The sequence below is a fragment of the Eublepharis macularius genome, chromosome 3 (genome assembly GCF_028583425.1).
Source record: "Eublepharis macularius isolate TG4126 chromosome 3, MPM_Emac_v1.0, whole genome shotgun sequence".
Lineage (NCBI taxonomy): Eukaryota > Metazoa > Chordata > Lepidosauria > Squamata > Eublepharidae > Eublepharis > Eublepharis macularius.
The window spans coordinates 163,288,055-163,359,632 of record NC_072792.1 but is presented as its reverse complement, the minus strand read 5'-3'; the positions used below and the strand labels follow the sequence as shown (position 1 = coordinate 163,359,632).

General features: G+C 43.9%; 2 protein-coding genes across 3 annotated transcripts; both read right to left on the bottom strand.

Moving 5' to 3' along the window:
- Positions 1-30,546: 30,546 nt before the first annotated feature.
- On the bottom strand, positions 30,547-56,035 carry LOC129325831 (stromelysin-1-like). 2 transcript variants are annotated; one of them, XM_054973758.1, is made up of 10 exons: positions 55,838-56,035; positions 53,724-53,842; positions 51,060-51,205; positions 50,661-50,798; positions 46,561-46,746; positions 40,701-40,839; positions 37,900-38,033; positions 35,250-35,403; positions 33,356-33,459; positions 30,547-30,865 (listed from the first exon to the last, which is right to left on the bottom strand). In XM_054973758.1, exons 1-10 carry the CDS (start codon positions 55,943-55,945, stop codon positions 30,759-30,761), a joined length of 1,335 nt encoding a protein of 444 aa, XP_054829733.1. In that variant the 5' UTR covers positions 55,946-56,035; the 3' UTR covers positions 30,547-30,758. The 2 variants fall into 2 exon arrangements, with proteins under 2 accessions (XP_054829733.1, XP_054829734.1); XM_054973759.1 differs by having other exon boundaries at positions 46,585-46,746.
- A 6,420-nt stretch (positions 56,036-62,455) lies between these two features.
- LOC129326303 (matrix metalloproteinase-18-like) lies at positions 62,456-71,338 on the bottom strand. Its single transcript, XM_054974456.1, has 10 exons — positions 71,231-71,338; positions 70,673-70,920; positions 69,883-70,031; positions 69,662-69,790; positions 67,616-67,787; positions 66,794-66,895; positions 66,064-66,197; positions 65,135-65,294; positions 63,796-63,896; positions 62,456-62,559 (listed from the first exon to the last, which is right to left on the bottom strand). The coding sequence occupies exons 1-10, from the start codon at positions 71,336-71,338 to the stop codon at positions 62,456-62,458; spliced, it is 1,407 nt and encodes a 468-aa protein (XP_054830431.1).
- Positions 71,339-71,578: the final 240 nt, after the last annotated feature.

Genomic DNA, 71,578 nt, shown 5'->3' with positions numbered 1-71,578 from the left:
TGAGGGCTCACATTAGTGCCTGATCTGTTCAGGCCTGTGGGAGTGGTGGGCTAGGACTCTAGTCCCTCCCTCCCTCTGGTGCCAGGGCTGCTGCCAGGCCCTGGGGCCAAGCTCAGTGAGCACCTTGACTGAGAGCTCACATTGGTTATTATTGATCAGTGCCTGATCTGGTCTGGTCTGTGGGAGTGGTTGGCTAGGGCTTTAGTCCCTCCCTCCCTCTGGTGCCAGGGCTGCTGCCAGGCCCTGGGGCCAAGCTCAGTGGGCACCTCGGCTGAGGGCTCACATTGATTATTATTAATCACTGCATGATCGGGTCAGGTCTGTGGGAGTGGTGGGCTAGGGCTCTAGTCCCTCCCTCCCTCTGGTGCCAGGGCTGCTGCCAGGCCCTGGGGCCAAGCTCAGTGGGCACCTCGGCTGAAGGCTCACAGTGTCATCTCCTTTCCTCTCCTCAATTGTTGTTTGTTGGCAGTATGAGGCTTCAGGTGGGGGACAAGAGTGGTCGTGGGGGGAAGTGCAGAGATTGTCCTGGTTGTACCACGGGAAGCAGTGCTGTGCAGGGCTCTGGAGCAGCAGAGACTCCCCCTCCCAAAAAATCACCTGTTGCAGCTGTGGAGGAGGCTGAAGAGCTCTTGCCGCCAGTGGAAAGGGAGCTCCTGAAAATTTTTGAGGAGGAAGAGGCCGAGGGATCCTTGGAGGAATGGTTTGGATTCGAGGAAACATCCATCCCATCCCCATCCCAAACTACCGGTGGTGCTGTCCCTGCCTGCAGTCCACCCATCACTCCATCTTCCATTGCCAGCTCCATGGCACAGCCAGTAACCCTTTGTCCTCCCTCCCCTGGAACCGTTAGTGGGCCACAGTTTAACCTCAATGTATGGAGGCACTTTTGGGCCCTTCCTACTGACCCCTGCGTGGTGCGGTGTGGTGTGTTTGATGGCCTGGTGTGCAGGGGCAATGACCCAAAGCACCTGTCATCAACAGCCCTGACTCAGCACCTGAACAGGCACCACCCAAACCTATGGTCTCCGTCCTTGGGCAGCAAAACATCCGTTGTGGGGAAACAGAGGGCCACCAGCTTGTCTGATCCGGGATCAGTGGGAGGGTCTCTGGAATGCACCCCGAGCAAGAAGCCTTGCCCTGAGGGTGCTGCTGGTGGGAGCAGAAGGGTCAGGCAGGCCGCCCTGGGGGAAGTTGTTCCATCAGGGTCGGGGGTGGTACCAATGAAAAGGGTGAGGTCAAGGGCTCAGGAGGCGGGCATTCGTGTGGTGGCACAGATGATTGCCCTGCAAGGCTTCCCCCTATTGGTCGTGGAGGGCGTGGGCTTCCAACTGCTGCTCCAGCACTTTGCCCCATGGTTCTTCATGCTGTCATGGCATACCGTTGGGTGTCAAGTCATGCCTACCCTCTACGAGTCAGTGTGAGACATGGTGCGCAGAGAGCTGTTGGCCGCCCAAGGCAGAACAGTGCACTTCACGGCCAACCTGTGGAGCAGCTGCCATCATGGGTACCTTGCTATTACCGCCCACTGGTGGCAACCAGAGGACCTCCGCTGCCCCAGGCCAAGATCTGGCAGCCGTAAAAAGGTGCCGCGCTTGACACCGGGCTACAGGGTGGTTCTTCTTCAGGCCCAGGGGATGGACAAGGTCCACACCAGGAAGAACATTGCCGCCACCGTAAAGGTGGCTCTGAGTGAGTGGACGTCTGGGGTGGAAGGGTTTGTCTGTGGCTTCATGGTCATGGACGCGGGAGCCAACATGTTGGCAGCCCTGAAAAAGGCATCCCTCCTGTGCCTGGTGTGCATAGTGCACAAGCTGCGCCTCGTGATGCGGGACGTGCATGGGCTGGGGAGCAAGCCGAGGGACAGCTGGGATGAGGGAACCTTGCAGACACGCAATCTGCTGGACAGCTGCCGTCACATCGCTTCCCACTTCTCCCGCAGCATAAACTCTTCCTGCGAGCTGTTCCAGAGGCAGGGGGAGGGAGGGGACCCCGAGCACCAACTCTTCCAGGACCTGCCCACCCACTGGAACTCCACCTACGACATGATATGTCGTCTGGTGGAGAAGAGGGGTTGCAAGACATCCTGTCATCTTTGGATGTGCTGAGGAGGGGAGAGTAGTTGAGCCTCAGCTCCATGGACTGGAGAGTCCTTGCCCAGATGTCCTGGATACTGAAACCCTTCAAGGGTGCCACTGAGCTCTTGTGCTCCTATGAGGCCAGCCTGGGTCAGGTCCTCCCTCTGATCCATGGGCTCAACCGGTTTCTGGCCCAGGAGCTCCAGCGTGAGCAAGAGCTGCTCCCCAGGGTCCGGGACACTGTCAGGAGGATCCAGGCCTGAATTGCTGAATGCTTGCATCCTCTATGCCACGAGGTGACATACTAACTGGCCTTCCTCTGTGACCCCCACATCAAGGGCAGCATCGCCACGCAGGCGGGTCAGATGCAGCACTGGATTCAGCGGTGCTCCGTTTCCAGAGACAAAAGGCAGGAGAGAAGGAACCGGGCAGGGGCGAGGGGCAGGTGGTGGAGGAGGAGGAAGGTGAGGGGCAGGAGGTGGGAAGAGAGCCACGCCAGGGAAGAGCCACCCAAATGGCCCAATTCGATCTCTGGGCCTCGTCAGTGGGCTGTGTGGTTGGCAGCTGCATGGTGGGCACGTCCCTCTCAATGGAGGACTTGGTGGGGGCCATGGTGCATGAGTACCTTGCTGAGCCCACCGAGCCCCCCCATGCCAACCCATTGGAGTATTGGGCAAGGAAATCTGCCTGATGGCCGGACCTGTCCATCATGGCAACAAACATCCTGTCCTGCCCTCCCACCAGCATGCAGAGTGAGCGGGTGTTCTCCCACCTGGGAGACCTCCTCCGTCCCCGCCATGCATGTCTGCACCCAGACCTGGTGGACATGTTGACCTTCATCAAGGTAAACCTCAACCTACTGGGGCACCTTTCCGTGTACTTGGACCTATCCAGGCTCTGAGCCACCCTGGGGTTGTAGGCCCAGCTCCTCCACAGCGGGCTCAAGCCTCCCTCAGTTCTTGAGGCTGCTTCCATGGCTGGTGACCCTTTGCCCTCCTCTCCCAGACAAGTGCCTGTTCCCTCTTTCAACCTCTCTCTCTCTGGATGGTGCCCAAACAACCCCTCCCCACAACTTGTCCTGCCCATCCCATCCTTCCTGTGAAAGCAGGAAGGTGGATGTTTTCTGATGCTCCGTTTTTTGGGCACGTAGGGCAGCTCTGCAGCTGCAGCACATATGCATATGCATGCAGCACAGCATGGAGCCCACTATCCTAGGCTCCTGCTGTCCACTCTGAGCATGGTGGGAATGGGTCCCTCGACTCATCTCCTGTCCATGGAGGCAGGAAGGTGAGTGATGTTGGCAACAGACTCCACTGCAACACAGGAGGGGCAGACAAGCCTCTGCCACAGCAGCCTGTGCAATTCGACATGGTGGCTGTTTGGGGCCTCTTAGTCATCCTCTACCTGTTAAGTTCCCAGTCCCTCTTCACACCTCTCACTCTCTGGATCTGCTCAGATGCCTCCCAACCTCTCCTGTCTTTTCGATCCTGTCCTTTCCGCAAAGGCAGGAAGGTGTGGTGCTGCCAGCTGATGCTGCTTTTGGCTGTGAGGAACAGCTCTGCTGCTGTTGCTGATGTTTGAGTGGCACCGCACGGTACCCCCCCCCCCTTCCATGGCACCTGGTGTCCCCTCTGAGCAGGGGGGAATGGGTCCCTCACTCTCACACCCTTTCCATGAAGCCTGGAAGATGGGTGCTGTATGATGCTTCTGCTTTTGGCCATGAGGGACAGATCAACTGCTGTTGCACATAAAATTGTACATCACGGTGGCCCCTGCCAACAGCAGTGGCTGTCCCCTCTGGGCAGGGGTGAATGGGTAATGCCACCATGACCAGTCATGTCCTTTCTGCGAAGGCAGGAAGGTGAGTGATGCTGGCGACAGCCTCCACTGTGACACAGGGGGAGTGGAGAAGCCTCTGCCACAGCAGTCTGTGCACTCCTTCAGGGTGGATGTTGGGTCCCTCCATCCTGGTCCTGCTGCACAATGCAGTCAGAAAGCCTTGGGCTTGGCCCTCCTCTCCCACACAAGTACATGGTCCCTCTTCTCACCTTACCCTCTCCGGAACACTCAGTCCCCTCCCAATGACCACTCTGGTCCTGTCCTATTCCATCCTTTCTGCAAAGGCAAGAAGGTGGGTGCTGTTGGCTGCTGCCACAGAGTTCCTCAGTGGGATCCTCGGAGGAGGCCTCGCGGCTGTTGGGATCTTCCGACTTCACAGATCCTTGTTTGACCTGTCCCTCTCTGGAATGCTCCAACCCCTCCAAATGACATCTCCTCTCCCTCCCGTCCTTTCTGCAAAGGCAGGAAGGTGGGTGCTGTTGGCTGCTGCCGTATTATTCCTCAGTGGGACCCTTGGGTGAGGCCCCGCAGTTGCTGGGGGATCTTGCCACTCCCTCTCCAAATGACATGCAAATGCTACAGATAGATTCAGAGTCAGACAGAACAAGATAGACAGATAGATGAAAAGAAACAAAATTGTTAGAAAAAGATCGACACACTAGCATACATATAGATGAAGATAGAGAAAGGTTTGTAGGAAACGATATAGTTATAGAAAGAGAGAAAAAGACAGTGAGAGGTAGAAAGAAACAGGAAAGGGCAGATATACGTAGAAAGATATAGCTTCAGATAGATAGTGGTGGAAACAGAAAGAAACAGAGAAAGAAAGTTACAAATAGACAGTAAGAGAGAGATACAGAGAAACAGATAGAAAAGGGTACATACATATCGACTGTTCTAGATCTAGAAACAATGCGAATGCAACAAAGAGATATTGAATCGAACAGAACATGGCGCATCCATAGATAAAAGGATTGAAAATCAAAAACAGAGAAAGAGACAAACGTTTGAGAATGTATAAATATAATGAACGTACACTAGAATGTGTGTACGTACATTAGAGAAAGTATGTTTACAGTTAGAGAATGTTACATAGTTAAAGAATTGTATGTAGAAAACGATAGAGATAGAAAAAGAAAGAGGTTCATCACCCACCTTCCGGCCTGCGCCGGGAATAAAGGCACGCTCCTCTGAGGCCTGGCAGGCAGGCACATGGGGGGTGCCACCAGTGAGTGGCCATACCCACCACCCCCTAGAGGGGAGGTGGCCTGCCTTCGAGTACACCCCTTGTCCACTGGGCCAATGTCAACTGGTGGCTTTAACTGTATCGAGTGGGGGTTTCCTGGGGGCCTCAGACTGGAGAGAATTTAACTCCAAGATCCCTATTGCAATCTTGACCAAACTTGGCTGCTGGCTGGAGGAGAGTCTGCTACACACTCCCTGTGAATATGGGCTCTCTAAGTGCAACAGGGGCCGTTCTGGTGCCCATGAACTGCGAACCATTTCGGCAATGGAAAATGTTCGTTGCGGTTCGTGACTTTGGGATCGTCGTCGATACTGAACCATGAACTGCTGATTCGTTAAATTTTTTTGGTTCGTGCCCATGTCTACTCTTGATCAAGTGGAGCGCAAGTGAATGGCAAGTGAACAGGGAGGAATACATGTGAGTCTGTTCACTTGCTAGGCAAGTGTAATTCGTCACTTGTAGCTTGGCTCTCATTCACACACAACTGTCAAAGAGAAAAATCCAGGACCAATGCCACCTTAAAGAGCAACTAGATTTCCAAAATATAAGCTTTTGAGAGTCAGATACAAGGAGTTGAAAAAGGAAGGAGTCTTTATAATCCAGGCAGACAGTGGGAGGGGTATTGTAAATTAAAATGTCAGGATACATGTTGTATCTTACTGTTCGACTGCAGACCACCACTGTTAAAAAAAAAGAAAACCCTGATGCAACAGTCTAAAATTCCAGCTTTGAGAACATTCTGATTGAATCTGTAGGATGTGGGTATTCTATAGTACATGATGCAATTCCAAAATATACCCCCTGCTCCCGCATACTCCCTATCTGCTCTGATTTAGTACAGGGATAGTAAAGAAAAGATGACTTTATAGCAGTACATAAGAAAGGAGGCAGCCTGTTACATATGCTTAGGTAATAGTATGCCTGTAGAGAGAAATCTCATTGGGCAACAAACTAGTGACACTATATCTAGTATGGTCACTGAGGTTTGATCAGGACTATCAAGTTTTAGCCATTCCTTGGTCTGCTCATCAGCTACAATTTTAATGGCTCTTTTAGAATTTCTTCCTCCAGCACAGTTGCCAGGAATATTGGAAGCAAAACAAGAAGTGTGTGCGCGCACACACACACAAATGTACAGTATTTTTGTTTTCCATTTTCTAAAAGAGGCATCATTTTAAAATACATTCCTTTGGGAGGTGGGGGCGGGAACTGAATTTTTAAACAAATCACTCCCCTCCAAGAGGAAAGGCACACTGCACCAATTTAAAGGCAATTTTCTGTTACGATTTTTATTGGGAAGTGGGGGCAGGGATTGTTCTGTCTATAGAAAAGTTTTCAGGAAATGCTCAGAGGCACACTGAATTTTTAAAAGCATAAGGTGGAAATTCTGGCAATATATCTTCCTCTTAAAAACAATGGTCTTACGAGTTTTGTTCTTTAAGGTTCTTAAAGACCTTACCTCAAGTGTCTGGTAAACAGTTTTTTTCCCCATATGAATCTGCTATTCATTTGGATTTGACTCAGATTCCCTTCTCGTTATCCCTTCTCCAACAGCGGAGATGTGCGTGGGACCCAAGGACAAGGCCTTTCCCCCTCATTAGCACATCCCTCACTGGAAAGCCCTCCAGAAAAGGCTTCTTTGGGATCTCGGTTACCGGCTTTTCAAAGCCACTCCGACTCTTTTTTGTTCTCTTTGGTTTTTAGTTGATATTAATTTAGCTAGCGCTTTTATTTTTGATTCTGTATAGCTATTAGATGTTAATCATGGTTATAGTGATTCAGCTTTTTATTACAGGGATTTGTTTTTGTTCATAAAATTTTGTTTGCTAGCCATTTTTTTGGACAAATTTTTAATTTAGAGAAGAGGCAGGAAAATAGGAAGTACAATCCAAGGCAGAATTACCTATCTAAGCTGATTGAAGTCAATGGATTTAGAAGGCTGTGATGATATTTAGGACTGCATTGTTAATTGCTTATTAGTTTTATAACATCCTATCAAGTGCAAGTGTCGAATCAAATTTTTCTGCCTCCCACAACAACCTGCTCCCCCTCCCATTTACTTCTGAAGGTCAGTGGATTCCTGGGAATAGCTTGAGGATCAACATGGGGTCTCGGAATGGGGAAGTCAGCAAACTCTTCCCCTCCTTTCCCACTGATGGAAGTTTTATTTATTTATTTATTTATTTATTTATTTATTTATTTATTTATTTAATGTCATTTATAGTCCGTCTTTCTCGCTGAGACTCAAGGTGGATTGCACAGTGTGAGATTAGCTTCAAGGGCATTTCCCAAAACAATGCCATAGGGTAGATAAACAGACTTTTACAAAGACATAGCATTAGTAAGAATCCAATACAGAGTTGAAGAAAATGCTGAAACAGAACATAAGCAATTCTAGGGCTGACATTAGACAGCATGAAGTACAGCATAGAAACGCATGTTTCAGACAACAGATAGTATGTAAGGCAACATAGTGGAGAAGTCTGTGGTCCTTAACTCATTAGCAGTTTCTTACATCTGTGACAGTTTATGATTAGAACCAAAAGCCTTCTGGGGAAAAAAGTAAATTTAAATTGCTTTATGGATGGGATTAACATTTATGGAGAGGTAATTAAACTACCGGGAAGAAAAGTTTCATAATGAAATGGTGGGGGGAGGAGATACTGAAAGGAGCTGCTCTTCAAATAGGCAAATCTTGCATTAGAATATTGGCAAATAGTATTTTAATAGACTTGTATAAATCAAAATATCATATTGTGCTATCTTAGAATGTAGATTCCTAGCATTCTCTGAACTGCATGTTCCCAAACCCTGATTGTTCTCTTCTTTACCTCATTTTCCAGAACTCCGCTAAGTGCAACCAGTGCATCACCAATAAGACAGACATCAGCGCAAACCTTGAGATGTTGCAGCATTTCACACACCTACTGCTTCCACTCCATTGTCTATGTTTTCATCTGTTGTAATGAGATTTTTGGTTAAAACTTGCACCGAGTTTAACATGTTATTTTCATGAGCATTTCAATATATTTACATTTTTGCAATGACCTGAATACTGTATATTTATTTGTTTGTTTATGTCATTTATAGTCCACCTTTCTCATTGAGACTCAAGGCAGATTACATAGTTTGAGATTGGTAGAGTCCATTTCAAAGGCATTTCCAAAACCAATCCCATAGGGTAGATAAACACAAGTTTCTAAAGACTTAGCATTAGTAAGAATCCAATACAGAGTTGAAGAAAATGCTGAAACAAAACATAAGCAATTCTAGAGCTGATGTTAGACAACATGAAGCACAGGAAGCTTATAGGAGCACATATTTTAAACAACAGATAGTTTGTAAAGCAACATTAGCAAAGCATCTGAGACCCTCTCCCTACAATACAAAAGCCTCTTTGAATAATTTGGTTTTTCATCATTTGCGGAAAACTAAGAGAATAGGGACTCTCTGACCTCCTCAGGCAGGCCATTCCACAGGATAGGGGCTACCACAGTGAAAGCCCAGGTATGGGCTGCTGTTGATTTCACCCATGTGCAGGGGAGCACCTGCAGGAGACCCTGTTCAGATGAGCACAATTGCCATGGAGGAACATAAGGAGGGAGGTGTCCCATAGGTATGCTGTACCAAGAGCTTTGCATGTGATAACTAATACCTTGAACTGAGCACAGTAACTGATAGGTAACCAGTGGAGTGACTGCAGAATGGTGTGATGTTCATGCTCTTGCTTGCTCCTAATAACAGTTGTGCCACAGCATTTTGCACCAATTGGAATCTCCTAGTTAACTTGGATGGGAGACCTGTGTATTGTGCACTACAGTAGTCGTCTTGATGTTACCATAGCATGGATTCAGGTGGCATAGATTCAGGTGGCCAGGTCAGCCATGTCAAGGTAAGAAGCCATCTTCCAGGCTAGAGTGAGGCTGTAGAAGGTATTTTGGGGGGCTGCCTTGACTTGTTTTTCTGGTAGTAGTGCTGGATTCAGTTAAACCCGTAGGGTCTTAACTGAATCTGCAAGATTCAGACGAACTCCATGGAAAGTGGGGAGTACAATGTCCTTCAAGATCTCTGCCTTCCCAACAAGACTCACTTCCGTCTTGTCTGGGTTCATTTTCAATTTGTTCATTTCCAGCCATTTCATCACAGCTATCAGATAGCGATCCTGTGGGGCCTGGATAGCAAGATATACAGTTGGGTGACATCCAACTCCATAGCTGCAAATGAGTTCTCCTTAAGGCTTTACATAGAGGTTGAGTAACATGGGAGATAAGATTGCGCCCTGCAGAACCCCGAAAGATAGTTCCAATTCTGGAGATAGCTGATCTCCGATGGCAACACTTTGAGTCTCTGATGGCAACACGTTTAAGTCTTTTAACTGCATGAATATATTGGTTTTTGTATTAATTGTTCATGATTATTCTGTCCTGGATGTTTCCTCTTTAGCATGCATAGCAAGCATTGTACATGGAGGGTAAAGATGGCATGAGAAAAGGAAAGGCGAGAGCAGATGACCCTACTTTTCCATAACTCAGAAACCCAAGCATTTGTTTTATTTATTATATTTACTTCATTTATACACACTTTTCTCCCCAGTGGGGACCCAGTATGGCTCACATCACTCTCCCCTCCTCCATTTTTCCCTCACAACAACAGCCCTGTAAGGTAGGTTAGGCAGAGAGTATGTGACTGGCTCAAAGTCACCTTTTCTCCCTGAGCACTTCTTTCTTGCTTGTTTCTGTTTTCTTTAATATCTGCAATGACAAGCAAGAACATAAATCCGGAGTGATACCTACTAATTGGGGTAGCCTACTCTGATTGCAGTCAAGAAGTTTCCTTAGGAGTGGGGCGGAGGACACTGGAAGGCGACAGAAACAGAAAAATGAACATTTCACTCAGACTGCTGTCTTTTTTTAGCCATTTATTTCAAAGTAGCAAAAAAACAGATGTGGGAAACTGGCTCTAGAACTGGCTCTAGAACTGGCTCTAGAAAGGGGAGGGCTAGCAGGCGGGCATCACCTCCTCCTCCGCCCTTGATCCCAGCTGGGTGAAAAGGGGGCGGGCATTGCCTCCTGCTCTGCACCTGATCCCAGCTGGGTGGAGGGGGGGGGGGCATTTGCCATATCCACAATGCAGCTTTTGCAGAGGCTACTCGGAAGTAATCTTAATCTTTAAGAGTCAGAAATGGCCAAGCACTTCAGTAGCCATTTCCTAAGAAATCTCTCTGGCTGTTGCATGCTTTGGACAGTGAAAAAGTATGAGACAATGAATCAACCATAGCCAAAAGGCAGTCACAAAAGCGCTGATTTGAAGGTGTTTTAAGGAAATGGCCCTTCATCTGGGCTGTTGGCAATGCGTTGCAACATGTGATCATGTACGACTGCCTCAATTTTGCAGCATACAGAAACATACACTTCCCATGATGCTCCCAGTATGTGCAGTTGCAATGTTAACTTAATAGGGCGTATATGGATTTCACACGTGTATACCAGAACTCTGAAAAATCCAGTGATCTGTTTGCACCTACTGAAGTGCATGCAAAATGGATGCATGGACCCTGTCCACGCTGACCCATGTGCATTGGGAGGATCTGAGTGTAGTTCATAGGTTCTTAGTATTCATGGATCCAAAAAGGTCTTAAATGACTGCAAGATCTGTTCTGCAATGTAGAAGAACCAAGTTGCATCAAACAGAACCAATGAACCCAACAATTGTTTTTACATCCCTAACCCAAACTGTTTTTAAAAATGTGTAAAATTTATTATTTATTTCCAGCAGATGGCAAGTGGCAGTCAGTGAGCCAAACCTGTCCATGAATGGTCCCTCTCACATGCTATCTTCTCTCTCTTAGAGGAGAACCTGCCAGGAAAAGCAATATGTTGGGGGGAACAGACAGGATGGGGACCTGGCATAAGAGGAAGCTTCCCAGAGCATGTCCACTGGTATGAGTATTGGGGGGGAACCAAAGATATGCTTTGCATATCTTCCTAGGAGCTATTGAGGGGAAGGCAGAAGAGAAGACAAGGCTAAGGGAGTTCACGCCAGCAACTCCTGAGGAAAGACCATGAACAGCCTTTGTAAAACTTTGTGGTTACTTTCAGTATTTTGTTAAGTATTTCAACTTTAAAAAAAATTGAGTGAACTTGTCAAAAGGTGGTCTATAAATGTTGTAAAGAAAGAAATAATACACTGATATAATCCCTGGTGCCTCTGCTATAAGGCAACAGGCAACAGGATTGAAACAGACCTCTACACTGGAGAACTGCGGTCAGACACTGGACTAGATGGAATTCTACATATAATTGTATGAAAAAATTAAGAGAATCCTTGTAGGAACGAAGTCCAGCATTCATTTTCCTCCCCAGTGCTTCTCCGCTTTCCAAGCTGCCTGCTCCCATTTATTATCTTATACATCATATTTAATTGATGTTCCCTCTCTACAGCAAGACCCACATCTCTGGATCTAAATTCGTGTTTTCCATTCACTTCATTGGCAAAATTCCATCCCTAGTGGCTGAAATGCCAACCATGCCCCACAACACCGATGCCATTAACAGCGCTAAAGACCTCCCTCCAACATATGCATATCGTTATGCCGCTCACATGTAGGAGAACCCAAAAGCAATCTATCTTCTTAATATGGTTTTGGGATATTCCTTTTCTGAAATAAAAGTAACAAGTCAGGGGCTCACAAGGACTTATGAGGGGGGGCACCTCACTTCCCCACATATCCTTTCCCTCTTCCTTGTCTGCCATAGGATCTCCCCCTGTGCCCCCCTGTTCTGCTTCCTTCTCTCCTTACCACCCACCTTTGTCTACCACCCTGTCTTCAGTTTCCCCTCCACATGGGCAACCTTTCCCCTATGGCCCAGTTGCTTGGTGCCAGCTGAGGCAGGCCCAATTGCATGGTGGAGAAATTGAAAGGACCTTTAGGGATACATCACTTTTCCCTTTATCCCTTACCCTACATGATTTCATCTCTTCCTCCTCCTGGCAGCCTCCATATGCTTATCTTTCCCTACGCCCTTCTCTTCTTCAAACCCACTAAACAACTTACCTTTTATTTGCTCCTCCTTCTTCACCTATATTTATTAATTTATTTCATTCACATACCACCTTCCTCCACAAAGAGGACCCAACGTAGCTGACATCATTCTCGTTGCCTTCATATTGTCCTCACAATAACCCTGAGAGGTTGGTTAGGCTGAGTGTGTGTGTGACTGGATCAAAACCACCCAGTAAGCAAAGAGGTGATTCAAACCTAGGTCACCCAGATCACACTCTGAGACTCTAACCACTACACTACATCGGGTTGTCATTCTTTAGCAATGAGTCATCCCATACCAGACACTGTCCAGTTCATGTCCTCTGAGGAAACTGAGGTCAAAGGATGCAATTGAAATGGAGAACATTGCTCAGAAGTTTCATTTCTCCTCACTGTTTTTAGGGGAAAAAAACATTTATTTATTTATTCAAAAATGATACTTGCAGCAACATATCAAAGCTTGAAATGGGCTAAAAATGGTACCTGAGAAAGGAATTCAGGTGGACTAATTTTCTGAAGGGGGAATGCCGAAGTCAGAGGCTGGTGTTCATATTTATCTCATTTAAAGTCTAAGATTTTCCAGTTTAGGATAAAAGATTATTAAAGAGAAACATGATGGAAGTTAATATAATTACCCTGCTGGACAGCTCCAGAGCCAGATGCACTCACAAGATGTAACAGTAGTTTGGATATTGAATGAGCCGGTCTGCCTGCTGCCAAAAGTGTTGTAGCAATAGTAGATGGAGCAGCAGCAAGAGCAATTAGCCTTTTTGGTGACTATAATCAGAATTTTATTTATAGCAAATGGCAAAAACTCTTTCTATCTAATGGGGCCACAGTGCATCTCACGTTGTTCTCCTTTCCAAGTCTGTATCCTCACTACAACCTTTTGAGGTAGGTCTGGTTGACTGTGTGTGACTGCCCCAAGGTTAGACAGCAACCTGCAGTGGCAGAGTGAGTATTCAATCCTGGATCTCCTTAATCGTAGTCTGACATTATAACCTAGGATTGCGAGGTTTCCTTACCATCCCAGGAGGAGGACCCAGCACTCAGCTCTTCAGTTTTCTTTATGCACATGCTATGTGCGCTTGCCTTCCCGGGTCTGTGTGATGACGTCACTCCCAGAAGTGATGTCATTGCATAGGTCCAGAAGCATGCACACACTTTGCACCGTACCAATTAGGGGCCCAAATTAACCCCATGCAAAGAGCGGGAACACTCCCGGGGCAGCACAATGATTTCACTCCCAGGACATAATTTTTGTAATATTACTTGGTAAAATATTTAATAACAGGGAGCCAGTTTTGTGTAGTGGTTAAGAGCAGCAGGACTCTAATCTGGAGAGACAGGTTTGATCCCCCACTCCTCCACTTATAGCCAGCTAGTGACCTCGTGTTGGTTACAGCTCTCTCCAAGCTCTCTCAGCCCCATTCATCTCACAGGGTGATTTTTGTGAGGATAATAATAACATACTTTGTAAACTGCTGTGAGTGGGCATTAAGTTGTGCTGAAGGCCAGTATATAAATCAAATATTATTATCAACATATTTTTGGGATTCATCACTTTCTTCTCCTATTGGGCTGGCGAAGGCCTGGCCCAGCCTCCACCATATGCCTGGCGGAACATCTCTGTCTTACAGGCCCAGTGGAAAGATAACAAATCCTGCCAGGTTCTAATTTCGATGATCAGAGAGTTCCACCAGGTCAGGCCCACGACTGAAAAGACCCTGGCTCTGGTTGAGGTCAGGCAGGCCTCCCTGGGGACAGGGACCACCAATAGTTGTTTTTCTTCTGATTGAAGTGTCCTCTGGGACATATATAGGGAGATGTGGTCCTGCAGAGATGCTGGTCCCCATCCGCTTAAGGCTTTTTAGGTTAGTATCAAAACATTTAATCTGATCTGGTACTCCACTGGCAACCAATGCAGCTGGCGTAATATAGGTGCTATGTGTACCCCACTTGGTACTCTTGCAACAAAATGTGTAACTGCATTTTAAACCAGCTGCAACCTCTGGACCAGACTCAAGGGAAGCTCTGCATAGCATGAGTTACAGTAATCTACTCTAGAGATTACCATTGCCTGGATCACTGTAGTTAAGTTGGGGGTCAAAAGATTTATATTCCGCCCTCCCCACACCAGCAGGCTCAGGGTGGATTACAGCCAAATACAAGTTAAAATACATAAAACAATTAATATAAATTAAAAACCATAAAATATCCAAAAATTATGCAATTAAAATACATATATACACATGTACATAGCAACGCTTAATCCAACCGACCAATCCTTAACCTTCTGCAGAGCATCAGAGCAGCAAAATGTTACTAGATGGGGGTATTGCTAATAGGAAAGGCATATTCTATATTGTGCCTCCATTGTCAGAGAAGCATCCAGGATCACCCCCAGGTTCTTAACCTTTGGAATGGGTGCAAGTGGCACCCCACTGAAAGTTGGGAGCCAAGTCCTGAACTCAATTGCCCACAACTCAAGTGCAGGACCTCCATCTTTGTAGGATTCAATTTCAGTTGACTTGGTTTCAACCATCCAATCGCAGCCTCAAGAGCACGCTTCAGGACATTCGGGGCGGATTCCAGCCAGCTGTCCATCAGCAGATACAACTGGGTGTCATCTGCATATTGATGGCACCCAAGTCAAAACTTCATACCAGCTGGGCAAGGGGGCACATACAGATATTAAACAATAATGGGGAGAGTATTGTCCACTGTGGGACACTGCCCACAAACGGGTGATGGGATGACAGTTTCTCCCCTAGCGCCACCTTCTGTCCCCGACCATGGAGAAAAGAGACAAGCCGCTGCAAGGCAGTCCCTTGTATCCCCAGATGGGTGAGGCAGAGGGTCAAAAGAACATAGTCAACCATATTGAACACTGCTGAGAGATCCAATAATATCAGCAACGCCGATCCACCTCAATCCAGGTGCCTGCCAAGTTTGTCTGTGAGGGCAACCAGCAGTGTCTCCATCTCATGTCCAAGGCAGAAACTGGACTGGAATGGATCCAGGGCTGAGGAATCCTCCAGGAAAGCCTGCAGCTGTTCCACCACTGCTTGCTGAATCACTATACCCAGAAATGGGAGGGGTGAACCATTTGCCTGGCTGCCGGGTACAGCCATGCGTTGCATGGCTCCCCCCCCCCCCCGGGGCAGCGGTGGCTCACCCAGAGAGGTCAAGGTGGAGGTCATGGGTGACCCCAGGGCTTGACCTGTACCGCTAGTTAGTTAGATCCCTTGCTGTATTGACAGTTTAAGTTGTAATTGATGCCTGCTGCAGATGGGCAGTTGGATGGATAGACAGATCCTTATTATTATAGATGTTCTTCTCCTCTCCATCTCAGAGAGCCATGCTTTCCAGGTGCATGGAGGGATGATTCGGGTGGGAACATTGGTGTGAAGAGAGAGGGAGCTTAGTCTTTCCCCCACAACAGCCATTTTCTCACCTAAAATGGCCCAAGGAATCTCATTATACTAATTTGGCTACATGTCAGTTTCCACATTGGAGCACATGGCGCATAATGGGCATATGAGGAACAAGGGGAATGTGGACAAGGTGGAAGTCTCAGTATTTCCTCCTTATAGGAGACTGGAGGGATAGGGACATGGGGAGTGCCATCGAAGCATTGCATCAATGTAATGGATTAACTACCAGCTTCATCCTGGAAATGTTGGCACACCATCATAGAGAAAGTGAGTTTTGGCGCATTTCCCCCCAGCCACCCTACTGAGCGGCAGTGGGGATCAGGGGCTGCTGCTGAAAGCCCTCCCTTCTGGCACTGCAGTCTCAGTCCACATTGGGCTCTGCATACCTGGGAAGCACAGACCTCCCTGAACGTGGCTTTTGAGTTTCCCCAGGGATGCCTCTTGGAGATAATGAACATGTACCTTCAAGAAGTCTGAAACCCTCAGATCTGGGAAGAAATCTGGCAGGGAAGAATTTTGAAAGTGTCCCAAGTGATTATTATCTGCTTTTGCATGATATAAAACCTCTTCTTCTGAAAAAGAAAAAATACTTAGAAGATTGTGAAAAAGAGTTTTCTTATGTCATTGCTCAATGAGGGAATCTTTCTTGTTCTCTCATGGCTAATCAGAGGATGAGTCAGATCAGAATGAAGCCTTCAAATACTATATAAGCAGAGGATGAGTTAAAGGCAGGTCAAGCAAGGGAATAAGGATTGAAGAAGCAACGGGACCTGTCAGTGTCACTGAGCGCGAAGATGAAAAGTCCTCAGCTTCTACTGATCCTGCTACTAAGTTCCACGTGTTCCACCGCCTTCCCTGTGGACATGGGCAGCCATGGTGGAGACATGCAGTTAGTTGAGGTAAATATGAACTCTGAATTCCTGGAATTCAACCAGAACAAAAGGCATTTTTCCTGTGCAACCCTTTCATTCTACAACCAAACTTTTAAGAGAACCTCTTCAGTCTGTTGATGGCTTCAGTTTTCTAAATTCAGGGTTCTTTTCCAAATGCTATTGATAAGGTTTCTGCCAGCTGCTCTGCTCGTTTGGTCTCTGGAGCTTTCTGTGATTTATAAAGTTTGTAATCTGTTTTTCGTATGTGGACCCAATAGCCCAGATGGGTTTCTAAATATTTTGAATTTAAAAAAGTATGAAGGAATGAAGCTTCTGTACTGTGCTGGCAATAAAACATGGCTTTCAGGTAGGCATCTCAGTGGCAGCCTGCCCATTAGGCCACCACTGCAGATGGAAGGGCACCAAGCCAGCCTCCCCCACAGTGGTGGCACAGCAAGCAACTAGGCTTGCCAACCTGTAGGCGGGACCTGGAGATCTCCTGGAATTAAAACTAATCTCCAGGTCACAGAGATCTGTTCCCCTGGAGAAAATGGCTGCTTTGGAGGTTGGAATGTCTGCAGAGTTTCATCCTCCTAGATCCACCCTCTAAATCCCCAGGAATTTTCCTACCCAGAGTTGGGAACCCTATAAACAGCAGTCCCACCGAGTGGAAAGAGGAGAGTGCTCCTGAACCCAGACTGCTTTCTTTAAGAAGGGAGGAGTGAGCTCAGCCAAGCTGCACACAGTAGGCTGGCTTGGTAGGTGGGCTGGCTGGCTTGCCCTCTGTCCTTTGGTGAAGTGGGGCCTACTTGCCCACCTGTAACAAAGTTGCCATGGCAGCTGGCTAGCTAAGCAGGTAGGCTGGCTGATCTTCAATTCCTTGGAGAGGTGGGGCTGATGCCCAGCTGGCTCGCTGACCCTCCCTTGGAGAGGTGGTGCCCACACCTCACCAAGTGGTATACAGCAGGATGGCTTGATTGAAGGCTTACAAAACAAGGAGGTAGCCATGTTAGTCTCTCAGTAGCTGTAGAAAAGAGCAAAAGTCCAGTAGCACCTATACAACTAACAAAATTTGTGGTAGGGTATGGGCTTTCGTGAGCCACAGCTCCCTTCTTCAGATAGTCAATTATCAGATTTGTTTAGTAAACTAATAGACGGAGTGATCCCAAGTATATTTATGAGCTATGGGAATTTGTGTGTACGCCTTCGTTCTACCTTAGATGTGCTGGTTAGTCATATCTCACAATTTTTAGGCTGCATTTTGAAACCTGATAGAATAATGAATTACTTTCTTCATGCATCTGATGAAGAGAGCTGTGGCTCTCAAGAGCTTACGCTACAATAAAGTTGGTTAGTCTTAAAGGAGCCAACTGGATTCTTTACTGTTTTTATTCATGGAATTATACTGAGAACAAAGACAGAAGAGCAATAGACATACTTTTCCTGTTAAATCAGCATATAACAAGAATTCTATAAGCAATCAAATCTGCCTGTTCTCCCCATCAGAGATTTCTAGAAAGCGATTACCCTCAACCAGAGCTGATACCAGACTACCCTCAACCAGAGCCTGTCTTAAGAAGTACAGGCAACGATGTTGTTGCTGAGCAAAAATCCTCTGGGCTGGAAGCAACAGATGAGCAGGATTCAAACACCTTGGACATAATGAAGAATTCTAGATGCGGAGTTCCTGATATGGGGGATTTCTCCTTCTTCAACAATCCCACAAGATGGGCAAATACTCACCTAACATACAGGTAATATTTCAATATGCTTTTTTAGCTCAAGCTTTTAACAGTACTCCCAGCCTTCTGTCCTATATAAGTCCAAGAGAAGATAAGTCTGAGTACAAGACAAACAGAATTAGGGCAACATATAGGCAGAGCTAATGAACCATTGCGGGGGATCAGGAGTGGACAGAAAGAAACCAAGGTGCCCTCTGATTTGGCTTCTGCTCGTTGGTACCAGAAAAGAAAGCTGAAATGTCAGGCTTTTCTCTCTTTGTAATTGTGTGAGTGCTCCATGGGAAGAAATAGCCTAGTAGGAGAGGTGACCAACGTTTAATATTGGATCAAGGCAAACTGTGAATTAATTCTCAAGGGGTCCTAGGACTGAGTACAGGAGCACTAGAGACATGGGTTCTTGGTGAGGCCTTGGCCCACTCACACTCCCTCACGAACCTACCTCACAGGTGTATTGTCGAAGGCTTTCACGGCCGGAGAACGATGGTTGTTGTGGATTTTCCGGGCTGTATTGCCGTGGTCTTGGCATTGTAGTTCCTGACGTTTCACCACCAGCTGTGGCTGCTTTTGGTGCTACACCTCTGAAGATGCCAGCCACAGCTGCTGTCGAAACGTCAGGAACTACAATGCCAAGACCACGGCAATACAGCCCGGAAAACCCACAACAACCATCTACCTCAAAGGGTTGCTGAGAAGATAAAATGGAGGAGAGAGATCAGCTGCTTAGGGTCCCCATTGGGGAGATAGGTGGGGTATAAATAAAATAAGTAAAATTCCAACCACCAGGAATTTTATGGGGGGAAAGTAATGTTCTTAAAAATTTAATCAAAATTAAAAAGAAACAAATTTGAAGTGTACATTCCTATCACCAAGAAAGCTTCAGGGGAATTTGAATCACATCTACTTGATCCTAGTGCAACCTTCTATCCATTATTTAGCCACTAATAACAAAGCCCGTTGTAGGAAAAAATACAATGGGCTCTAGAAAAAAAGAGGGCAGACAAGCGGGCATTGCCTCTTCCTCCATGGCTAGTTGAAGGGGGGGCAGGCATTGCCTCATGCTCCACACCTGATCTGCATGAAGGGGGGCGGGCACTGTCATCTGCTGTGCTCCTGATCCCGATTGGGTGAAGGGGGTTTGGGGGATTGCCTCCTGCTCTGATCCTGATTCCATCTGAGTGAAGGGGAACAGGCATTGCAGCCTGCTTTGTGCCTAATTCCGCAACAATAATGAATGATTATACAATTTTCAAAGTGCAAGTGCCTCTTGTTCGTTGAGCCAATATTACAATTCATACAAAGACCATTGCTCATAGGACAATTAATACATGTGCAAATCGTACAAGTGCAAAATCATACATGTGCAATTTCATTTCTGGTGCAGTACAGCTCTACAATACCAGGTATATAAGTAATATAATGAATTTTATACAGATTCACTCCTTCCTCTCCTTCCTCTCCTACAGGAGTGAATCTGTATAAAATTCATTGTATTACTTATATACCTGGTATTGTAGAGCTGTACTGCACCAGAAATGAAATTGCACATGTATGATTTTGCACTTGTACGATTTGCACATGTATGAATTGTCCTATGAGCAATGGTCTTTGTATGAATTGTAATATTGGCTCAACGAACAAGAGGCACTTGCACTTTGAAAATTGTATAATCATTCATTATTGTTGCGGCGTGCACACAGAGTGCAAACGTTTCTGTGGGTAACCCCTCCCTTGTCTCTACTGCGGTTGCAGAAACGGCCATACTTTTCTTTTTCATTGTGCCTAATTCCGGCAGGTTGAAGGGGGAGGGGGCATTGCCACCTGCTCCACTCCTAATCCAGGCTGGGTGAAGTGGGGAGTGGGCAATGTCACCTGCACCTCTCCTGATCAAAGAGAATCACAAAAGAGCACAAATCCCACCCCAAAATCATGAAAACTAAGAAGATTATCAGTATACTAGTATGCACTAACCATAATATGATATATACACAATATCTCGTTTAATCATAATTCATACAATCCTTTACATAATGCTTCCTCTATAATTGAACATATATCAATAACACCTAAGACTATATAAAGTGCAAGTACAAAATTCATATAGCTATATGATAGGAACTGAGTTGTCTGGAACACGCTTAGCCTTTTATTTAGTAGGATATTACGGTTTTGTTTCTCTAGATAACCTTGGGGAAATTTATAATTTAGTAGAATTTCCAAATTTCCTTTTCATCCCAGCACCATAAAGTAGGTTTGACAGTTAGATAGATCTGCAATAATCATGTTTGAGCCAGAATTTGAACCTAGATCTTCCTAGATGAAGCACAGCAGTTTGGTTCAGTGGTTAAGAGCATGGGAGTCTAATCTGGAGAACCGGGTTTGAGTCCCCGCTCCTCTGCTTGAAGCCAGCTGGGTGATCTTGGGTCAGTCACAGCTTCTAGGAGCTCTCTCAGCCCCACCTACCTCACAGGGTGTTTTGTTGTGGGAATAATAATAACACACTTTGTAAACCACTCTGAGTGGGCGTTAAATTGTCCTGAAGGGTGGTCTATCAATCAAATGTTATTATTATGCTATTATTATCCAATAGACCAAACTATTTTTAGATTTCTTGAGGATTATCAGAATGAGAATCTGTTACAGATCTACCTGAAATTTTCATAATTTTACACCAAATGTTCACTTATTTTACTACATTGTATTTTAAAGTATCTGGAACTACCCAACACGGGAACCGCGCATGCATCCAAGGGAAGTAGAAGAGGCCATTGCAAGAGCTTTGATGCTGTGGAGCGGAGTGACTGATTTGACCTTTGAAATGTTACCTAAGGGCCAGGGAGATATACAGATCTCTTTTAATGATGGACGTAAGTCACTCAAATAATATAAACAGAGACAGACTTACCCAAGGTTGTAAATGGAAGGATTTAATGTAGATGTTTATCTCTCTCCCCCCACCCCGGTCTCTTTTAAGGTGATCCTCGCTTTAAAAATGGCCAGGTGCATGCGTTTGCCTATCAACCTGCAGAAGGGAAAGGTGGTGACGCCTATTTCAGTGATAGTATTCTCTGGACAAAGGATATGTCAGGTATTTTCCATGTTTTTGGGGGTGGGGTATGGCTATTTGAATATCGGCTCTTTTTACGGCAAAATATTCAGATGCAAATACTGTCCAGGCATGTAGAAAGAGATCTATGGATAGGTGCTTGCACTGATTTTTTGGCTTATTTTATGCAAGCCCCCCCCCCCACACACACACCAAAATTTAGTTAATTTTTAATTAATAGCCTCTTATTGGGCACTTTCAATAACAGTCAGGCATTCTTTGGTTTGAAACTCTTACAATGTTTAAAAGCAACAATGAAACATGTTTGGGGCCGATGCTCTGATTTTGCACCTGCATCGCTGGCATTCATCTCACAACGTAACTGATGCAGATAGCAGCTCTTAGACCATGCTCGGAACCTGGTGATTTTAACTCCTGGCTCATTCTTGGAGAGAAGCTTCCCTGCTTTCCAAAGCTGTGCTGAGACTTTTACTGCCTTTAGAACAAGGATAATCTGCCTCTATTGAAAGAGAGGATCTCTTGGACAAAGGATACAATCCCGGAAAATTTCATCTCCGTCGGTTGGGAGGGATTTTTTTTTTGAAGACAGGCTTATGTTTATGTCACACAAATGTCATCTGAATACAAGAAGAACTCTGGCTGCTGTTAAACAAAATTTAATTTGAACAAAACTTAAATGAATAAAAGGAGTCAAGCCTGAATCTAAATAAAATTTCTACTCAGACCTCATGTTGGCTGCCACCAGGCAGCTAAATTGGATGAGTAACCTTGTGTGAATATGCAGGTTTTTGCCTTGGTCTATCAATAACCACCCATTTATAGAGGGCTTGCTTAACACAGTTAACCAGACCCCGGAACCTCTTGATGGGCTCTTTCTATGAATAATTATCTGAGTTTCTGAATGTCCCCATAGTTCTGCTTCCTAACAACAATTGCGGTCCTAGAAGGAACTCTGACAGCTTCACAAAGACCTCACTCAGCAGTTCAATAGTGAATCCAGTGTGATGTGGCGTTTCAGTGATTTTTTTCATGTCTAGAAAAGGCCAATCAATTCTTCTGAACAAAGGGGAAAAAATGACTCTAAATTCAAGCTTACACACCAGCCTTTATTCAAGGTCCATATCCCTGAAGGGCAGAAACAAATTTAACAGCCTTACAAAAAGTTAGTGCCTTGACTTGGATAGCACCGGTGAACCTGATCTTGTCAGATCTCAGAAGCTAAGCAGGGGGCGCCTTGGCTAGTAATTGGATAGGAGACCTGGATGCAGGCAATGGCAAACTACTTCTGTTAGTCTCTTGCCATGAAAACCCCACCAGGGGATACCATAAGTCAGCTGTGACTTGAAGGCACTCTCCACCACCACAAAAAGTAGTAATGGATATAAAGTTTGCTAGGATCTTTATCTACAACAGAGTCACATGTAAATTCACTGTCACAGAGCCACTCTGAAGTCATTAAAGTTCATTTTCTTCCTGTTTCCTTTTAAGGAACCAATCTTTTTCTTGTTGCTGCCCACGAGTTTGGCCACTCGCTGGGTCTCTATCATTCCAGTACATTAGGGGCTGTGATGTACGAAACCTACACACCTGATAAATATCGATATGGTGATCGTTCTAACTTCAGAACCCTAAAGCTTCATCAGGATGATATCGATGGCATTCAGGCTCTTTATAGTAAGTACAGATTCAGAGCTGAAGTGTGGATCGATTCTATTTGAAAGTGTTGTGTTTGAAGGGGTTTTAAATGCCCTCTGTGACTCATTCACTCACACGTGTCAAAGAGAAAGGTCCAGGTCCAATGTTACTGTAAAGACCAACTAGACTTCGAAGCTATGAGCTTTTTTTTTTTTTTTTGGAGAACTAAGAATGTTATTAAAACCACGAAACTGAAGTAAAGTAAATGCATAATATAAAAGGTATACATATTCTAAATTAGACAGTAAATTGAAAGTTATACAATCTTACACAACCAATAAGCATATAAACAATATTTGTATAACAGCTTTGGGAGTAAAGCAAGCAACACATTCAAATTTCCTTAAACCTAACTACATAACATTTCTCCTACATAAGAGCTTTTGAGAGGCAAAGCTCCCTTCATCAGATGCAAGGAGTGGGAAAAGGAAGGCACCCAAGAGCGTCTTCTTGTCAAAGAAGCTAAGCAGGGTTGGCCTTGGTTAGTAATTGGATGGGAGACCTCCAATGAAGATCAAGGTTGGCAACAGCAAACCACCTCTGTCAGTTTCTTGCCATGAAAACTTTACCAGCGGTCTCCATAAGTCAACTATGATTTGAGGGCAGGATTTAATTCATTTTTCTCTATATTCCAAGCAGAGGGAGGGAGGGGTATTGTAAATTAAAGTGTCCGGATACATGTTGTATCTTGCTCTTTGACTGCAGACTAGTTCTATAAAAAACTGATGCAACAGTCTAAAATTCCAGCTTTGAGAACATTTTGTTTGAATCTGTAGGACGTGGGCATTCTATAGTGCGAGAGGCAATTCCAAACTATACCCCCTGCCCCCGCATACTCTCTCTCTGCTCTGATTTAGTACAGGGATAGTAAAACAAAGGTGACCTTACAGTGGTACATAAGAAAGGAGGCTGCCTGTTACATATGCTGAGGCAACATAGTGGAACAGTCTACGGTCCTTAACTCATTAGCAGTTGCTAACATCTGTGATAGTTATAATTAGAACTAAAAGCCTTCTGGGGGAAAAACGGTAAATTTAAATTGCTTTATGGATGGGATTAACATTTATGGAGAGGTAATTAAACTACCTGGAAGAAAAGTTTCCATAATCATGTGGGCAGGGGAAATACTGAAAGCGTTGCTATTCGAATAAGCAAATCTTGCATCAGAATATTGGCAAAAATTGTTTAATAAACTTGTAAAAAATCAAAATATCATACTGTGCTATCTTTGAATGTACATTCCTAGCATTCTCTGAGCTGCATGTTCCCAAACCCTGATTGTTCTTTTTTTCCCCTCTTTTTCCAGGACTCCGCTAAGTGCAACCAGCGCATCACCAATAAGCCAGGCATCAGCGCAAACCTTGAGATGTTGCAGCATTTCACACACAGCTACTGCTTCCACTCCATTGTCTATGTTTTGATTTGTTGTAATGATATCTTTGATTAAATGTGGCACCACGTTTAACATGTTATTTTCATGAGCATTTCAATATATTTATATTTCTGCAATGATCTGAATACTGTATTTTTAAAATTTATTTATGCCCTTTAGAGTCCACCTTTCCATCAGGGTCATGGCCCCTGCCATACTTTGGGGGTTTGGGGTTCACTGGTGTGCCACAGGCCTGACCTTCTTTGGGCTTCTTTGGGAGTGCTATTAGGATCTTCCATGACATACTTTGAGAGTGCTGGATGGGCACCTTGAGAGGCTGTGAGATGCTAAGAAGGAGTGCAGTTATCAGCATGGCCAAGGACTTATAACAATTCTACTTTCTCTCACTGTACTTTCTTTCTCTGCATAGAGGGGAACCTAGCAAAAAAAAGGGGGGTGCTTGGGAATAAAGTGGGTGGTGCTTGAAGAGTTTAATTTGCCTAGTAGGGGGAGTGAAAAGTTATGTAGTTTTTTCATTAACTGCTATTGCTAAAGCAGTAATAGCCACTGTATCCGATTGGCATGTTTGCATTTGGCGCTCTTTTATTATGGATAAGATCACTGACCAACTTTCCCAGCGGGAAAATCTTGAGTATAAATCCCAGTTGTCAGAACAATGGTTCCTGATATGGGATTATTTATTGAATAAGAATTTGGAAATAAATGATAAAGTGAAATAATTGTATTATTCTTTAGCATATTTGTAAAGCTATGCTCCTTATCCTAGTACGACAAACTTTTGACAATTTTATTGGAGTAATGACTGAATATCATTCTCTCTATACCATATGATTTGGATCTTGAGATAGGTCACGTTCTGTGGATCATGACTCTCTCCTATTCTGTGTTCTTATTATGGTTCTTATTATGGTTTGTTGATTTGTTTGTTATTGTTCAACATTTTTAAAAAAATTAATAAAATATAATTTAAAAAACAAGTAAGTCTTTCTGTATTGAACTCGTAGCTTATCGATTAAAAGCTCTAACTCATGCTTTCTTGGACTCATGCAGTGAAGTTATTCAAGAAGATCTAAGCAGGTAGTCTCTGACACTTTCTTACTGAGAGACTCAAGGCAGATTACACAGTGTGAAATTAGTACAGTCAGTTTCAAGGACATTTCCAAAAACAATGCCATAGGGCCAATAAACACAAGTTTCTAAAGACTTAGCATTATCAAGAATCCGATACAGAGTTGAAGAAAATGCTGAAACAGAACATTAGCAATTCTAGAGCTGACGTTAGACAACATGGAGCACAGGTAGCTCATAGGAGCACATATTTAAAATAACAGGTAGTGTAAGGATCTGCCAAGTAACCTTCCCAAAGCCTTCACTGTGATTAGTAAAATCTTTATTGAACAGCTGCTTGTATCATTAACTTGCTGGGTTCTTTGTCAGGAATAAGAGTACAAACAGGCATCAGGTGTATGTATCATTCAGAGGTTAATACTTCCTATGGGCTAATACCTTTCCTAGAGGCTGGCTACTTTCACTAGAAAACATCTATGCAGGGGTTGTAATGCAGGGAAATGACACACAGGGTTTCAAGGTTACGCAGGCTTCCTTTCCCATAGTTCAGGAGCAAGGCCATAGTCTGGCAAAGATAACTTCTAGAACAAACAGATTCAGCTTACAGTTTACAGTACTGACACAGCATTACATTAGCAGATAACCATAACATCCAGTCCCAGCCCTCAGGCATGAAAATGGCAGATGCTGCCAGCTTCTGACAGATAGCTTGGAAGGTAACATTAGTGAAGCATCTGAGACTCCCCCCTCCCTACAATACAAAAGCTTTTTTGAATAAGTCGAATTTTCATCATTTGCGGAAAGTCAGGAGAGCGGGGGCTCTCCTGACCTCCTCAGGCAGGCCATTCCACAGGGTAGGGGCCACCACAGAGAAAGCCCATGTATGGGCTGCTGCTGATTTCACCCATGTACAGGCTGGCACCTGCAGGAGACCTTGTTCAGATGAGCGAAGCTTCCATAGGGGAACATAGGGAGGGAGGCAGTCCCGCAGGTATGCTGGACCAAGGCCATGAAGAGCTTTGTATGTAATAACCAATACCGTGAACTGAGCACAGTAACTGATAGGTAGTCAGTGGAGTGACTGTAGGATGGGAGTGATGCTCCTGCTTGCTCCTGATAACAGTCGAGCTGCAGTGTTTTGCCCTAACTGGACCCTCCTAGTTAGCTTAGATGGGAGACCTATGCATAATGCATTGCAATAGTCAAGCCTTGATGTTACCATAGCATGGATCCAGGTGGCCAGGTCGGCCATGTCAAGATAAGAGGCCATCTTCCAGGCAAGAGTGAGGTTTTAAAAAGCATTTTTTGTTGCTGCCTTAACTTGTTTTTCTAGTAGTAGCCCTGGATCCAATATAACCCCTAGGTTCTTAACCAAATCTTTATCGAAAGTGGGGGGAGGGTGGTACAATGTTCTTCAAGATCTCTGCCTTCCTATCACTTCTGTCTTGTCTGGGTTCAATTTCAATTCGTACGTTTTCAGCCATTTCACAACAACTGTCTGGCAGGGATCCAAAATTTCTACTGCAGCCTGTGGGGACCTGGAGATAGCGAGATATAGAGTTGGGTATCATCTGTATATTGGTGACATCCAGCTCCTTAGCTGTGAATGTGTTCTCCTAAAGGCTTTACATAGAGGTTGAATAACATGGGAGAAAAGATTGCACCTTGCAGAATCCCATTCTGGTAGCTGATCTACGAGGGCAACCCTTTGAGTCTCCCAGGAGGTTCTTCTAACTGCATGAATATATTGATGTTTGTATTAATTGTTCATGATTATTCTGTCCTGGATGTTTTCTCTTTAGCATGCATAGCAAGTATTGTACATGGAGGGTAAAGATGGCATGAGAAAAGGAAAGGCGAGAGCAGATGACTCCACTTTTCCATAACTCAGAAACCCAAGCATTTGTTTTATTTATTTTATTTACTTCATTTATACCCGCTTTTCTCCCTGGTGGGGACCCAGTATGGCTCACATCACTCTCCCCTCCTCCATTTGTTCTCTCTCAACAACCACCTTGTAAGGTGGATTAGGCAGAGAGTATGTGACTGGCCGAAAGTTCCCTGTCCCCTGACCTTTTCTCCCTGAGTACTTCTTTCTTGCTTGTTTCTTTTCTCTTGAATATCTGCAATGACAAGCAAGAAAAGAAATCTGGAGTGATAGCTATACTATTTGGGGTTGCCTACTCTGATTGCAGTCAAGGTGTTTCCTCAGGAGTGGGGGGGGGCATTGGAAGGGGACAGAAGCAGAAAAATGAATGTTTCAATCTGCCTGCTGTCTTTTTTTAGTCATTTATTTCAAACTAGCAACAAAGCCCATTGTGGGACAAAGCACAACAGGCTCTAGAAATGAGAAGGTGAGCAGGAAGTCATTGCTGCCTGCTCTGTGACTGATCCCAGCCAGGTGAAGGGGGAGAGTACATTGCCTCCTGCTCTGCACCTGATCCCAGCCAGGTGTAGAGGGTGGGCATTGTCTCCTGCTGCATGCCTGATCTTAGCCAGGTGAAGGGGGGTAGATATTGCCTCCTGCTCCGCTCCTGATCCCAGCCTGGGCTTCCTGCCACGGCAGCGCTTTCTGAAGGCGCACCAGTTTAAGAGGTGAGTTGTCTGGAACACGGCTTGATTTTTATATAATAGAATGTGCGTGACTGGAAGTGTACCTCCAAGCTTGTGATAAATACCTTTACTCATCATTGAATAACCACTGTTAAGTACCTGACTTCACTTTTTTCAAAATCATGGATTATCATTAACATTTATTTAGCTAGCCGATTTATTCCCTAATAGTAAGGTTGCCCAATGTCCAGTTTTGAACTGAACTGTCTGGTATTTGTGCTTGCTATCCGGGAAATAAATAAAGACCAGATATACAAATGTCCAGTATTTTCTAATTAAGAGCTCCAAGAAATAAGTAGTTCCATTAATTTTTTGACGGGTCACTGATATTTTCACCATAGCTCACAATAAGAGATAATTATCAATATGTATAACTCCTTCAAAGAATGTCCACTCAGTCATATGTTAATGGATGCTGCCTAAAAGGCAAAGGAGTTTGACCAAATATGCCCTAAAGCTGCAAGTAACCACTCAGGTTCTGATTAGACTCCACAATTTTCAGTCAAAGGTAATTCAAGTTTATTCAAGTTTAACAGCCTGTAGACCATACACTATAAACAAAATTAAAGAATTAAAACATCACAGTAAATCAAAAGTTCACCATGTCCATAATGCAGTGTTTGCAGAGGCTACTCAGTAATCTTAATCTTTAAGAGTCAGAAATGGCCAAGTACTTCAGGAGCCATTTCCTAAGAAATCTCTCTCTGGCTATTGCACGCTTTGGACAGTCACAAAAGCACTGATCTGAAGGTGTCTTAAGGAAAAAGTCATTCATCTGGGCTGTTGGAAATGTATTGCAACATGCGAGCATGTATGACCACCTCCCTTCTGAAACAGCCAGTGTATTAGGCGAGTCAAACTAGGTAACATAGTTAATTCCCATATGAAGTGGGGAGCATTTTCACGCAGCATCCTTTTGAAGGGAGTCCCACTCCTGTTTAAGCAGCTTCTCTACAAGTAATGCTCATCTTTCAGTTAAATTTCTTAATTTCCATGAACCTAATTGGTTTATTTCTATGTCCACAGTTTTGTTTCAGCAGAAGGTAGAATCGTCTCATTTCTTTTTCTCACTTCTGGTAAATTTCCACTAAGTAATGACTTGGAAGGTTTTGGGGATGGCATTCCAGAGCATCTCTGGAATAGGAGAGAGGGGGACAGTTTGAAATAAACACACATTTTGAAGGATTTGGAAGAGAGGCAGGATGAGGCGAGAGCATCTGATGCAGAAAAACAGAGCCAACAAAATGGCAGAGAAGGTAAGAGAATATGAATGCAGCCTGAAAACAGAACTGATGACAGCTTATGCAACAGAATTTTCTTTTTCTTGGCTCCTGTTTACTGAGAGCCAAGCTACAAGTGACGCCTGACACAGGTTGGACACTTGTCAGCTTCCCTCAAGTTTTGATGGGAAATGTAGGCATCCTGGTCTTGCAGCTTGGCTCTCCATTTAATTGAAATTTACAGAGCAGCAGTCTATGGGAGGGAAAACATGCAGTCGGGAGGGGAGTGCAGGCATTGAGCTCTTGCTGGGCGCCCCCCTTCCCCTCCACTGGGTGCGTGTGGGGGGGTTCTGTAAACTTCAATTAAATGGAGAGCCAAGCTGTAAGACCAGCAGCTCTGGGAATGGTGAAATATAGCTGGAGAGGGTAAATCCTTTTGGGGGGCTATCATCTTGAGACCAAATCTAAATCCTCAGTGATAAAAATGAGCGCCTCCAGGTTTTAATTTTTTTTAAAATTATATTAATAAACATTAATAACAATAAAATACTCATATAAACACACAGAAGAAGTTTCACAATGCTAGAGCATAGTTCAACAATAACAAGTATAACACACCAAGGATTCTATGTGTTGCTTAGGTCTGTAAGATATAACTATTAAATTTCAAGATTAATAATTGTTCTATAAGGCAAGCTGGATAACAATGTCTCATTTTTTGAAAGGAACTCAAAAAAAGGACTCCATTTTGTTTATGTCTGATGTTAATAAAGGATTTGTTGACATTAATATGTTTTCCGTTCTCTTTCCCATTATCAACTGATCCCATACTTTTGTGTACCATAGATTAAGGGATAGAGGAGATTGTGACTTCCACTTTGAAGCTGTTGCAGTTTTTGCTGCCACTAGTAATGTTGTGATGAGGTCACATCTAATTTGTGGTTCAGATGAGTTATCCCAATGATCTAGAAAAATCATTTCTGGAGTGAAAGATGAAGAGTAAGAATTATGAGAAAAATTTGGTTGAAGATCATTTCCCAAAATTCTGTTATATACTTACATTTCCACCAACAGTGGAAAAAAGTTCCTAATTCACCACAATTTTTCCAGTGCCTCCAGGTTTTGAACAAAGGGTCAACTGAAGGATCTTTCTCTTGTTTGAACTCCATGATATATGATTTTATAGAAAGAAATAAACCAAAGATTTTCAAATATATAATCATAAATCACTTTATTATTCAGCAATGTAGAGATCAAACAATTAGTAGAATGGTTGTAATCATTTATATAAGTGTGACAGAGGGTGAATTTAAATTTCTCCAGCGATTAAAATGCATCAATAATTACCAATGTTTTATTGCTTAGGAACAGGGATCAATGAATGCCAGTGATCAACAAGACGTTCAGTATGTGATACATAGAGGAAAAAGAACGCTATCATTCTTGGCTATTTCATTCTGGGCAGCCAAACCAGCTGGTGGTCTTCTTTATATCAATAAGCTCATAGGTTGTAGAGTCAAACTCATATTGCTTTTGGCCTCTAAGTAAATACAAAATTCCTAAAGAATAATGAGAAGGGTAAAGAATGTGAATTAGATAGGTGCAATAAACCATCAAATCTTATTGCTTACTTTCTTCTCTAATCTACCATTTGCTTTGCTCAATGGCAGGGGGAGGGGGAGGGGGGACATAAGCACACCACTCAGGAAACAGGGATATTTCCATAATATACTGATCAGTCTTCATGAAGTAATGCACTGATGCAAAACCATTGAAACAGCTAGAACTCACTTTGGTGTGACAGCTTGAAATGGAAACTAAGAGCCAAGCTACAAGTGACGCCTGACACAGGTTGGACACTTGTCAGCTTCCCTCAAGTTTTGATGGGAAATGTAGGCATCCTGGTCTTGCAGCTGTAATGGAGAGCCAAGCTGTAAAACCAGGATGCCTACATTTCCCATCAAAATTTGAGGGAAGCTGACCAGTGTCCAACCTGTGTGAGGCATCACTTGTAGCTTGGCTCTAAGATACACAAATGCCCACAAGGTAAATTAATAATTGTCATTAAATACCAGAAGGGACTTGAATAAACTGGCAGTTGATAGGGTCCATTGACCCCTACATTTTTCAGGTGATGTTCCCTTTCCTGTCCACTACTGGGACATACATATTCAGCAGCAGTGCACAAGGGATGCGGAGGATGCCTTCTCCCACATGAGCAGTGTTTGATATTTATCTTATCTTCCTTTCAAACCATTCAGTGAGGAAGTCATCATTCCATCACCATCTTACTTTTCCCCTCGTCTTCCCCCCTCCACTCTCAGTTATTTGCATTTGCAGTTGAGGAGGCTTCTGTCTTTGCATGGAGACAAGACCCTCAACTCTTGCAGTACATCCCGTGAGTTGATACAGCTTGCCACACCAGGCATGCATGAACAGAAGGATAAAGAGCGAAGCATCCTCAGACACACTGGGGTGGAATCACAGAATCATCAGAAACTCAAGATTGTGACACAAGCCTTTCAGATGCTACACAGAGCATCTCAGTTGGGAAGAGAACACTTTCTCCCATTTCATGAACTGAATTCTAGGATCAAATGTTCACGCTTGGCCTTCTAAAGGCATTTTGGGATCCACTGTGATATAGTGGTTACTGTCAGAATAGGATCTGGGAGACCCAGGTAAGAATCCCCACTCTGAGCCCAAGTAGACATGATGGACGTCACTGGGTTCACCTTGGAGATGCGCTGCCATTTTAAAAAGCGAGTTTCCAGCCAGGAGCTCCTTTAAATTGCAACGTGGGGGGAAACCTTGCGACACTCATCCAGTCTAGTTGGTCTCTCTGTACCATAAAAATTCACAGAACTTTTCCTACTATAGAAGTTCACAGGGTGACTTTGCACCAGTCACTCTGGGCCAAGCTAGAAATGACGGATTACACTTGAATGGCAAGTGAACAGATTCACATGTATTCCTCCCTGTTCACTTGCACTCTACTTGATCAAGTGCAGAGAAAGTGAATGGCAAGTGAACAGGGAGGAATACACATGAGTCTGTTCACTTGCCAGGCAAGTGCAAGTCGTCACTTGTAGCTTGGCTCTTAGTGATCGAGTGGAGCACAAGTGGAGTACAAGTGAACAGGGAAGAATACACGTGAGTCTGTTCACTTGCCATTCAAGTGTAATTCATCACTTCTAGTTTGGCCCTCTCTTATCAGTCTAATGTACATCAGAGCATGGTTATTAGGAAAACATGGAGGAGGGGAGAATGATGTTAGTCACTTTGGGCCTCAGGCAAGTGCAAGTCATCAATTGTAGCTTGGCTCTTAGGGCCAAGCTACAAGTGACAAATGGCACTTGAATGGCAAGTGTATTTCTCCCTGTTCACTTGCCCTCCACTCAATCCACTTGCCAGGCAAGTGTCTTTCATCATGTGCAGCTTGGCCCTTAGTGATTGAGTGGAGCGCAAGTGGAGTGCAAGTGAACAGGGAGGAATACACGTGAGTCTGTTCACTTGCCAGGCAAGTGCAAGTCGTCACTTGTAGCTTGGCTCTTAGGGCCAAGCTACAAGTGACAAATGGCACTTGAACAGCAAGTGTATTTCTCCCTGTTCACTTGCCCTCCACTCAATCCACTTGCCAGGCAAGTGTCTTTCGTCATGTGTAGCTTGGCCCTTAGTGATCGAGTAGAGCACAAGTGGAGTGCAGGTAAACAGGGAGGAATACACGTGAGTCTGTTCACTTGCCATTCAAGTGTAATTCGTCACTTCTAGCTTGGCCCTCTCTTATCAGTCTAATGTACATCAGAGCATGGTTATTAGGAAAACATGGAGGAGGGGAGAATGATGTTAGTCACTTTGGGCCTCAGGGAGAAAATTGAGGTATATGTATCTAAATAATACAAATAAATAAACAGATCTGGATATGGTTTAATGTAAGAACCATAACACCCTCGGTTTGCGTAAAATACATGTGCTTCCTAGCCATTAAACTCGTAGACAGCCATCATTACAGCAGAGATTTAGATATGCTAAGGTCATCTTAAGCTTACCGTTATACTGAAATGCAGCATCTACTCTGGAGCCAATTTCAGGGAAGTCAGCTGCTATCTTCCTGGGATACCCCTCGTCTATAGACCTTGTCTCTTCATCAAAGCTAAAGAAAATAAAAATGGACCCTGCTGCTGTGGTGTTTTTTTTTTTTTTTGGTAACAGTATCTGTAGGAACTAACATTGCTTGAAATCAATTTATTCTTTACACTTCAAACCGTATGTGAGTTGAAGAGCAACACAAAATCATGATTCATGAACTTCTCTGCATAAAGGGCTTGCTCCAGCAGTGCATGCATGAAAATGCAAACTTAGTGCAGTTCTACTTGCACAAGCAATAGAACTAAATATACTGCAATACCTGCAGTGATTTGCACAACGTCTGATGTAACCGGAAATGCAAGCTGGGATACAGTAAGTTTAACTTAGTGCAAACTGCCAATGTGGTCTTTTTAGTACATTCCTGCTTGCACAAGGACTGGGGTTGTCAGCCTCCAGGTGGGACCTGAAGATCTCCTAGGATTACAACTAGTCCCAGGTGTCAGAGATCAGTTCCCCCAGAGAAAATGGCTGCCTTGGAGGATTGGCTGTATGGCATTATGCCCAAAGGCGGTGCCAGAGTTTCTGGCACCCGAGGCTGCCCCTACATGCATGCCCCAGACTGCATGATGATGTCACTGCATGTGACATCATCATGCAGTAAGCCAGCCCCATTGGCCGGCGAGCAGCTGGGATGACATGCGGAGGCTGCCCATGCTCCCAGTCGGGCACAGCAGGTGGTTGGGAAGGTGCACATGCATCCTCCCAGCCCACCCACTCCGTTGTTCCGCAAGACGCCCCAGACACCTGCTGTGCCTGGCCTGCGGCTGCTGCGCCCAGCCAGGGGCATGTGTTGGTGGCGATGCCAGCACGGGGCAGGAAGGCTGGCAGGCTGCAGCAGCTGCAGGCCAGGCACAGCAGGTGGCCGGGGTGGTGCACGAGCAGCTTCCCATCCCTCCCGCTCAGCCACCAGCACTACCGCTGCCAGCTCCATGGCGTGTGCCCCTGCCACCGGCGCCCCCTCCAGCACCCCCTTCGGCACCTCAGCGCTCAAGGTGGGGACCAGACCTGCCTCAATGGGCACGCTGGCCCTGATTATGCCCTGCTGAGGTCTCTCCCTTTCCCAAACTCCACACTTCCCAGCAGCCACCCTCCAAATTTCCAGGAATTTCCCAAGCAGGATTTGGCAACTTTTGCAAGGGCTCCACTGCATATGGAAATCTTCCACTGCATCTGACCCAAAGTGAATGAATATACAGCAAACAGAATTCAGTACCAGCATCTGAGATACTCTGCTATGTGTTAGGAAAAGATCTGCTATTCCCCCAGCAACAGTAATATCTTGCTCATAATTCCCAAGAGGTTCGTACAATAACTAGAGTGACATCTTATGCCCTGGCATTGCCTGGCCACTGCCCCCTTTTCTGAACATATCCTTACCTCCTGTAAATGGGTTTCTTCAGCCTAGCTATGTCTACTCCCAAACAAATACTGCTGAGCAAAAGGGTAAGGCAGAGGCCTGCCATGTTGTTTTATTTATTTATATGTATCCTACCTTTCCATTCAGTTAGAGTCCTCGAGCATCTCGAGACAATTCTGAGCTTAGAATAATGTCTTGATGATGTAGTGTGGTTGGATCAATTTTATTTGCTGATGCATATTAATTCTGAGCAGCATTTTTCTAAAAGTCACAAATGGTGTGTATGCTTGCTGCAAAACACAGCCTTGGTTTTGGAATGCATGCAAGAGGCGCTGTCCTACTGGGAGATACACCCTTCTCTTTTTCTCTTGCAAAAAAATTAAAATATATAAATCAGTTTTCAGAATTGTCCCACTGGGCAGAAAATTTCCACACACCTCCAGTACTCATCGCCTGAAAAGAACAATGTTTCCTTTGTTTCCTGGTCATGAACAGCGGCATCAATGGGTTTTTCAGGGAAACCCAGGGTGCTGGTAAACTCTGGCAAACTGAGATTATGAATGTCTCCAACAACAGTCCTGTACTTCCGTCCTATCAAGAAAATAAGATGAAAGAGACTGGAAGATGATTAAAAGAGAACAGGGCTACAAGTAAGTCTAGAGAACAGAGTCCTGTCTACAGTCTACAGGCCAAGCAACTGCAGACAGGTTGGCAGCTAGCGGGAGGGCTAGGGGTGGGGCCCAGGGGCCATGCATGATATTGGCGGTGTCGTTGATGTCACTATGTATACAGCTCAGAAGTGACAAAGGGTAGCTTGGGGAATTGCTGGAAACTCTACAGTAAAACCTGGAAATGCCTGAGCAACATTAGTGATGTCTCCAGGGCTTGCTGGCAGGAGTTCTCTTGGCATAGCAGGAGGCCCAAAACCCACAGTGGAAACCCACATCTAAGGGACTAGAGAATCATGAACGCTGCAAGAATTTTGTTTATAAATATAAATATGCTGTGATTTAAAGTGACTCAAGGCAAATAATTAACAGGACGTGCAATGCACAAAAATAGATTCTCATATAGTATTCAGTAGAAAATACAGGGATTAACAACAACATTCAAAGGCAACTGGCCAAACGGCAAATTTTTTATCATATAGTATACTCAATGCTATACGAGAATCTATTTTTGTATCTTGTTAATTATTTGCATTGAGTCACTTTAAATCATAGTGGGAGGCCTGGCAAACCAGTCCTATCCCTTTAACAGAGGTTGAATGTGATGTTATTTAGCAGGTGACATTATTTAATGATGCAATAAGCCATTGTCATGAAAAGCTTCCCTTGCCCATTCCATATATTCAGCCTCTGTTAAAGGGACAGAACAGGACACTTTCCCTCAGGTTTGTTCAAGAAGCCTCTATGTACCAAAATTCCTGCAAAGAGAGTCTTAAAATATATTGCAAGGTCCTGCAAGGATTTTTCCTACTATGTACAATGTGAGACTTCAAAAGTGGTCAGGGCTGTTCCATAACATTTTGTACAGTAATTATAAAAGCTATTTGTATCTTTATCCATGTCCCTCATCAGGTAAGGTGCCATGTTTTGATTTGTGTGAAAGCCGAGAGGCTTGCAATATTGGCTCCAGCCATTTTTGCTTAGACATGAGCCTTTTCATATTTCTCTTCCCCTGCTTGGCCTGCCCATCACGGGGTGGGTGGGGGGGGGGAGAAAGTACCTTCTGTATCTTGATTTCTATGTAATATTTGCCTCACTGAGAGATCCAGTTGCTGAGCTGCATAAGCAGAAAGATCTGATGGAACCTCTGTAGTTGTTCTTAGGGGTGTGCACTTCAGGTTTCTGATTTGGGTTTTTGATCAGAATCGGGCCTGATTTGGGTAGATTCAGTATTTACGAATCGGCCCCAGCATTGCTGAGCAAGTTTGGAAATACCGAAGCAAAGCTTTCGGAAAGCTTCAGAGCATTTCGGAAAACTTCGGGCAGCAGCAGCTCTTTTCTTGCCATTTGCAAATGTTGCTTTGAGCTTCCTGTCTGTTTTTACCCAATGGGATGGGGAAGAAGACGGTTGTAGTGACTCACTACACCCCCCTCCTCCACTCTCCAATCGGGCAAAACCAGACTGAAAGCTCGAAAAAGCAGTACTTTTCTTGTCATTTCCAAATGGCAAGAAAAGTGCTGCTTTCAAGCTTCCCACCTTGCTGCCTTTTTCTCTCGATGGGAGGGGAGAAGGGGTTCTCTCCTTCCCCCTACCATCGGGAAGCTTGAAAGAAACACTTTTCTTACCATTTGCAAATGGCAAGAAAAGTGCTGCTTTGAGCTTTGGTGTGCTCTGTAAAGATTCCCAAATCTTTATGGAGGATACTGAAGCAATTTGAATCCTGAATCCCAAAGTGGCTTGCCACTTCGGGATTCAGATTATTCCAGATTGTTTTCCCACCTGGTAAACCCAAAGTGAGAAACTCAGATCTTTTTCGGGTTCACAGTCTTGTTCTCACTGGAGAGTGAGGCCTTTGCTTATGCCTCAGACAGAATGACTGACGAGAACAATAAGAGAACAGCTTTTGTAGATGTTTATACTTCGAAAATGTAGGTTAAAGAAACCTGTCTTTGGAGGCTAAACTAAATATGGTAGCATTCTTTTGGCCACCACCATAACAAAGCTACCATTTTAAGGCAATTTAAATATGCTGCCACAGGACAGCAGGGTGAAGCATTCTTATTTTTTCCTTCATGCCCTATCAAATGCTGAAATGGCCACTCCCCGTGGCTGTTTCAGCACTTGAATAGCTGTAGAGGGAGAAAGAGTGCCTCAGCCTTCTGTGCTGATCTGGACCCTCATAGGATCTCGCCCTCTCAGCATTTCACATTAAAATGGTAGCAGCAATGCTGAGACACAAGGGCAGTGTCAAATCTTATTTGGCCCATGGGTGTTCAGTCAAAAGTGGATGATATAATAAGCCCATTGGAGCACAGGCTTGTACTCTGTAAAGTGCCAACATACATTTTGAGGGCACCATATTAACAACAGTAATAATTATGAATCAGGCTAAAAAGACATGAAATTCTGGACAATTACCTTTGAAAATATATAAGGTGTGTTTATCTTCAACTTCATAAGCAGCATCTATGCCACATTTCAAAATTGGCCATAAAGAAGCAATAGATTTCTCTACATGTCTTCTTTCCACAGGATCCTTCAAAATGAAATCTCTGAAGAAAGATATAATAGGAATATTTACTTCAAATGGCATCCAAATTCTTCCTAGGAAAGTCTTTGAATGTGTCCTTCAAACACAATACCTTGAAATGCTACAAATTGACAAGATTTTCAGAAGCCCCAGTTCCCAAGACATATACCGAAAACGAAGTAGTCGTGTTTTAGTTTCAGTGGTACAGCACCCAGGTTGTTTGCTGGTGTAGTCTGGTGCACATGATAGCCCCACATATTTGCTATATGTCCAGGGAGGGAGAGTGGGAGCACACACTGCCCCTTGCCTCCGTGCGGCCACCTGTTTATCTGCAGGAGCAACTGTGCAGAGGAAATGGCTACCCAAACTCTCCCTTTCCATGACCAGCGGTGCTGACTTTGGAATGTCACCGATCACAGGGAGGGAGAGTCCACATGGCCACTTCTGCTGTGCAGTCACCCTTGCAGACAACCAGGCAATCATGTGGTGGCAGAGTATGGAGCCAGTGCTCTTGATCCCACTCTCCTTTGCTGTGCATTGAGTAAACACGTGAGGCAGTCATATTCAGTAGGCTTAAAGGATCTACACTGGCTTCTTTGCTTCTATGCCCATTTCAAAGAGCTGGTTATTGTCTATAAAGCCTTAAATGGCTTTGGGCCAGAGTGCTTGAAAGATCAACTCCTTGGGATGATTTTGAGTTACTCATCCCTGCTGTTTCAATGAAGCAGACCTTGTACCGAATGTTCGCTTTCCTCTTGTGCATATCAAACCCATGATTTGCACACCCATCTTCTGTTTTCATGAGCTAAAGTTGCCATCTCCAATGTACACATTTTTCAGTATATATTCATTATATATTGTATAAATTTGATAATACTGAAAAGTGTGTGTTATTATAAGTATCATTTCATAAGAATCTGAACATATGTGTATAAAATGAACAAACTGACTAGCCCTACAGCAAATAGCATAATACTGAGACAGCAGTCAAAAATATAAATTGATATAAAGGGAAACAAATGACGGAATATTCATTCATCCCTTTCACCTGTTCCTGAACTCATCTATTACTTAATACATTCTTCAGATGAAAGAGATGGACTTTTCAGTGGTGGCACCCCAATTGTAGAACTTCCTCCCCACAACAATTCTCCTAGTAGCAAGCTTGTTGTTCTCCTAGTAGCAAGATGCCAAGTAAAAATATTCAAAAATATTCATTAATTTATTTTGTGTTTTTCTCTTGCCCTCCACTAGTTTTACACTACAGTTTCTTTTTGAAAATCTTTAGTGTTTTTTCCTTTTCAAAACAACGACAACAAATCTACAGTCCCTTTAGTGATTTTATTTGATTTGGGCTGTTGGAAGGAAGGGAGCTGGCTTGAATATGGGCAAGAAAAGTCTCAATTATTTAATTAGTTCATTAATTGAAACACTTGAGACAATGATTTCTGCTTTCCTGTCAAGAATCATGTCAGATAGATTTAATATACAGCATAGCCACTTTCTGCTCTTTAAGATGGATATTCATGGAAGGGAAGGGGGTATGAGTAGAAAATGATTAGCGGTCTCATGGTGCTAAAGGGCACATGCTCATTGTAATTTTCTTTATTTTGCCAGGGTTTTAGGCCGTAGGTTTTGCTAGGCACACAGGGCAACTTCCTTTGCATTTGGACACCTTCATAGGGATCATATATCCAGAGGAGTTAGATGTGTTAGTCTGTAGTTGCAAAATGGTAAACAGTCCAGTAGCACCTTTAAGACTTAAAGGTGCTACTGGACTCTTACTTAGAGATGGGCATGAACCGAAATACGAACCAAAGTTCGTGGTTTGTGAATCAGCAGAGCCCATTTCTGACGAACCACCACAAACTTTAGGCTGGTTCGTTTGTTTTGTTTTTTTGGGTCTTCCCTGCAGACAGCCTGGAGCCGATTAATCAGTTTCCTAGGCAACAGGGGATGGACTTCCTGAAGACCTTCTGCTGATCCAGAAGTGGCCTTCTGCTGACCCAGAAGTGACCTTCTGCTGACCCGTAAGTGACTATTTGCTGACATGGGTCTGACGTTTTCACGAACCAGGGCAGGTTCGTGAAAATTCATGGTTCATGGTTCGTGAAATGCAACAAACCATGAACTGCATGGTTCGAGTTTTTCCAGTTCGTGCTCATCTAGGGATCATGTGCTTAATGGAGAGTTCCTTTGTATGGGGGGGATTAATCTTCCTTCAAAGGCTCCAACAGGAAATTCAGGACTCAGGATTGGCTCTTGCCCATTTTGGAAGGACAACTGTAACCTGAATTGGGGGCAGGAGCCTGGGAAAATCTATTAAAACCTCTTGTCCAAGAATCCAAGGTACATTTCTGGTTCAGCAAGTTTTTTCCTGTGACTAGAACAGTGCACTCTCACACAATGAAGTGTGGAGTGTTGGCTGATTTCATGGTCTAGTCTGGACCAAAGGAAAAGCTGAACTAATGACTTGGGTAGTTAGTTGCATTAGAGAATTACATTTATTATACTTATGGTAACCCCAGCTAAGGGCTTTCAAGGCAAGTGAGAAGCAGGGGTGGTTTGCCAGTGCCTTCCTCTTCAGAGCCTTCCTTGGTGGTCCCCCATCCCAGTACCGACCCTGCTTAGCTTCCGAGATGTGATGAGATTGGGCTATGCCATGCCACCTGCCCTGGGCCTCATTTACCTGTCGGCAAAAAAGTAAATGTGGCCTTGGAAAGTTGTGACAGCTTCAAAAGAAATATTTAGGTCACACAGATCCTGAGACTTCTGTTTCAATAGTGGTTCTGGGTGGTTCGGCTGATGAGAGCAATTTCCAGGATGTCCTTGAAAATGAGACAAAGACAAGATTGGAAGAATAATCAGGGTATGGGAAGAAGCAGCCCAGAGTTACTGGGGGGGAAACCCCTCTGGTCTCGAGAGACCAAATAAGAAGCTCAGTGAGGCTCTGTCAAGTCATGAAAGAAAAAAATTCACAGTCCTTTAACCAATCTCTGAAAAAATGAACACATACTTCATTTGGGGGTATATTTCAATCCCACATCTAACTACCCACATCTCTAGTGGTAAAAATGTCCCAAGTTTTTGTTTGCTTGCTTGCTTGTTTGTTTGTGGTGTCAGCTGTCATTGCGTTTCACAATACTAACAGTAAAAATCCTAAACGGAGTTGCTCCAGTCTAAGCCCACTGAAATCATTGGGCTTAGATTGAGTAACTCTGCCTAGGATTTTACTGTCAGACTGGAATAAGTCTGCTTAGGATTTCACTGTAAAACATCTGGAACTCAAAAACACACTTTGACAAGAGGCAGAATGTTGCTTTTGTGTAGATTCATCTCTCCCATTTTTCATATTGAATAGCACAGTTCTTTACAAAGATGTATTTTTTTAAAAAAAAATTAAAACAACAAACTACAGCTGTCTGAAGAAGGGTGCTCTGACTCTCAAAAGCTTACACTGTGAAATTTTTTTTGTTCTCTGATGCCACTGGATTCAAATCCTGCTGTTCCACTGCAGACCAACAAGGCTCCCCTATGTTTTGAACATAAGCCATTGGACTAACATAAACTTTCATGAATTTTAAAGGAAAACATCTAAAATCAATAATTTCTAAATCTTTGGTACCGTAGGGTATTTTTGTACTTCATGAATATATTTCTCTGTGATAAGGTAAATATTTTCTAGGTTTTCAGGATGTTTCTTCAGCTTCTCATGGAAGGCTATTTCTCTGCAGAGCACTTAAAAGTAGTTCCCTAGGTAATAAATGTCACAGGGCAGAAAAACTACCCCAACTGCAGCATTAATAGATTACTGGGGTAATTTTCACCCCAGGAGCTTTTTCATGTGAAGAAGCAAACTGTAAGTGGTATCAGGGTGCACTTTGAGGAGATTGTTTTCTAGGGTAGAGGATTGTCTTCTATGGTAAGGTTGCCAGGTCCCCTTACCCTCCCAGCAGGAGGGGGGACCCAACACTTACCTTGAAGATCTTCCCTGTGTACATGTTTTGTGTGCACATGCTCCTGAAGGGACATGATGACATCACTTCCAGAAAGCGATGACATCATGCTGGCTGCTGGAATGCTCTTTGAGCAGGACAGATTCTTTAATAATTGCCCTGTTTGGAGCCCAAATTGGCCCCAAACAAAGCACAGGAGCATTCCAGCAGCTGGTGTGATGATGTCACTCCCGGAAATGACATTGTCACATCCTGTTGGGAGCGCGCCCACTGCAGGCTTACCTGGGAGATATTTTGCCTTCTGGGCCTGTTCTCTTTGCCTTTCCCCCCACTGGCCAGGTGAATGGTGGCGGGGGTGGGGGGAGGCTGGGAGCAAGGGATCCTCTGCCCTCACCTGTGGACTGGCAGCCCTACAGAGGTGACAATGTACACTCTATATGTAGAAGCTAATTCATCTCAGGTAGGTTAGTTTAATCAATATATTTGATTCTTTACCTGGTCAGGTCTGAGGACACTTAAATCCAGGCATTGAAACGGTGACATTTTTTGCACCCTTGCTTTGCTCCTGACCTTTTCAGAAGTGAACCCTCATTTATTTGACCCATTTTTGTGTGGTGCATTTTGCACTTCAGCCTCTGTGTTGGATTTCTCTTTGACATTAATTGGAAAAACAATTTTCTTAAAATGCTCATTGCATGTCATTTGTTTTGCACAATTGTTAAACTGCCAAAGCAACCAACAGCCAACATCCTGCCTGTGAATCTCTCCCCCTCTCTCCTAGCCTGTCGCGTATACAAGTTCTATCTAAAACCATCTTGTTCTAAGAGATTAAGGCAGTATCTTCCTGACCACTAAAGCTAGAATCTGCTGTGAAGTCTTGTAGGATATCTTCACCGCACAGGTGTTGATCCTTGATAATCCATTCTGCATTTTTGATCTAATTGCTGTGATTGTAAGCAGAGTGATCTATAATTACACTGTGTAGCAGAGATGACTTAGGTTTTAAGTCATCCAGAAATCTTTAGATTACATGTGTGCAGTAGAGTTGCCTACTACAGGCTGAGGATCTCCTGGGGATTTTGGGTGGGGGGGACCTGGAAAGGACAGGGATTGGGAACAATGTTCCCTCTAAGCGGTGCAGTGTTGTGAGCCAGAAATCCAATTTGTGAGCAGCAATTTGCAAGTTGTGAGCGCGCCTTTTCGAAAACCAGAATCCATTTGATTAAAAGACTTTTGATTTAGGTTGTCTGAGGCATTGGTATTGGGTGCCATCAATATGTTGATGACACCCACTTAGGCATGTGGTTCTCAAAAGCTTATGCCTCAATAAAGTTGGTTAGTCTTAAAGATGCTACTGGACTCTTTACTATTTTGCAACTGCAGACTAACACGGCTAACTCCTCTGGATCTATGGAGAAGAAGAATTGTGCATCATCCAGCCCTGCAATGCACTCACTCTCTGGCTATTCCCTTCTATATTTTATATAAAAAGGTGTTGTGAAGCATGCCTGCAAACGGGTCAGACACCATTTCTTTCCATGTGCATCAGTGTATTGCCAGAGTTTTCTTTGCATTTTGGGCAACATCAGGAAGATGAGCTTCAGTAAGGGTTCCTCTTTGCCCACAAGCAAATCCTAAACAGAATGTGATGTGCAGTCATCCCTCCCTCTACCTCTGCTCTGTCGATTGGCATTTCCTGTCTCTTCTGTGGCCAGGTCTGCAGAAAGAAGAAGGAAGCTGGCTGAAGTTGCAGGGGGAGCACCTATTTAGCTTCCAGCTGAGAGCTGCTCATTGGAACAGCCTAGAACTGGCCTTTAGTCACCCTAGAGGCTTCATGGCTTTAAAACTCTTTCCTTTTCTCTTTGTGAGTTATGGTCATGGAATCTTTGAAATGAAATCAAGTCATAAAGTGTAAAGTCAGCATTGAAGTCCTGCCTTCTCCTTGCTTGCCATTCTGTTTTATAACACTGTATTGCAATGATCTATTCTCCCCTGAAGATATAAGCAGAATGTCATTGATGTACAAAAATACTGGTAAAACTGAGGCCGCAGCTCCCCACTCCCCAGGGAGTAATTTAACTAGAGGAGAGCCTGTCTTACCAGCATGTGTAAAATTTCCAGATTCAGACCCTAGCTCTGTCATGAATTTTCCTTGCCATGCAAGTCTTTATGACTAGGAAGTCAATTTTTTGTGTGCATGTAAAATAGATTTCCTTAGTCATGAATTTACACACACACAAAAAGAGTATTTCCCAACCTGGAGCTTGCAACCCTAGGAGTGTGAAATACCACCGCCATCTCCTCCTCCTTCTCCAGCACCCGTGCTGGGCCAGAGAGGCTGCTTGGTGGGCTGGTGAGAAATAGCATGGGTGCCTGCCGCTGCTGCACTGCACTACAGCACTGGGCCAGAGAGGATGCTTGGAGGGCTGGCAAAAGGCCTTGGGGATGCCCACCATGGCTCCTCTTCCACACCCGGCAACGGGCCTGGGTAAGGCTGTGCGGGCGCCTGCTGCGGTGCCTCCTCCAGAGCCCAGTGAGGGGCCAGGGAAAGGCCGCATGGGCGCCTGCCATGGCTCTTTCCCCTGAGCCTGGTGAGGGGTTGGGGAAAGGCTGCCTGCCGCGGTTCTTTCCCCCAAGCCTGGAGAGGGGCCGGGGAAAGGCTGTGCGGGCAGCTGCTGCAGTGCCTCCTCCAGAGCCCAGCAAGGGGCTGGGGAAAGGCCACACTGGCGCCTGCAACAGCTCTTCCCACAGAGCCCAGCGATGGGCTGGGGAAAGGCTGCGTGGGTGCCTGCCACAGCTCTTCCCCCCCCAAGACTGGTGAGGGGCCGGGGAAAGGCCGGGCGGGTGCCTGCTGTGGTGCCTCTTCCAGAGCCCGGTGAGGGGCCAGAGAAAGGCTGCATGGGCACCTGCCATGGCTCTTCCCCCAGAGCGTGGCGAGGGGCCAGGGAAAGGCTGCACAGGCGCCTGCTGCGGTGCCTCCTCCAGAGCCCAGCGAGGGGCCAGGGAAAGGCTTCCTGGGTGCCTGCCATGGCTCCTCTTCCAGAGCCCAGTGAGGGGCCAGGGAAAGGCTGCACAGGCACCTGCCGCAGCTCTTCCCCCCCCAGACTGGCGAGGGGCCGGGGAAAGGCCGCGCGGGTGCCTGCTGCAGTGCCTCCTCCAGAGCCCGGCAAGGGGCCGGGGAAAGGCTGCACGGGCACCCGCCACGGCTCTTTCCCCGAGCCTGGTGAGGGGCCGGGGAAAGGCTGCATGGGTGCCTGCCGTGGCTCTTTCCCCGAGCCTGGTGAGGGGCTAGGGAAAGGCAGCGCGGGTGCCTGCTGTGGTGCCTCCTCCAGAGCCCGGCAAGGGGCTTGGGAAAGGCCGCACGGGCGCCTGCTGCGGCTCCTCCTCCAGCGCCCAGTGCCTACCGTGTGCTGGGGCTTCTCAGCTCTGCGCTGAGTTGTGACAATTCCTGCGCCGTAGCGCAGGAGCGCACATTCACGGGAACCCTGATTGGGAAGGTGAGTGACCTCAGCAGAATATAATGTTGTAGAGTCCACCTTCCCAAGCAGTCATTTCCACCAGGGAAATTGATCTCTGCATTCTGGAAGTATCTGTTTTTTTCGAGTTGTAATTCTAGGAGATCGGAGAGGTCTTCAGGCCCCACCTGGAATTTGGCAACCCTAGTGTATAGAGAAAACGTAATGATGATCAGAGAGACACTCCAAAACAAGGTGAGAGGACGGTGGTGTGTGACAGACAGACTGAGTGTCCACAGGAAGCTGTGGGGGTGGGGAGAGAAGAGGAGGAAATGGGGGGAGAGGAGCCAAACAGACCACTCATCATGCAGAGAGCAGATCTGTCTGCCTGAAGACAGGCAGGAATGGAGGATCTGCAAAGTTTCAGATTTTCATTTTCCCACAGACGCAGGCAATGTCTTCCCATTCCTTTCTATCCTCATATTCAGGGCTTTTTTTCAGGGGGAACGCAGGGGAACGGAGTTCCGGAACAATGTATTGTCGAAGGCTTTCACAGCCGGAGAACAATGGTTGTTGTGGGTTTTCCGGGCTGTATTGCCGTGGTCTTGGCATTGTAGTTCCTGACGTTACGCCAGCAGTTGTGGCTGGCGTCTTCAGAGGTGTAGCACCAAAAGACAGAGATCTCTCAGTGTCACAGTAGTTCCGGAACCTCTTGAAAATGGTCACATGGTTGCTGGCCCTGCCCCCTGATCTCCAGACAAAGGGGAGTTTAGATTGCCCTTTGTCTAAACTCCCCTTTGCCTGAAGATTAGGGGGCGGGGCCACCAGCCATGTGACCATTTTCTCTGAGGGCAACCCACTGAGTTCCACCACCTCTTTTCCCAGAAAAAAAGCCCTGCTCATATTAGTGCACCTTCCTGTGGTACATAACATAACACAATGGCAGGGACTGAAGTTACAAAAGGATCCCTTGATATCTCTTCAAAGAGGAACGAAAAAGAAACTCCTCTTTAAAAAAAAAAAAAAGAATAAGAGGAACCAACAGCTATATCTAAAAACGTTAATCAAAAAACTTCCCTTCCCCACACAACCTCAAATCCTCTTAAATTGAATGCTTTTAAGTGGAATTAGTCCACACCTTCTGCTGGGAATCTGCATTTACCATAAACAGCCTGGATGCCGTCAATGTCGTCCTGGTGAAGTTGGAAGGTTATTGAATCCTGTCCCTCATAATATGCATACATCACAGCCTCATTAATGCTTGAATGGTCAAGAGCCAATATGTGGCCAATTTCGTGGACAGCAACATGAAAAAGGTTACTTCCTGAAATACAGGAGAGACATGAAATCATGTGAGCATTATGACAAAGCAAATCAATATTAATACTGAACACTTCTATCATTCATGGTTTTTGTAAGGCTGCGAAACTATACATTCTTCCTGAATTTCAGTGAAATGGACCATGATGACAGAAGGAAGCTGACGACTTACCAGCAAGCTGGGGTGGCACTGGGTGCAAGACGAAGTGGAGGCGGGATTAGTTGAAGGAGGAGGAGCGTCCATCCTGCACTGGTCCAGCCACATGGTCAGCGCCATTTACACCCAAGCATCTGCAGGAGCAGCTTGTCACCCTCCCACCCTCTGCAGATTAAGGACTATTGGAGGGCACTGTCACAACTTTATGGGTTGGCTGGTTTTGAGGCATTGGGCCAGATCCCAATAGGGTGACTGAGCCTTCGAGACTGCTCACCCTGACAGATCTGGAAGCAAGGGTTGCTAGGCAGGGCCGGTGATGGAACAACGTGTACCGAGGTGCCAGCGGGAGGCTGGTGGGTGATGCATCAGTTGGCAGCCAGGTCTACAATGCCAATGGGGATCCATGCCCAGATGTCTGGCCAATGCTCCATCCAGCTGTAATCAATATAGTTATGGCCATTTCTAACCAAAGCAAGTGTCAGGTGTGATTCTTAGCCTCAACTCAGTCTGACATAGCACCTAGGTGACAACTGGTGAAGAAGTCTGGTGCTTTTTTTTTTCTTCAACAATTCTTAGAAAAAACATTCAGCCATTTTTAGAAGTGTTCGTTGCACTTGACAAACACACTTAGTCAGTGTAATATAATGGTAGGTGTTGGACTAGGATCTGACAGACCTAAATGCCCACATTTCAAAGTTACTGTTATTCATGTCGAAGTTCTGCATTTCTGACTTCTCAAAGCCAGATTTTGAAGGACAATCTCTTTGCTTTAGTACAGCTACGCAGATAGTCTTATATTGTAGTATGTCCGCATGTCCCCAACCAGTAAAAGTCATAACTGATCTTGCAAATGCAGCCTGCTGCTCTTTGAGGCCTCAGTAGAACTCCTGGATTGTATCAAATGGATCCATTCCCCTAGCATTAGCAAGGAGGCTTCTGTCGATGAGCCTCATGCAACAGGGGAAGGCTCTTCATATGTTGCACCAGAGGGCAGTGCCAAAAAGAATGGTGCGCTTCAAAAATGATCGCTTGAATATAATTTCATCATTTCAGAAAAGGCATGCTTCTCATTTTCATAAAATTTGGGGAGTATTGATATTGTCTCGTAAAAGTGTTTGTTTTTGGAAATATTAGGTATTAGCTTTCTGAAATGGCTACTGTTTAACCAAATGAGTCTAAAATTTCAGGGAATCTAGCATGCACCCCCATGTTTCAAGTGAATTTGACAAAGTGAATCAAAGGCAAGTGAATTTGATTTTATAGTCCTCATCCCCGAAGAAGTTGCCACCAACCATCCTTTTCTACATTGTTTCCTATGGGGAAAATACCAAGTATACTCCAAGTCACCTCAATTGAACCCTTCAGGCCATTGCTCCCAAAATTGCAGAAAGCTGAGTTCTTCTTTCCATACATATCAACAAAGGGGATCTACACCAGGAACCTCTCAGTAGGATGCTTCTAGCTGGCCTCATCTTCATTGACCAAACTAGGCCAGAGATGTTGGTGACAGCGCTAACAGCCTCACCAACTAGAGGTTGTGGGTGGCTATACTGGTCCAAAGCAAAATCCACAAATGAAAATTAATGCAAGGACTCCAGAAATTTTCATTAGGCTGGTTGTTATTAACTCCACATCCCCGCCACCCTGGGGAGGGGGGAAAATATTTCAGCAATAAAGGCAAAAGCTGCTGGATCATGGCCTGAATCATCTTCCCCCCTGCTTTGGGGGTGTGGGGGGGGAAGGTTAATAAACATCCAGCCTGATGGGGAGTTCAGGAGAACTTTATTTTTTTATTATTTTAGATTTTTATTCCGCCCTCCCTGGAAGCTTCTCTTCCTTTTCTTCTAGGAGCCAAACTAGGTGTGGCCACCCTTGCCATTTTAGAGAAGAATTTGGCGATTAAAAAAATTCCACAAGGGCTGTGGTGTGGGTGTTGTTTCAATACTGGAAAAGATGGGCAGGGGGAAAGAACCTTGCCTGGCCTCACTGCACCACGGGCACTCACGGAGGGCCCTTGTCATGGCATTTTTAAAGTGGCCAAATTCTTTTCTAAAATGGCACTGCCATCCTTGATTGGTAGCTGGAATATCATTCCCTCCTCTTTCTCCTCTTAGACTGTATGTGACCTATGAAAATTAGATTGCTGAACTGCAGGCAGAGCTGGGCCAGTTACCTGCAAGTTACTGTGGAATTTGAAATCTTCTTGTCATTTTAGGTATCAGGAAGGAAATGCAGTGTCTCTTTAGAACTGTGTTAGGAGTAGACATGGGCACGAACCACAAAAACACCAAACCATGCGGTTTGTGGTTCGTGGCCTTGTCACAAACCAGGAACCACGAACTCCCACGAACTGGGGTAAGTTCACAAACCAGTTAGTGGTACATGGTTCATGGGGTTTAAATGCCCCTTTCTGGCCACTTAGCAGTGGCAGGGAAAAGGGCATTTGATAGTTTAAAGGGCCCTTTCCTGCTGCTTGCAAGCAGCAGGGCCCATTAAATAGCCCAAAGCCCATCCACCCCAGCCCCAGCCCCCCACTTACCTTGGTTCTGCTGCTAGGGTGGTGAAGGCCACAGCCCAGCAGCAGTGGCTCTGGCCTTCTCTGCCACCCTGTGGGCCCACGGCCTCCTCCCCCTCCTCCGCAAGGGGTGGGAAGGGCATTTTTGGCCTCCTCTGCTGCTGTGCAGGCCCACACAGCAGTGGAGGAGGCCAAAAGAGGCCTTCTTGCCCCTCTAATGGCCATCACGTTTTAACTATCAAATGCCCCTTTCCCTGCTGCTGCTGGGGGGGGGCTGGGGCTGGGGGGGTGTGGGCTGGGGTGAGGGGCTGGGGGGCTGGGCTGGGGTTCATGGGGTTTGGACCATTTAAAGGGGCCTGCCACTTGCAAGCAGCAGGTCCCTTTAAACTATCAGCTGGCAGGATCCCCCCTGCTGCCTGCCAGCTGATCCTTTAAAGGGACCTGCCGCTTGCAAGCAGCAGGAAAAGTTTAAATGGCCATTTCCCCGCCACTTTGCAGCGCCAAGGCATTGCCCTTTAATATGAATCAAATGAACTAGTAGACAAGTTGGTGGAAACGAGTTTCCACAAACCACTGGTTCGCAAACCACGAACCGGGCTGGTTCGTGGGGTTTTTTGGTTCATATTCAGGTTTGTGCCCATCTCTAGTTAAAAGTTACAGTAATCAAGTTCTGAACCTGCGCTTTAAGCCAGTTACTGGGCTCTGCTGTTTGATTTGATGAATACTGTTTTTTTGGGGGGGATGTTTTGTTTTTATTTAATACAAGAAATGATAAAACCATACAGTACAAACAAGAAAGGGATTAAAACTAAGCCATAAAAGACATTATCAAAACCACTCTTGGCAAATTGTTAAAAACCTAAGACTTACAATAAACAAGCATTTAAACTTAGTTGCATTGGGGGAATTACTTCTTGGGCATTTAAAACATCTAAAATTGGTTTCTAGTACTGTCAATGAAGGACTTAAGATTGTAAAGTCTCTTGTTATTAATGACATATGCAGCAAACATTTCAGAGACCTCACTGATGACAAACATCAACATTGCAAGACCAGAAAATCCATATTGCAAGCCAGTTATTTGCAAACTTTCGTATCAGTCAAAAGATATGGAGTAAATGAATAGATACTTTTTAACATCATGGTGCTAGAATGGTATATGACCCATCATATTTTGCACTGTTAAGGAATAACTAATCACCAGTATGGACACATGCAGATATTAATTAAAATAACATGACAATACCTCTTAAATCCTTTGTCCATTTTTCGTCATCGTCAAAATGGACATAACCTTTAATATCGTCCTCAACAGATACAAAAGCATGAGCCAGCACATCCTTTTTTCCATCAAATGGGCAGTCCTCTGGTATGTCTGAGTGAACTTAAAACAGTAATATATGTATGCATGTGTGTCTGTATTTTTGGATATACATGTTTGCACAGGTACATTATAACAGTAAATAACATGACAATTCTATCATTCTATCATTCCATCATTCTATCAAGGACTAATAGGAAACCAATCTAGGCTTTTTTATAACTTACAACACCATCATAAGCAGGTCAACTCAGAATCCTGCTGCAATCTGCTAAACAGGTCTTATTCCCAAGGAAGTGTTATTAGGATTGCACTGTTACTTACTTCTAACACCAAAAGATATATCTATATCTGATGCGTCCCAACTCTGCGTGAAGTTCAAACAGGTGTATTGACTCCATACTCCAAAAGCTTTCTTGATGATTTCATCTACCTCAGCATGAGTCATCTGTTTGGTGTACTTTGAAATTCTTTAACATACATAATAATTAAGGAAATGACTGTTTACAATCAAAAGTATTACAGGTTCACTAGAAAATAATAGAAGTAAGGAAATTTTTAGCTTACGAACATCACATCTTGTATTCTTAATAGCTGGTATTCACTTAGCCTATTAAATAAGAATATGAACCATATATATAAAAGGTTTACAAAGGTCAAAGATAGGCTATAGAATAGTAGAGGTCTTGTTTCACCATGTTGTTATTGCTATTTTATTCTTTGGTTAAATATTCCAAGATTGGGAGCTGTTGCTCAAAGAGGTATGATTTATAATTTGGATTTTCCAGGACTTTTTTTCTGGGAAAAGAGGTGGTGGGAATCAGTAGGTTGCCAGCACAGGGGGCAACTCTTGGCGGGAGGTGGTGCCCCTGGTACCACATGTGTGTGTGCAAAGTGTGCGCACACTCCCAGGGCCAATGACATCGCTTTGGGTCAGCTGGAACAAGGAGGGAGTTTTTAAAAGTTTAAATCACCCTCAGTGAACATGGTCACATGGCTGGTGACCCCGCCCCCTGATCTCCAAACAGAGGGAAGTTTAGATTGCCCTCCATGCCATTCCAGTGGTGTGGAGGGCAATCTAAACTCCCCTCTGTCTGGAGATCAGGGGGCGGGGCCACCAGCCATGTGACCATTTTCAAGAGGTTCCAGAACTCCATTCCACTGTGTTCCAGCTGAAAAAAAAGCCCTGGGATTTTCTCTCTGAGCCAGTTGATCTGTGATTTTTTTGCATAATCTAATGATCCCAAATATGGGGTTTCCAACAATTCACAGAGGAGGTGGACTTTTTATTCCAGTTTGATGCTAAAAAATTAAGAAAACCACATAAAATATTATTTTTAAAAAATAAAGTATTACAGGTCTATGCACACTTGGATCGGATTCTCAAACAAAAATTTTTCTCAGTTTAAAAAAGCATTCAATTAATTTAATTCACCTACCGTCATTCATCTACTCTGGTCATCTGGATTTAGTCTATGGTTACATTGAGGCTAGACTGTTGTAATGCAGTCTACATGAGTCTGCCTTTAAAGGCAACTCAGAAAATTCCAGTTGGTATAGAACACTGCATCCAGTCTACTATTGGCTTCTCAGTGGGATGTGCATATTAGTCCCCTTCTGCAAACACTCCACTAGTTACATGCATCTGACAAAGAGAACTGTGGTTCTTGAAAGCTTATAGTACAGAAAAGTTGGTTAGTCTTGAAGGTGCTACTGGACTCTTTACTATGTTGCTATTACAGACTAACACAGCTAACTCCTCTGGATCCACTAGTTACCAATCAGTTATCAGGTTAAACTCAAGGTTCTACAGAGGCCTTAGTGGCACTGGACCTGTGTACCTGCAGGACTGCATCTCTTGCTATGCTCTGATAACTTCCATATTATGTAGAGGCCTGTCTGAGAGTATCAGGAAGGCTCCCGTACTTTTATCATATCACAAAATGGGCAAAACAGAATTGTTCAGGAAAGAATTCTTATAAAGGGAGGGCTTTTCTTCAGCAGGAACACGGGGGAATGGAGTTCCAGAACCTCTTGAAAATGGTCATGTCTGGTGGCCCCGCCCCTGATCTCCAGACAGAGGGGAGTTTAGATTGCCCTCCGCGCCACCCCTCTTTCTGGAGATCAGGGGGCAGGGCCACCAGACATGTGACCATTTTCTCCTAGGGCAACCCACTGAGTTCCACCACCTCTTTTCCCTGAAAAAAGCCTTGTATAAAGGGATCAGAAGAACTACAGTATAATGGATCAGCTCAGCATGTTGCTTGTGTAAGAGACATTTATTATAGTATTTTGCAATGTTTATTGTATCTACCATCATCACTACCCACTTTTTACCTCAACTCAAATAACCCCTTTGTCACCCTATCTTTAGTACGGGATGTTACACATTAGATAGTTTTGTTGCCTTACACAGTTCTTTGCCTGCAATGACTGTTTTGGTTCATCACTGCATTGGAGCTAGTATTTACAGGAAGGGACTTTAACATGTTAATGTTTTCCTCGGAATTGGCAAAGAGTAACTTTTCTGCAGGGGCAAAAAGTCAAGTGCACCCTCTTTTCCCATTTAGAACAAGGGTGAACATGTAAAGGAGGAGGGAGACAGGCTGGTGCTATTTTCCCATCCAGACTCAAGGTCAATGCATGCACCTCTATCTCCTTTGCATGAGCGAGGAGAGGAGAGAAGTTGCAACAGAAGCTTTAAAGGGAAGGATAAGAAAGTGTTTACAGCAGCACTGTAGGAGCGGTGGAGAGCTACTTTTAATTATTTATAGAATGATTAGTCACTCCTGAGTGACCTTCTGCCCATCCTTGATCCACATTCTCTACATGAGATACTACCTTTCCCATCTGGCTCTTTACTTCCAAATGTGCACCCGTCATTCTTTGTTGATGCTATTGGATGCTTTTCCTGATAGAAAGCAGCGAGCGCAGCAAATTACCTCTTTAAAGAGCATCTGAAGTTCAAGAAAGTTATTGAAGTCTTACCTATATGTCAGAGTTTTTTTCTTCCATCTTGGAAATAATGGAATAATAGCATATTCCCAAATATGAGGAACCTCCAGTCTGTGCCTCCATATTTCATTCACAGTGTATGAATGCCACTTCTGAGGAGAAAAGTAGATACATTTGATTACTTAGTAGATTATTATTTACGTAAAGTTTCTCAATGGGTTTGTTCAGATATGATAGGAGACCATGACTTATTTTTGCTGAGGTTAGTGAAACCAGTCCAGGATTTGACCAGCACACAGTGAATGAACCCCAGTTTCACTGTTGCCACTTTTCCCCACACTTCACCAGAGACCTTGGCCTTCTTTGTGGCACCCAACTGATGACGAATGACTGAGGTCTCACCAGTTTGCTTGCCATTGGCCTCCAGGGCACAAAAACAGAGACACCTCTAAAGTTAGGCTAGAACGAAGTGTGGGAACCCACAATTGGAGGAAAAATAACCCAATAGAAAAAAAATTAAGTTTAATGAATAATAAAGTGGCAAATGCTCTAATAAAGTTAAATAAGTTCGCAAGTATGAATAAATACATCATAAATGCAGACTATTTCTATAAACAAGATGTAAACAACAACAAAGTTTTATATAGCCGCCAGGCAGAAATGCTCAAAGCTGCACAATGCCAAAGATACAGTCTTGAGAGTGACGTGGGTGTTTTCTTTTTTTCTTTTTGTAAGTGCAGCTGGAGAAAAAAGTGAGAAGATCATCCAGAAGGTAAGCATCACAAAGTAATAAAGTGCTTATCTCTTTTTTCTTTTTTCTGTAGGTAATGCCAAGAAGCCAAAGTGCCCAACAGGGCAGAAACCCCTCCGTCCTACACTGCACAAGGCCAGCTGTAAATCTTGGGGCCAAGCTACAAGTGACGAATTACACTTGCCTGGTGAGTGAACAGACTCACGTGTATTCCTCCCTGTTCACTTGCACTCCACTTGCTCTCCACTTGATCAAGTGGAGAGCAAGTAGTTTGGTTCCTAGTGTTTCCACCACTAGAGATACCTGCCACCGGAAAGAACCATTGTACTGTTTGAGAATTCCATGCTTTATGAAGTGTTCTATTAGGTGAGCCCCAAACCAAACCTGAAGAAGTATAGCTGACAAAACACCAAGATTTTGGCTGCTCTCAGAACAGCATCGTACTGTTGAGCCATGCTACCCCTTCCCAGAGACTAGTCAAGAAGGTTAAGGTTTTTAAGGCCAGCCCTTTCCTTGCCCAAACCACAGGTGAATACATTCTTGTTTACAATTTCAATGCCGCTCCCAATGCAAACTCCCACCGAGCACCCAAGCTCCTTGTAACAGGCACTGGCTATACCCTCCCAGTCTTACCTGTGTGTCCCCAACAAGTTTCTGCTTCCATACAAATACCCCAACAATTTGTTGGATAGCCACAGCTCCATTGGCATTGGGGTGAACAAAGGAGTTTGCCACATCACTGGTTTTTAAGACAGTGAAAGCAGGAGTGGAGGGAAGGGTCTGTTGCAAAGTAAACTTAAAATGGAGGGTGGGGGAAAGGTTTGGTGCTTGTGAGAGCCAACCAAGGGCAATAGCAAGTTTGTTTCTAAGCTGCTCTTGTCAAGCAATATGAGGCATGGCAGGTGTGGAGCACTGACAAGAAAAGGAGCCAGGATTAAACCAGGATACTGCATTCATATGTAATGCAAAATCATATGAAGGCCAACTGTATTTAATGAACCATCCTCAGGTCCTGCTCTGAGCTACCTGAATTACCCCTTCTGTAGTGGCCTAGTGGGCCAGGTTTGGACTACCAGCGAATTAGGTTTTGTTTAATGAAAAATAGTTTTGAGTTACATCAGAACTGTCCCAATGGGATTGTTCAGTCCTCTGTCATGGTTTGAATGAGGAACGTCTTTCATTATTCCACTCATTTTAAAGACATGGAAGCTGAAACCAACGGCCAGTGAATTAATCAAAGCCAAGCAGAGTTCTTATATTAGAGCAGAGCCTTAGACCTAAATTTCACCATCTGTACAGAGGATCAGACATGAAATCAGTCCCCTAAACACTGCAAGACAGGCTATTGGTCCTGCTTTTCCTCAGCGTAATGCACTTGCTACTTTTTATTCCTTACCTCAGCAAGTTGATTGTCCTTTTCTGTGGCTTGTTCAGTGTTTGGGGGAACAGGCCAAGCACATGAAAGTGTTCTGCAGAGCACAATCATGTGTAATAAGCTCTTCATTTTGCCTTTAGTCTTTTCTTTGGTTCTTCAGCCACTGTTAGAGGATCTGTCTATGTGTCACAGGCGTCTCTATATATACGCTTCATGTTTGTTCCATAAAATCAGTGGAAGCAGGAATTGCAACATTATGACCTCCTCAGATTCGCCGAGCACAGAAAATGTTCTTTGAACCCAGAATGATTTGAATCGCAACCTTGACAGGTTATTAAGTTTAAAAGTTCCTGATTGGCAATCGCTCAGAAAGTGGGTTGGATTCTAACCCTTCCTATATTTGGCTTGTAGTTTTTAGAGTGTGGGAATGGATGATGACACGACACCTTGTTATAGATCCGGAGGAGTTAGCTGTGTTAGTCTGTAGTAACAAAATAGTAAAGAGTCCAGTAGCACCTTTAAGACTAACCAACTTTATTGTAGCATAAGCTTTCAAGAATCACAGTTCTCTTCATCAGACGCATGGAGAATATGGTGAAACTGGCCATATATATATATAGGTGGTGACACCCTGTTAGTTTCCTTTTAAAAAATATCATTTCAAGCACCCTACCAGGACTCTTTTCAATAATTTTGCAGGACTTTGACCAAAAAGAATCAAATTATTCTTTACAGAAAATGATGAGTGGGATCAAAATAAAATTTGATACGTACTCCATCCTACCCCATTTAACAATGTCATCCTAGTTACACCTATTGACTTTAGTGGACATGTCAGGTTACATGTCATATTTACTAAGCCAAGTTAGGTGAAAAATTAAATGGAACAAGATAGAAAGATGAAATCTTTAAAATAGGATTTGTCAGTTTGCTATTCCTGATAGGTTCATGCTGTTTAGTTTTCTCACTGTCCTTTTAGGACACTTCTATTTATTCAACAGTTCAAAACAATATGAGTTTGACAGCAGGCAGGAAAGATTTATGGGTCTAAAACAGAGCAACTCTTCTTTGGCTGCCAGTGACATGGGAGAAAAGAACATTGGAGTCTCTGCTTCCTGTGCTGTATGCTTTGATCTTCTTTGTTCTTGTTGGCGTATTTGCCCCACCCATATTCATGACCTGCAAAATATCTGCAGTCATCGATACACCTGATAACTGGAATGGTCAAACACACACACGCATACATGCACAGGGGAAAACTATTCATTTGTTAATCTATGTATTGCTGAGTAATAAAATTATTTCTGTTCATATAGATGGTAGTTTATTTAACACACAGGTGAAACCAGGTATCCTAAAACCTAGATAAGTCTCATGGGAGTACCCTAACAGACTGCTGCTATAGCACAGTGCAGTATATTTAGCCAGAACGGGGCCTGTCTGCTGCCAATCTTGAGGAATTCCAAGCAGCTGAAGGGGCTTGAGAGCATATATTATTCCTCCGCATTGGCTCTTCTGTGAATACAATCTCTTTTCCATAAACTTCTCTAGATTACTTAAATAAATCTATTTCCTTTCCAAGAGTGTGTTTATTGTTCTCCTTTGCCCCTTGGCAACACAGAACCCTAATCCAGTTTCCCTTTAGCACCAGGGAGGACACTTTCCTTATCTAAGCAATTCCAGACAGGAGTTACCATAGCAGTCCTAACTCAGCAAACATTCATTAGGTCAACCTGACAAAGAGAAAAGAAAAGCTTTCAAACAAGTCCAGAGTAAAACAGAGTGTTTGTTTGCTCTTCCAAAACCCACACTGATTTGGGCCATGCTGCCCATTTTTCTTTTGGAAATCAACAATTTTGCACTTAAAACCCTAGAGAGTGTATGCCATCTGGACGTGAAGGAACTTTTTAGTCCTAGGATTTCAGTTCTCCCCACCTCAATTTGCTTCACATTTTCCGCAGTGAACAGAGGCAGAGCATTCATTAAGTTTCTCTGCAATCGCCCTGTCTTCCTTGAACAGTCTTTTCATTCTTTTGTTGTATAAGGGTCCCAGTACCGCTCTGGCCAGGATTCTGCTTATGATGTTTATAAATTGTAATTATATATATTGTTTGGCTTAATATTTGACTTAAACATTTAGATTCCATAATGTATGAAGAAGTGTTTTCAGCTCAATATAGTTAGGCAAGCAGCACTCAGAGGATCAAAACTTCCAGAGCACAAGTTTTTTAAAAGCAGGGCTTTTTTCTGGGAAAAGAGGTGGTGGAACTCATTGGGTTGCCCTCAGAGAAAATGGTCACATGGCTGGTGGCCCGCCCCCTGATCTCCAGACAGAGGGGAGTTGAGATGGCCCTCCGCGCCACTCGGCGGCGTGGAGGGCAATCTAAACTCCCCTCTGTCTGGAGATCAGGGGTGGGGCCACCAGCCATGTGACCATTTTCAAGAGGTTCCGGAACTCCATTCCCCCATGTTCCCCCTGAAAAAAAGCCCTGTTTAAAAGAATTAGTTCATTAAGCAAAACTGTACCTCTCACAATCAAGATGGCTCCCCAACTGACGCTGTTAACTCTAGCTTGGGAAATTCCTGGGGATTTGGGAGTGGAGCCAGGGGGGGATGGAGTTTGTAAAAAGAGGATAGTTAACAGGGATGTGATGCTATATTATTCATCCTCCAAAGTTGCCATCCCCTCCCCCCCCAACCAGGAACTGATCTCTGCAGTTTGAAGATCAGTCGTAATTCTAGGAGTTCTAGGCCCCACCTAGAGGTTGGCAACCCTATCTGTCAACCAAAGTTCACACACCTCCATTCCAGCTCAGATTTCCATGTTTTGACTGCGAGACTCCAATTCACATATCAAACCTATATACCTGTCTTATTTGCAAATTATTGACTAAATCAATTGGAATATTTCCTATTCCAGTTTACTCCTGTTTTGCTAGGGGTCTTTTCCTTAAAACTAGCACAAATTCTAATATATCGTTGATGTGCTTTTAATATATTTGCATTTGTGAGATGATCTGAAAAGTATGTCTTCAAGGAACTTACAAACCTGTCAGTTTTCAGTTCCTTTGAGAAACCCAAATTCTTTCTCCCTTAAACTCTTTCCCCCCAAATCCAAGTTTTGGCCATTTCATAAAATATGTATTAATGCTTTTATATCTGTGATTTTAATCATTATTATTAGCATTTGACAGTTTTCCAATTATTTGTAATGAGGACCACAGGGGGAGCTGGTACAGGGCCAAGCTTCTCCACCCCACTCTGCCCCTGCTAGCATCCCTCACCTCTTTGGGACGAACAGCCAGCCCTCTGCCCCCAGTCTCACCTCCCAGCTACAATCTCGCCCTTAGGCAAGTCAGCATGCCTCCTTTTTTGCAGCATCTCCTGTTTTATTACTTGTACCAACAGTTGCATAATTAGTTATTCAATATTTTGAAAAGTGGCATGTATGAATGTTCTGCTGTGTCTTAGGAGATACATTGGAGATAAAATGGATGTTTAGGGTACTAGGTCCCAGCTAGCTGACTCTGTCTGTTCCATGGAAACGCTTAGTTTCTTTGTCATCATCACTGCCAGTTCATAGGCCTTCAAACTGAACTCTATAGCAAGATTTTTTACAAGCCTGTGAAATGTATGTACCCTTTAACTTTGATAAACTGCACTTTTAAGAATGGTGAAATTCGAATTCCTAAAACTTGGTCATTTTTTTCCTTCAGAGGTTCTCAGAAAAAATGTGCAGATATTTTCAAAACAGTGTTACTAATAGAAATGGGCACGGAACTTAATACAAACCAAAAAAACCCATAAACCAGCCCGGTTCATGGTTTGCAAACCAGTAGTTCGTAGAGGCTTGTTTCCACAAACTTCCACAAACTGGTCTACTGGTTTGTTTGGTTCATTTTAAAGGGCAATTCCCCTTTCTGTACAGATGCAAAGCAGCAGGGAAAGGGGCATTTAAACCCACAGATCAGCTGGCAGGCACTGAACCATGGACTGGTTAGTGAACTTGTCCCCAGTTCGTGGGAGTTCATGGTTCCTAGTTTGTGAAAATGCCACAAACCACGAACCACATGGTTCAGTTTTTTCATGGTTCATGCTCTTGTCTACTTACTACTACTATGCTGTATTTTAATATTTTATACCCGCCAATTTTAATTGTTTTGATATAATGTTTTAATGTTTTTATAATGTTTTTACTGTTTTAAACTGTTGTTAAACTGCCCTGAGCCCGTCTGACGGGGAGGGTGGTCTAGAAATGTGATTAATTAATTAAATAAATAAATAAAATAAATACACACATTTAAAACAGCTGCAAAATCTTAACAGTGAACTTTTTTCTCATCATTAAGTCACAGCAGTAACTGAACTAACTTTCTTCTAGAATGTCCTTTATTCCTTCTAATGCCCTTTGGGATCTGTGTTGAATTAACTCAGGGCTATCTGAAATAGGGTCTGGTGGTCTGGATCCAGCAATGGAATTGTCACAAATACCACAGGAGACACAGTGAAGTTCTGTGGTTGCTAGAACAGGATGTCCTCCTTCTCCTTCTCCTTTTTCTCCTCCTCCTCCTCCTCTTCTTCTTCTGAAACATGATTTATGAATCCACCAGCCAAACATCCCAATTAAAAAAACCCAGGGATACAGTAGAGGGAATAAATCCAGCTCTTGATTGGAGAGTGTGAGTTGAGCAGGTTGTCAGCCAATCCTGCTGATGCTAGAGCTACTCTTTGGATCAAGAGGAATCAGCTTGGGCATTGACCCAATTTTTGCGTGGTGCTGGGTGCATCAAATCAGGGCACTTTTGACCCCCATACAACCCTTCACCTTCTGGCACATTCTAAACTGAGGAAAAATATGGCAGTTTCTAATTTTTTCGTTTTGTTTTCTAATTTTCATTTTCTGACAGGAATGTCAAATGTGGCTGCAGTGTGAGCCATGGCATTGTAGGGGCTGACAGACAAAGCAGCTTTAGAACTTTTGTCAGCTCATGGTGTGGTAGCAAAATACCCAGACATCTTTTCAGTTTTCCTCAGCCTAATCTTAACAGGTAAATGTGAGTAAGAGGCAGAATGATTTTGAAAGTTTCTCTGGACTAGAGTGCCATGTGCCTGCATATCTCCCACTCTTCATCTCTGTTGCCAGTTACTGCTCTAAGCAGTGGTGGGAGAAAAATAAAGAAAAAATGTGGCAGACATCTGCACTGGTAAACATACAACCCAGAAGTGATAATGGGTGGCTCTAGGAATCACCTGAAACACAGAGTTTGCCATAGAGTGTCTGATGATACCTAGAGCTGCCCATTGTCACTTCTGGGTTGCCTTGAAGTGACATAATGATGTTGATGACATTACCGATGTCATATGTCCCCCCATGTTCCCACCTCCAACCCTCAGCTGGTTGCCAGACTCAGCCTAGCAACCTCTTATTCATCACTTTTCCTCAAGGCTATTGTTTGCTTCCACTAGAAGAGCAAACACCATCTTTTATTCTGGCCCTTAAACAAGTTTCTTTGATCACTTTAAGTGTCAGGTTGGCTTAATGGACCTTTACAGAGTTAAGGCCGATGCCAGAACTCCAGTTTGGAGTTGCTTTGATAAGGAGAGTGTCCTTGGTGAAGTGCATGCTGCTTTGAGGGGTTTGTAGGCTGAAAAGCTCCAAATACTGCAGAAAAATTGAGATATATTGTCGAAGGCTTTCACGGCCGGAGAACGATGGTTGTTGTGGGTTTTCTGGGCTGTATTGCCGTGGTCTTGACATTGTAGTTCCTGACGTTTCGCCAGCAGCTGTGGCTGGCATCTTCAGAGGTGTAGCACCAAAAGACAGAGATGTCTTTTGGTGCTACACCTCTGAAGATGCCAGCCACAGCTGCTGGCGAAACGTCAGGAACTACAATGCCAAGACCACGGCAATACAGCCCAGAAAACCCACAACAACCAAATTGAGATATGTTGCTAAACTCCCACCTCCATCATATCCCAGTTCAAACAGGGTTCCAACCAGGAGAAAAAAGTTTAATTGCAACTAAACTGGCTTTTTATTTTGGAAGAGCCATGAATATATGCATGGACTTCAGTGAGTGCTAAATTCTAAAACCCAAGCAACTGGTGTGGTATAGGGGTTGGCATGGACTCTGGGAGACTCAGAGTCAGGAGCAAATCTCCACTCTCCCACTGAAACTTGTGGGTGGACCTGTTGGGAGGATAAATGGAGGAGAGGAGAACAATGTTGTTAAGCTGCCCCCATTGCAGATCAAAGTGGGGTATAGGAATGAATAACCCCACAAAGAGCACGAGAGGTCAGGATGGGCAGACTGTTTGAGTGCATTTGATGCCACGAAGACTCCATTTTTGACCACCACTTGTCTTTTTTATTGAATCTTATAAAAGGAAATAAATGAAGACCACCATATATACAAACAAAAATAACGTTATTATTTAGAAATAAATAGATTAACAAATAGTTGTTGCTCTTTGTATCAATATTATAGTTATAATATATTATTTTATAATATATATTACTTTATAATATAATATTTGCCGGTCATCAAGGTGCATCAGTGACTGCAGGTGCTTTGCAGGTCATTAATGCCAACAAGAACAAAGAGGATCAAAGCACACCAGGGTTCTTTTTTTCCCATGTCAGGGGCAGCCAAACCAAGAGTTGCTCTTCTTTATGCCAGTAAATTTTTTCTGCTTGCTGTCAAATTCATACTGCTTTGTGCCGCTGAATAAATAGAAGTATCCTAAAAGGATAATGAGAAGGGTAAAGAGTGTGAACATAGCAGACGCGGTAAAGTGTCAAATCCTATTTTAATGATTCTATTTTTCTGTCCTGCTTCCTTTTCTTTTTTTTTTTAGCTGTCTATCATGTACCAACCGGCCAATCTCCACAAAGTGATACATTTGTGCAAGTCCTTTGAAATGGATCAAATTTGCATTGGTGACATCACTTAGGATGTCTAAAAGATATAAACAATGCAGATTAATTAACAGCAGCCATTAAATACCCACATGATTTTTTAATAATTGATCATTGGTGTATTTAAGGGGTGCATAAATTCATTAGCCAGTGCCTTACTTGACAGAATTGCAATAACCGTTGAAGGAACATATATATGCCACTTGCACCTGGCTGGTTCAAGGCTGTTGTAGGATTCTCTTTCCCACATCAACAGTTATTAATTGTATTTTAATATAGTAGGCCAGGCAGCCATCAACAGAGGAAAGTGTTTTGTGGTCAGTAGTGAGTCTTTGAGGCATTTGTGTGGAGCCTGCTGCAAAAGAATACAGATTTCTAGTATGTGCTTGTGGAAAGGAAGGGGAAGTAGTAGCTCTCAGTGTTTCAAGTCAAGAAGTTGGTGTAAGAAACAGCCCAAAGCCACTTTCTTGCCCCAAATTCCAGTGATAACTTTTTATTGGCTCCAAATGCTGAACCAGGATGCTGATTCTAGGCCACAGGAACAAAGCATGGGAGCAACTGCCCAATAATAACAACCACAACAGCAGTGTGCTTTTATATCACCCTTCTGGACAGATACTCCACTCAGAGTGGTGAACAAAGTCAGTGTTATTATTTTCCCTGCAATACAGCTGGGGAACTGGGGCTGAGAGGAGTGGCTTACCCAAGGCCACATGCTGAGCTCAGGGCAGTGGTGGGAGTCGAACCAGTAGAGTGCTGATTCACAACAACCCAACCACATAACTGCTATGCTATAGAGAGAGAGAAAAGCCCACAGTTTGCCTGATTAGTCCCAAATTCCATCACAAAGGATTTGTGTGTTCATGAATGGAAGCTACTTTCATTGCATAGACCAGATTCCAGGAGCAATGTTAATGCCTTGTAGATCTTGACGCAGAATTGACTGAGCCAATGACCCTTTGTGGATATTGGCAAATAGTTCATCTTCTAGTCATTACAACTGGACAGCCATCATTACCAAAGGCCTTTCAAAATGCTCTGAGGATCATCTTCTGCTTACCATTATCTTGTAAAGCAGCATCCACTCTACTAATTCCAGGGAAGTCTGTGGCTATCTTTCTTGGGTAGCCATTCTCCATAGCATTCATTGTTTCATCATAACTAAAAAATGAAAAGAGGTTGAAAAACAATTGTGCTTTTATGTAGAAACATAGAGCTGGAAGGGACCCCAAGGCTCATCTATGTAGTCCAGCCCCCTGCACAACGCAGGAAATTCACAGCTGTCTCCCCCCCTCCCTCAGTGACCCCTGCTCTATGCCCAGAGAAGGCAAAAACCTTCCAGGATCTCTGGCCAATCTGGCCTGGAGGAAAAGTCCTTCCTGATTCTGAAGCATTTCGCTGGCATGTTTATTGTCGCTCTTAGAAAGAGCTTCCAGATATAAATAATCTGAGGACTTTATATTTGAACTTATTTGAAGTTGGGAGCACCATAAAATCACAAATCTTTGACATCTAAAGTGAAACCAAACAGCTTTCAGTGAAAGCATCTGAGTCTCTGCCATTTTATTTTTATAGGCAGAGAAGGCCAGTCACTCTCAACAGGGGGTATCATGACCCTGTCATATTGCAGGAGATGTCAGGCTTTGTTAATTAAATGTTTGTGTGACATTGTATACCCTGGTACAATGCACACATTGATAGTCCTTAAATATGTCCTGTTCTGTTTGGAACATCATTATTTCCAGCTGTCTGCAGAGAGGGAGGAGTTTCATGCCCACTTGCAGCCCAGTCCTAATCACGTAGTGTGCGTGTTATATGCCTACAGATTGCCTCCAATTTATGGCGACCCTATGAATGAGAAACCTCCAAAACGTCCTATCATTAACAGACTTGCTAAGATCCTGCAAACTGGAGGATGCAGCTTCTTTTATTGAGTCAAGCCATCTCATTTTGGATCTTTCTCTTTTCCTACTACCTTCCCCTTTTCCTGGCCTTATTGACTTTTCCAGATAATCTTGTGATTCTCAAACAAGTCCTGGGAAGTCCAATTTCGTTTACTCCCAAAGAAGATTGCACAGGACTACATTGTTAGACTGGCAGTCAGGGTTATGATCATGGAATGATGCTGTCAGATTTTGTTTTGTGCCATTGTCTCACCTGTTGTTATTGGCAGCTGCATAAACAAGCTTGCCTCCATGTAGGGGGGACTACACACTTAGAGACTGGGCACAATTGCATATATATCTGAATACTTCAAACACAGCCTTGATTTACAGAAAGGTGTTGAACCAACAAGGACTTTTGTCCCTGCTGGGTGATCTATTCTTTCAGGTGCGATGTTTTAGAAACAGGTAGAAATGGGCTCTCAGGATAGTCCAGGCAAATGATTTTATACTTACCTCCAGTACATATCTCCTGAAAAGAATAATGTTCTCTTTGTATCTTTGTCAAAAAGAGCTGCGTCAATTTTCTTTACATATTTGGGGAAGCCCAAGGTGTGGATGTTCTTTGGGAAACCCCGCTGTATAACATTTACCTGGGTAGCCCAGTACCTCTGTCCTGAAGAAAACAAGAAAGAAAAGGGTTTTGAAAGAGCCTTGCTTGGAAAGAATATTGAAAATCAGCTGCTATCTTTAGCACGATCACCCAGGAAGTTAGTTGCTGAGGTACATGAAGAGGACCCTATAACAGGATCTCTGTTGTTCTTCCCACTGAAGAAAAAGCTGTTAAAGATGTCTTTGCCTGCGACATGGACAGAGTGGCATAAAAGAGGGTTCTTCTAAAACCTTTTAAAAAGTTGCACATGGAAAAGAGGAGAATTAAGGAGGCCTTTGTTGTTACTTTCTGACATGCATAGTAACGGAAGGCTTTTCTTAAGGGACCCCTTGATTATGAAACCTGGAATAAAGATGGAAGCCCCAAGGGTTAATTTATGCCATGTTTTACTTTGCATTCCATGTGTGATTCTTTGGAATAAGACGGTGCAAAAACAGAAAGGTTTTTAGTTCATTTTCATTTCCAAAATGGGATACTCTACCCGAATACTTAAGTGTTGCAATCCGTTTTACCACATCTGCATTCTGACACCTTACTTATTTACCCTGCCTTTCTGCCCTCACAGCACCAACAAAGCAGCTAACAAATTAAAACATACAAATTAAAATTTCATCTTAAAAGCTGTTAAGACCAGCCCATAAATACATCATTAAAACAGTTTAAAACCAGAACTTGAACTATGTACAAAAGATAAAGACAGCAGTTGAAACATTGAGGAGAGAGGAGGGATAACTCAGGGAATGCCAAGTGAACTAGGCTTTAGAATATTTACCTTTAAAAAGAAATAAGATGTCTTTATCTTCAAGTTCATAAGCAGCGTCAATGCCACTTTTCAAAGCTGGCCAGAAATCATGAATAGAACCTTTCTGAATGTTTGTTCTTTGAGGATGCTTCCGCCACATAAAGCTGAAGGAAACCAATACAACAGGAATATTTAATTTAATAAATAAATAAACTAATAGCAACCATTGCACTCACTTGTCAAAATTATCATGTCAAATGAATTAAATAAGCAATATGTTTAATATATTGTGTTTAATGTTAACATATTGTGAGGTCATGGTAGATCCATTGTATTTGTGCATTAAGCCAACACATCTAGTTCTTGACAATCAACTAAAAGTGAAAGCCAAGCTATGCATCACGTTCAGTCTCATGGACTAGCAAGAATGGGGCAAATGGAATGCTTAACTGTTGTGGCTCTACATGTTTTTCTGATCAAAATTGCCACCTTCCAAGCTTCTTTTCACTTCTATCAAGTGAATGCAACATAGAAGTGGGGTATTCTGAGCAGAAAACTGGTAAGGGAAGGAAGGTTCCTTTCCTTTCTGCAGCTTCTTCCCCATTGGTCCTCCACTTAAAGACTGCAGCCTCAGCCCCCATAATTTAAAAAATTCAGGTAAAAACATTCATGACTGAAGTTGCTATCCTAAGCAGCCTGTTGAGTTCAACTCTATTGAGGACTGCACTGAAATTGCCAATATACTAAGGGTCTCATTTACCTGTCTTTTAAAAAGACAGTTTCTCCCCGGAGAGTGGTGACAGCATCAAAGGAGAGGTGAGGGTCACAAAAGTTTGGGACTTCTGGTGGAGAACTGGGGAAATCAAGCTGGCCATCATTATCACCATCATCAACATCTTCAGGGGGTCCTTGAAAAAAAAAGACAAAGAGAGAACATTCAGGGTTCAGTAAGAAGCAGACCAACAGCAAGCAACTACCTTCTCAAACAGTATAACTGAAGATAAAACTGTGAAGCCGTCAAATCACGTGTGATAACAATCTGATACTGGAGTGGATCCTACCCCTCTCCTACCACTCTATTGAGCAATGTTTGAAACCTTCCTATAGCCTAAAGAATCTTCCTCCAACTCAAGCAACACTCCGATCGAGGAACAGCCATGAAAGTTAAAGGAAAGCTCCTTGGAGGATGATCGGATCAACCTCAACATAGTGAAGTAATAAATATCTGAGCTGTCTGGCAAACTGACAGGTCATGTTAAGAATTCCTTCTTGGCAGGATAAGGCATCAAACCCAATGATAGAGCAGATACATATTTATTGAGAAAGAAGTTCCCTTTCAAAGAATCCCTCTTGATTCTTTTCTACTCAATAGGTCAGTAATCTTGTTGAGAAAAACAGAGGGCTGCCCCCACCCCTAGTGATTCTTCTCGGTATGATGGTGAGGGCTTAGAGGACATGATTGTCTGGTGGTCCATGATGGCTTTCAACAACCCTATTTAGACTGGATGTTTATATCTTCTCAACTCCCCTCAGTCACAATGCTTTGAAGTTGAATCAGTCTACATTTTTATAGGAAATTTCCCTGTTCTTACCATAAAGGTACTGGATACGATTAACATCATCCTCGTGAAGCCTGAAGTTTTGGGGGTTTGAAGGCATGTATGTAGGGTACATCAAACTTCCCCAAACATCAGAGTGTCCAAGACCCAATGTGTGTCCAAACTCATGAGCAGCAACAAGAAACAGATTTGTTCCTAAAAGGAAACAAGGATGAACATGACCACTAGTGAAAAATCATGTGTCCAGTATAGAAAATTCCCATCATTTATTCTTTTTGTGGAATGCATATACATTTCCACTTTGCAGTGCTATGCACCTTGAATTAAGATTTCCAGATTTTCTGTAGAAATGTGCAATTGGTCTGTATGTGCTTACACCCATTTCCAACATTAAGCCCCATGTGAATGCTCAAAGCAGGAGCAAGCACAATGTCTGAGAAGGCTGGTTAAGTGAACTATCACTGTCCATAAGGCACAGGAGAAAGCATTAAAGGTATCTTATCCTGCTCTAACACACTTTGTTGAACTATGGAGAGAGGTCTCTAAGCTGGTTGGATAGGTCACAGGTTTTGACTCTGAGACTTAAGTTTCCCAGAGTGGCAGGGATGGTCAGTTGTCCCCTACACCTGATTATAGGGTTGTCAACTCTGGCTTGAGAACTTCCAGGAGATTTGGGGGTGGTGTCTGGGGAGGGCAGAGTTTGGGGAGGCAGATCTTAGTGGAGATGGAAGCCCATAGATTCCATTGTCCAAAACTGCCATTTTCCCCATGGGAAGGATCTCTGTATTCTAGAGGTTGGCTGTAACTCCAGAAGAACTCCAGGGCCCATCTTGTGATTGGTAACTTTATTTAATGGCTTCTTTGAAGATCGCTATGCATGCCTGCTTGTGTTGTGACAGCTACTGCAAATGGAGACTGTACTTTGGCAATAACAGCTGAATTACATTTTGTGTTTAACACATAGTTAACATTCTTGTTATTTGGGGTTATTTTAACATTGTGAGTAGTCCATTTTTTCCCAAGCCTCATGATTGTGATTATGTACATTCACAGATATTATCTGGTACATAATTCCTAGTGGTTATGTTAAAGTACACCCTTAGTAATGATATTTAGTGCAATGCCATGTTCTGTCCCATGATATTACTGGTCCCTGAGATGCCAGGAACTTGGCCGCCCACTCTGTGAGGACCTAGCCATAATTGTTCCTGGGAAGACCAGTTGTATGGACATTCAGCATCGCAGTCCATTCTTCATAGCCATCCAAATGGTTTGTGGCTGGGGGCTAAAGTTCAGGTTGTTCAATAAATCCTCTATTAACCACAAGGACAAGCCTTCATACAAGCAACAAACTGCATGAATGGTGGCCCGTGGATTCAGCTTCCGGGTGACATAGAAACAACCCTGTGTTTACTTGGTTGTCTTACTAAGAAACAGCACACTCTTCTTTTGCCAGAAACATGAGATTAATGTAATTTATTCTAACAAGCTTAGTAAGTGTGTGAAGATATTATATCTGTTAACACACACTAGACATCAGTTCAAAAAATATTTGAGGGGGAAGGATACCTGACATGTCAAAATCATATTAATCACATTTGTATAATTTCCAAACTTCGTTAGCATCCTCATTCAATTTCTGGATTGTTTTTGGATAAGTCAAATATACAGAGAAAATAGCCAAAATATAGCAATACTTTTCACCTCCTGATATAGGAGTGGTGTTTGTCTCATAGAGTGACAAAATGATTAAAAGTGTCAGACTAGGATCTGGGAGACGTAGGTTGGAATCCCCAGTCTGCCCTGGAAGCTTGCAGGGGGACCTTGGCCCAGTCTTTCTTTCTCTCTCTTTTTCTAAGCCTATCCTACTTCATAAGGTTGTTTACAATGATAAAACAGAGAAGGGGATAACCATGTTGCAAACTGCTTCGGGTCTCTGTTGTAGACAAAAGTGGGATACAAATCAATAAAAAAACCTCAAAATAATATTTTGAAGGAAAGGGGGCTAACACCCAATAGCCCTTACAAACATGCCCAATGTAATGCACAATATGAATCCATCGTCATACCTTTCAAATCCTTTGTCCATTGTTCATCCTCATCAAAATGGGCATCCCCACCATAAGCAGGGAAAAATGCATGAGCCAGTTGTCCTCCGTATCCATCAAAGGGATAGTCGAAGGGATTGCTGCTATGGTCTTAAAAAATCAAAGAAAAAATTATCTATCAACCAGTTTGAACAGAACTCCAGGAAAAGTTACCTGTGATTATTTCCAGATAATTTACTCACATCCTGCGACAAAAGAGATCAATATATCTGCAGAATCTGTGGATGTCTTGGTGAAGGTCAGGGGGGTCACCTCACTCCATACTTTCAAAGCTCTTTCAATAGCATCATCTACCTCAGCATGATCCATGTCTGGGGTGTAGTTCTGAATGCTTTAAAATATATAGTAGTAAAATAAATAAATGCGTAAAGTAAAAAAATATCATAGCTTCAGTCAGAAGCGGAATAGTTTCCCTTTCCCAACCTAGCACCAACAAGTAATCTTTTAGCTGTGTAGTAACAACAACAACAACAACAACATTCTATTTATATACCGCCCTTTAGGACAACTTAACAACATCCACTCAGAGCAGTTTACAAAGTATGTTATTTTTATCCCCACAACAATCACTCTGTGAGGTGGGTGGGGCTGAGAGAGCTCTGGGAGAGCTGTGACTGACCCAAGGTCACCCAGCTGGCTTCAAGTGGAGGAGTGGGGAATCAAACCAAGTTCTCCAGATTAGAGTCCCGCGCTCTTAACCGCTACACCAAATGTTGGACTTGATCAAGCAAGATATGGATTCACTTCTGAACTATGAAGCTCACTGTGTGACTTTCACCACATCACTATCTCTTACCTTAACCCACCTCACACAAGCTGCACAGGCTTCTCTGTGTGCAGCCTTCATTATCTTTCTCTTCTACTTAATTCTTAATTCTATAAGATTCTGCTCCTCAGCGGAGGCAGTCAGGGCTGTAATAACAACCATATTCAGTCTGCCTTTCAAATTCAAGAATGTGATCAAGGCCTTACCTATATGTGAGGTCATTCCTTGGCCATTTCCTAGAAGAATGAGCAGCCCGGAATTCTCCTACATCAGGAACACCACATCGAGGCTTCTTCATCTCATCCAAGGTGTGTGAATCCAGCTGGCCTGTCACTTTCAACCCAAAGAATTGCTGCATTTGTCGTATTCGGTCAGCCATATTATTATTATTGTTGCCTTTGCTTCTGAGGACAGGGGTTCCTTCAGGTTCAGGGTAGTAGCTGCGGAGATATTTCTGATGGAGAAAAAATGATACACAATAATGTTTGACAAAAATATTTATGTGCAGTTTCATATTGGAAAATGGGTTCCAGTCTTTCTTCTCAGTACAGCTCCACAAGGAAAGTCCACCAATATTCCACACATCTTAAAGATGCAGAAAGTGAAGGTAACAGACAATGATTTCTACAAGGCCAACCAGTGTTGCCTGTACTAGACTGAACATAAATTCCCCTAGCCTTTACGTATACACAAGCTCACACTGGCTCTCTGTCTTAATCACAGCTTTTCCTCTGCTTAACGCTTCAGCGATTTTTAATCCTTACCTCAGCAAGCTGTACGTCTCCTTCTGCGACTTGGTCAGGTTTTGAGATGATCGGCAAAGCACAGGAAAGAGCACCGCTGAGCACAATTTGGAGCAGGAAGCTCTTCATTTTTGTCTTCAGTTCTGAGCACAACCCCGACAGTCACAAAACTCGTTAGCCTCTGCCAGGGAATCTGTCCATGTGCTTGAAGTGTCCCTATATATATACTTCATGTTTGTTGTACAAAATCAACAGAATGATGACTCACAACATTATAACATCCTCTGTAACAGACATGAAAAATGCTCAGACAAAATCAGTGACACATAAGATACGGTGCCAAGTTCAAAAATCCCTAATTTGGCAATC

What these genes read in the sequence shown, in the direction of transcription:
- LOC129325831 (XM_054973758.1), bottom strand. Translation starts at nt 55,945, where the DNA reads ATGAAGAGCTTATTACACATGATTGTGCTCTGCAGAACACTTTCATGT. An exon ending in AAAAAAACTCTGACATATAG is followed by an intron (nt 51,206 to 53,723) that starts GTAAGACTTCAA and finishes TGTATGTTAAAG; the next exon opens with AATTTCAAAGTACACCAAAC. An exon ending in TGCTGCATTTCAGTATAACG is followed by an intron (nt 30,866 to 33,355) that starts GTAAGCTTAAGA and finishes ATTATTCTTTAG; the next exon opens with GAATTTTGTATTTACTTAGA.
- LOC129326303 (XM_054974456.1), bottom strand. Translation starts at nt 71,338, where the DNA reads ATGAAGAGCTTCCTGCTCCAAATTGTGCTCAGCGGTGCTCTTTCCTGT. An exon ending in GAGACGTACAGCTTGCTGAG is followed by an intron (nt 70,921 to 71,230) that starts GTAAGGATTAAA and finishes TTTCTCCATCAG; the next exon opens with AAATATCTCCGCAGCTACTA. An exon ending in ATGGACAAAGGATTTGAAAG is followed by an intron (nt 67,788 to 69,661) that starts GTATGACGATGG and finishes GTTTCCTTTTAG; the next exon opens with GAACAAATCTGTTTCTTGTT.